The sequence below is a fragment of the Mytilus galloprovincialis genome, chromosome 11, assembly GCF_965363235.1.
Source record: "Mytilus galloprovincialis chromosome 11, xbMytGall1.hap1.1, whole genome shotgun sequence".
In the NCBI taxonomy this organism is placed as follows: domain Eukaryota; kingdom Metazoa; phylum Mollusca; class Bivalvia; order Mytilida; family Mytilidae; genus Mytilus; species Mytilus galloprovincialis.
In genome coordinates this window covers 67,077,033-67,149,121 of record NC_134848.1, presented here as the reverse complement: position 1 = coordinate 67,149,121, position 72,089 = coordinate 67,077,033, and the positions used below count along the sequence as shown (strand labels likewise).

Genomic DNA, 72,089 nt, shown 5'->3' with positions numbered 1-72,089 from the left:
TATAACATTAATTTCGGTTGCTTGGTTAACTTTTTGGAAATATATATGAATAATTTAATTTTGGATGTAACGCGTCTTCTGATTGGCCGACGTTATTTTGTTATCAGACCATAGACATTATTTAGTAATGTGACCGTGACGTCATCAAAATTTTTTCAAGGTTTTCTACGGTTTAAAATGGAATTGAGAATTAAATTATAAGAAATGACTGTAATATTTTTTTCTGTCTATTCGAAATAACATAAAAAATGTGGTGCACACTGTTAAATAACCCGCTACGCGCGTTATTCAGTGTGCACCAAATCTTTTATGTTATTTCTTCATAGACAGAAAAAATATTACAGTCATTCCTTAAATAATTTTATCCAGCATTCAATATTAGGAAGATAATAACTTAAGTTATGTGTAATACATCATTTAAGGAATGAGTTATTTGACATTTCATTCTTTTTTGCCACATAAATAACTTAAAGGACAAGGTACAATAAGGGCCATTTTTGGCCCCCTGTCCAAATGAATTGAATTTTATAATTTTAATAGACTAAATATAGAAGCTTAAAAAAATGACAATTTTTTTTTGTAATTATCATTTGTTGGTTGCCTAGCAACAGATTTAAAATCTGCTATTTATGCGCTATTTTTAACCATATTCATTAAAAATGTGTTTTTTTTTATATGAATAAAAATATATCATTGTACAATACATATATGGAAATCTCTAACTATAATGTCTCATTTATCTGAATTATTAAATACGAGTATTTATCATATCTTAGCCACAAGAATGACCCTTAGCAACAGCACTGTATACTAAGCAACCACAGCCTTTAATATCTCTTCAAGGTTTATGCAAACCCTCATGTGTTGACCAAAGCTAGGTATCTATTGTTAGGTGATTACATGACAGTTGTAAATAACTTACATTTTGTTAGCTTTTTAATGCTTGGAAACTACCTAGCAACCGTATCCATTACGTAGCAACGACCTTTCTCTATATGATTTACGCTGATATTGTACTTTTCTTATGTTAATTTGTCATCTATACGGTTTTGATATTTTGTAGATTTATCACTATCCAACTTGAAGCTTGGTGTTTACTAAACGAAAAAAAAAACGCCACCCCCCCCCCCCCCAAAAAAAAAAACAACAAATAATAAAGTCTTACGAAAAAGTTTTAAAAAAAAAAAAAAAAAAAAAAAAAAGTTATTATGACCTTCAAGGCCTTCTCAACAAGTATTATGTTAAGTCCTTGTACAATAGCAGTTAAGTTAAAAAAAAAACAGAATGCATTACTGGAACTATTGATTTATTCAATGATCAAACAATTATATAAATAATGAAATAACAGGCAGTTTTCTTTGACAAAATTACACAATGTTCTGTGAATGTTTGTGGAACCAATGAAAATCATCCTTTGTAAAAAGTTCCACTGCATATAGATGAAATTGAAATCGGGAATGTGCATGTCAAAGAGACAACATTCTGAGTATAGAGTATAAACCGCCAAACAGGTATAACTTACTAGGTTAAGTATGTATTACGCAGAAACTTGTAAAAAGCATCTTAAGATATAGTGTAATATGGACAACAAAATGTACGCCATTGGTCTGAATCAAAACTGTCGGATGTTTGTATTAAAAGTGAAGGTAATTAGATAAACCTATCATAGTGCATAATCATATATCAACACATTTCTTTTGGTATATATGTACATAATACCACATAAACAGGTTAATCTCCAAAGTGACCAAAGTCTTGTTTATTAAAGACACATAGCATCACACGTGATTATCACACGTCAATCAGCTCCAATGAGGAAAAACTTTAACAAGATTTGCTGACAAGGTGTACCAAACTATCTTCTATTTCAGTATAATTGTAGTTCATTATTTAGATTTAAATATTGTTTAATGTAGAGTATGTTCAGTAAGAGCAAAAAGACTGATACCTAAGCTATGACTAAAACTCATGTGGATCTAACCTCATTGGCAATCATAACACATCTTCTTTTTTATATATCTGACATGTGACTTAAAATGTGTACAAACATATTCTTATTCTTAATTAGTGAGCAGATAATTAACAGTAGATCAGCGAGAAAAAAAAGTATTCAACATTAAAATCTAAAAGTATTCCGCAAGACAAGAACAATTTTAATCGGATGCTGATCTCCGAAAAAAAAATCGTTTGTTAATACAACAATGAAAAAACCCACCCCCTGTTGAATAAATTCACTATATCTATGCATTTACATCTTAACCTCTGTCAATAAATATGAGTGTCAGAGATTCACTCCTCAATGAAACCGTCACTATCAGAATCGGAATCTGTTTCAAGTGGCACATCTTTTGCATTCAAAATTGAATCTGCATATTTACACGTGCTTGGTGTCTCTAGTTCCCACCTGCTATAACCAAGGTACCACATTGTAGATGCAATATGCGCACAACAACCAACCACCCGGGCGCCAACTTTACAGGTGCAATACCAACCAGTGACTTCATCTCCACTAAATTCAATCCATAGACTGTACACTCTTGAGGACGAATGTCTGGATGTTAGTTTTACTCGTAATAGATTAGGACGGTCACGGCAAGTCTGGAGCATGTAATTGTCATCAGATAGATGGCTTTCTGTATATCTTGGGGCTTGCTTCAGTTGATATACTCCCATTGTAATATCTCTGATTTGTTGGAGAGTAAGTTTCGGAAAATCTAAAACGTTTTCCGTGCCATTTACTTCAGAATAAATAGCCTGTTTGCGAATTAGATTAGGCCAACTAAAATTAATTAGTAGATTTTCATCCAAATTTTTGAAAATAATGGGGCGGGTGGGAGGATTTTATTTTTTAAATTTTATTTCATATGAAACCCTTTTGTGTCGAGTTCTTTATATATGCAAGTGTAATATTAAGCTTATATTATGTATACACAAGTATGAGGAATCTTACAAAATATTTCAAATCCTTAAATAAATATATCTAATTGCAGCTTTAAAAACTTAACAACAAAACGTGTGAGACTACTCTCTTCAGTTAGACTACCTACACAAAATGTATTTGGATTTCTAAACAATGGTTTGTATTACCATAAAATGAAGCAAATGCATTGGTATGCAACACAATTATTATGAGTACAGAATAAAATGAAAACTCAGAGAGTGTTGAAAATAATAGGGTTGGTACTTTATATGCAAGATGAAAATATAATCATCATGTAAAACATGAACTTAATAATAAAAAAAAAGTTGTTCTTCAATGAGTCTTTCTGGGTGTATTGGGACATTTGCTGTTTGTCAACATAAAAAGACAGCCATGGGTAAAATCAAAGGGCTTGCATAAATAAAATGCGTATGTTAGTCGACTTTTTAAATTCAATAAACGGTCATAAATCTGACAAGTTCGTGCTTGTGTTTCAATATAATTCAGTCATGTTTTCTGTATCAATGGTTTCCACGAATCTTGTGCTTTGGGTATCATTTAGAGTTTAAATTTCCTGAGACAAAGTCATTGCCTAAATAAAAAAGTCCGCAGTTTTCTAATCACAGAAATTTGTGACATACCGCGATTTGCAGTCTTGGAAACAACGTTTTTCTCGTAACACCAATATTTCATGTAATTCTCGTTATCAATCTTTACTCTCGGAAGATGATGTTGTCATCATAGAGCAGCGGAAAGGTCGACTTAATCATTTTGGTTAGATTTACTTGAGGTACAAAACCGAAATTTAAAACAGGAAGCATTGAATGAAACGAAATTTTAACGGTTACCGGTAACGGGAATGAATAAAATCCGGAAATCGTAAATTTTATAAAATAAAAAAATTCGGGGCGGGGCGATTTCAGAGGGGCGGGCGGGGATGAAAATCTATCAATTAATTTTAATTGGCCTTATTGTCCTCGACATACTTCTGTACCTGGTTACCAAGCTGTGCTTTATCCAGCATAGTTTGGCCGATCTCTTCATTGCAAAAATCATTAATCAGTGGAGCCCGGAAGCAATTAATAAATGCAGAAACAATTCTGACAAAATCTCCAATATAGGGAACGAAGTGGTTTGAAACGACCTTGTCGAGAAAACGCCACTGTTTAATGCGTCCATTGGCGCTTTCAACTACCCATCGAACTTTTGTTATAAGTCGTGAAGAATTTGCCTCCTCAGTAGTGTGTTGTTTTTGTCCCTTTTTGATGAAACAAGGCATCTCTACCTTCAAGTTCATACTCTCAAGGAAAGCTTGAGCATCTCTGAACCTCTGTCGACTACTAATACGTCATCGTCCTTTATCCATTTCTTTATATCTTCAGCATTGGTTTTAAATAAATGCTTGGTAATTGAGGCATCGTTGTTGTGGCCATTGGCATAATATGGCCCCAAGACACTCAAAATGTAGCCATCATATCCAACTATAATCATGGGCTTGACTAAAGGTCGATTTTTGTGCATACTGTAGGTTTTCTTCTGGAACTTGTGGTATGAACTTTTCTGTATGTATATGTATGTCCCATCTAGGATCAGAACAGCTGTGTCTTCATTGTTTCCTGTAAACAATGTTTTGGCAGTTGGAGTTGTACGGCTCTGGGCAAAAACGGAATGACTCATATGGTTAAATCCTAAAAATGATGGAACAAAATTTTTAATTAGAGATTCTCGAGCTGAGTGTACGGCTCGCCGTATATTGTAGGACTTAAGGCTGAAAAGAGTTCCCAAGATTGTGTTCGATAATCCAGTGCGTAATTTTACTAGGAGAATAGCAAGACATGTTCTTATTGAGCGTACCTCAGAGTTTCTTAAGTCTGTAACATGTGTGGCGACAACGTCAAACTGTTGTTTGGTGAGTCCAGTGAGATTAACAAAATCGTCATCTGACATAGCTATCTGGACATCAAAATTAAGTTTTCCAACATCTTTTAGCATTGACCTGGTTCTATCCAACAAGTTGTTTACATCCATACGGTTGAAGAATGTCGACGGAGAAGTATGCTTTAATGCTTTCAGAGCCTCTTGCTTGAAGTATTTACCAACAAGGTGATCAGAACAACACCTACTGTTCGTGGAAATAAAGATGCCCTTGTCTATAAATGTTTGTGTCTTGGCTTCATTGGGAACAACAATAAGTCTATGCCTATTTGAATTCTGCTTCTTACAGACAATACACATACGGTGTGATTTTGTGGTAGAACATATTGGAAGTTGTATTGTTTTTGGACTAAGGACGCCTCCAGAGCTTGGTTGTTTTTTTTTCATTGCTTTTATTTTTTTCTGCAACAGTCACATTGTTAACTAATTTGTTAGCCTGAATTTCTCGTTGAATTCTTGTTCTACATTTTAAGCAAATTGCGTCATGTTCGTACACATGTCTTTTTAAAATTGACTCTACATAGTTCCGTAATCCAGAATTAAATATTGCTCGTCGGTTTGTCTCTTTTAAATGCGTTTTCATACATATAATGCAACTGAAATTTCGTGGGGTAGGCATCCTCACAGCATTACCTAAAAATGAAAATGAAGGAGAAATTACTTTAATTATTTAATCCAAAATCGTTTACTCTAATTTAACCTTTATTTTTAGTTGTATTATTTATCTTCCTGTGAACCATAATGCAAAAAACAGGAGCAGATTAAGCCAGTTTCAAAAAAGAAAGTGGAAGTTGTTCATACCTCTTTTGACCAGGCTCGGAACAATATTTTCCGTAATATACCCATATTAAACAGAAATCAAATGTATCTATACACAAGTATAATGACGAGAACGTTATGCTATTATACAGTCGCGGTAGTTTGAATATTCAACAGATGGACAAGGCGAATGCAATATAGTTCCTCTTTTAGACCGGGTGTGATATGCTGTATAAGACTAATTGTATAGTGTCTAGTATGCCATACGAGATGCAAATTCATGCAGCATATATTTAAACATGCAGTAACAGTCTTAGAATATTGTGATGTTTGAATGGTGGCTCTCATCAGTGACGTTAACCCAACATTAAGTTTCCCATATATCATTATTTTTGTTCATCTTTTCAATAGCAGATCACCTTCAATGCCGAATCGTTTCAATCCAGCTGACACTTGTGCTTATTGTATGGTCTTGTGCCGAGAAGACCATTGCAATCAGTTTTGTTAAATATGTATAAAATAATTTAAAAAATAGTGTTGTATATATTTACCATTCCTTATGTTTCTTCATTTCTATCAATGTAAATACTGTAACCCCTTATGGATGTACCTGAAATAGATATCGAAATATATGTCTAATATATAATGAGCGGCTGCAAAATTATTTATCTTTATTAAACAGCCTAAAAAGGCTACATTCTCTTATCTTGTAAAATATATAGTAAGGAGGCATCGGCTACAGACATGTATTTCACATTCTGAATTATAATACAATTGATAAAAAAGTGACCGAAGACTACAACAGTCATGCTGCTGATATCGAATTTATACTGAGCCAAATTGAAATATGAGAGAAAGTTTTTTCAAACAAAAGTGATTAAGTATTAAGTCTTATAGTAATTTTTGGGGTCCTTTATAGCTTGCTGTTCGCTGTGAGCCAAGGATCCGTGTCGCAGTCCGTACCTTGATGTATAATGGTTTACTTTTATAAATTGTTACTTGGATGGAGAGTTGTCTCATTCGCACTCATACATCATATTCCTATATCTATATATTATACATGTTTAACAAAATAACTATACCAATTTCGAAAACTGTAACAGGCATACGAACGTCCATGAATTTCATTATGTGGTGTCCATGGTTTACATAATCAGGATGTCAATTCTATATCTGTAATAAGACAGAAAAATATATATTATATGAAACCTTGAGCATCAGGTCGTCCGAGCATTTGTGTAACGTTTAATTATGTTATGATATATGTATATATATTTATTTTTTCATTTTTACTTTAAAAACCAAGGGCCGGAAAATCTATCTTTAAAAACATGTTAATGTTATCTGTTGATAGAAGTTAAACCTTAAAATATTTCGTGTATGTCTGAAACAACTATGTTATATCTACAATTTATATATGAACTCCCTTTATAGCCGATCTCGTTGAGTGTGTAGGCAAAGGTAATATCTTTGGTAAGCTTGCTTGTTAGCTGAACCATTCAGTCATTATTAGGTTAGGTGTACTATCCTCTTTGCAAATGCATTGATCGTCCAAAAAAGGGGATTCAAACCCCCAGATCCCCCCCCGCCCCTGGATCCGCCACTGCCCAAGTTACCTTTGGCTACACACTCAATGAAATCGGCTGTAATATTATTTCTTCAAATGACTTCTATTCAACTTCTCTCAGGGACGAAATCAAAAGTTCAATGTAGGATAAAAATTCACATAGTTTTTCCACTAATTCCCCCCCCCCCCCCCCCACTCCCTTAACTTAATTTGGGGAAAATGATTGACCAATAGGGATACATGTTAAATCGAAGTCAAAGAAAAAAAATAGCAGCCATTTTATCATTCCACCCAAGTTATTTGATATAAGTTTGCTATACAAATGTACTTCATTGATCTTTTGATGTCGTCCCATATTGAAAAAATGATTCCAAGGGCAAAAAAAATTGATTGAGGCTCATACTTGGAATAAAAATCTGTTGCATACCGTTTGAAGTGACTAAAACTTTATGTTTAGAAATCAGACTAAATTGCTGGCTATTATATCATGAACTCGAGCATTTTTCTGCTTTTCTTTCTTTTTTGAAATAAAATAAAATGATAAAATGATACAAGTAAAAAAAATGAAAAAAAAAATACTAATGGTAGTGGTGAGATTCGAACGTAAGACGCCCGAACAAAAGGCAACGGCGTTCCCAGTCGACTACGTTGTCATCATGACAATTACAGTGTAAAATGACATACTTATCACTATTGTTTTTTTTTTAATTTGTTATGTTCTCCGTTTATTCTATTTGTAGTCGAATTCATACGGAAATTGGAAATTATTTTCCTTGCAAAAATTGTTAAATTTTCATGTTAACTCATAAGAAAAATGATACTGTAAGGCTGAAAGCAAAAAAAGGTTGTTTTCGGCGGTAGTCAATTTCGCAAAGTCGTCTGCAACCGGACCGATATTTTGTTCCCAATTTTCACATATTCTGAGTATATTTTTTACTTGAAACGAAAAATTATTTTCATTCAAACTCTTTGTAGCTGTAATTTATATCATGACTCAACCGGTCTCAGGTACACATGAAAATGGCTGTTTTATCGTGTGTGCCAAATGCCGATGATACGTTTTCACCATTTGTTTGTTGATCCAAATTAGTTAAGGTTCATGTGGACCCTATGGCTAAAATGGCCGTATTTTCACCTCAAAATTTACTCTGAGTACAGACAAACCTGCGCATCTGTAAAACATTTAAGGCATAGCATGCCCTAGATAAATGAATTTTAAGTATGTTTTATGTTTTAGAAAAATAAAAACTTACCAGGATTTTGCCGTGCACTTTTTTTCATTCCTCCAGAAGGTGCCAAAATAAACTAAGTTGGGAAACAGGTTTGAGAACTTCCCCACAGGTAAAAATTAAAGTGAGCATTTTTAATTGACATGGACATTAGATGGACAATAGATACCTGACAATAATTGGTTATTTAAACTGTGTACCTGAGTGGACCATTTCAAGGTAAACTCAACTGTTTGTTAATTTAATCATCTTCTGCAGAGACGAAAAAAAGTGTACGGCAAAATCCAGTTAAGTTATGAATTTTCTAAATCATACAATGCATTTGAATTCTATTTATCTAGGGCATGCTATGCCTTAAAACTTTTCCAGATGTACAGGTGTGCCTGTACTCAGAGAAAATTTTGAGGTGAAAATACGGCCATTTTAACCATAGGGTCCACATGAACCTTAAACAAAATCTAGATTGATAAAAAGAAAAAAAATACAATTTGAAGAATGATTGCCAAATCTCAAAACTAAAAACCTCACCTTTGGAAATATTCTTGATGTAGTTGGTGGTGTCTGGTAATCACAGTTGAATGCGGAGTTTTTCAGCCCTTTCTCCGATTTCGCTCCCATTTTACTATTACGGCGAAGTTGTTGTTTTTTTTTGGGAGATAGTTTTATTCATATTTGAAGGCCTCCGCCAATGTGAGCCAAAAGTTTCTCTTCATTATCAGAAAATTCTGTTTGAATGCTATCCTTATCACCATTCTTTTCTGTGGCTCACGTTGGCGGAGGCCTTTAAAAACGAAGAATTTCAGTCCAAAAATCAACATTTTGGTACCTTTTGGTGTAATTAGGTAACTTTAAGCAACCCAAAATCGGACTTCTGCTTTACCAAAAATTAAAATCCGCATAAGCTTCCAAAGAACAGATATATGCAAATTATTTCCGATTATAATTTCGTTTATTTCATGAAAAAAAAAAAATTACAAAAAAGGGGGCCAAATACGGCCCTTAGTGTACCTTGTCCTTTGCATTTTCATGGATGTTTGATTATTGTTTTTGCATAAATTCCTATGGAAATTTTGTACATTCATTAGACACTGAAAATCATGGTAATAATTATTTATAAATCTACAATAAGCATTACCTTGTGCACCTTGTTTCCCAGGAGGCCCAGGTACTCCTATTTCTGAAAATGAGCAATTCAAATTAGCTTTTCTTCAATGTATTATTTTTAATTGACATGATCATGTTAAATGTTTTGAAAGTTGTAACTTTCTGGACATCCTGTATATGCCGCTTCATTCCATTCGTTTGACTTGTCAGATATTTTCATTTTGTCATTTGATTAGGAATTGGGTATTTTTTAGAATTTTACTTTTTTCATATTATCAGTGTTGATATAGAAATCAATATCTATAAAAAAAAAATTTTAATCGATTTCGTTTAGGCCTATGTGACTTTTAAATAAAGTTAAAGGTGAAAATACATAAGTGTTTTAATCTGCTTTACAATCTTTTTATTGTGTTACCTTTAGCTACAGAATAATCATGGTGTAGACAGTCTTCAATGTTTCAGCATCTAATTTATAATGGTTAACTTTATACATATAATGTCTGTTTGTTTAGTATTTTAGTGATTTCACCTTTTTCCTATATCCTAACAATGAAAATTACACCATACTATTAGTAGAATTCCCATTGTATCTAGCAAATAACAACTTCTTATTGAACGTTTTTGAAAATACTTCAAGGGGTTCATTAGATTTTCAAACGGCAAATTAGTTGATGTTTCATTATTGTATGAACTATGAAAACTACAGAGGTGTTAAAACTCACCAACTACTTTATAATGTTCATCTGTAAGAACAAATAATATAGCAAGTCTACTCTATGTTTATAAAACGAGAAACGAGAAATTCTTATGAACCACATCAACAATCAAACACTAACTGACCAACAGGTACAAACAAATGCAGCAGGTTTAAACATTTTAAACAGTCGCCAACCATCGTCCTAACCTGCATTTGTAACATAATATTACAATATAGAACAGACACATTGTAAAATATCAATTTTGATATTTATTCATACATCTCAGTCACCTTTTTGCTGATTTCTGTATGATTTTAATGTTACTAGATTTAAAAGAGGGACGAAAGATACCAGAGGGACAGTCAAACTCGTAAATCGAAAATAAACTGACAACGCCATTGCTAAAAAGGAGAAAGACAAACAGACAAACAATAAAATTGAGAATGTAAACAATAGTACACATTACACAACATAGAAAACTAAAGAATAAGCAACACGGACCCCACCAAAAACTAGGGTTGATCTCAGGTGCTCCAGAAGGGTAAGCCGATCCTGCTCCACATGTGGCACCCGTCATTAAAGTGGCAATCCTGATTAAACTTATCACCAGGTTTGTTATTATGACGGAGTAACATTTGGTCTGCTTACCCTTCCAGATGAATTTATATCAACTCAGTTTCGGTGGGGTTTCGTGTTGCATAGTCTTTAGTTTTCTATGTTGTGTTTTGAACACATGCGTGTGTCTTTGTTTTTCTCTGTAACATTGTCAGTTTACTTTTTATAATTTTGAATTTGAATTCCCTTTGATAACTTTGCCATTTTTTTTTATAAATTCTATCACATGAGCCTTGAATTGAGAGAACACTGCTGGATGCAATAATCTTTACTGGCAAATGAATTGTCTAACGGTATATATTGGAATCAATGTTGTTTGTTGTTTGATTTACCTCTGATAGGTATGTCCAATAATTTACAGTCCATCGAGATGATAGGCGATAATTTTAACTGTCTTTGGAAAATAAGAATAAACTAAAATGGAACAATCATATAAGCTTGCAACAAGTCAACTACAGAACCATCAAACAGTTGCTGCAACGGTTCTAAATGTACAAGAATAATGGTGTCCTTGCTTAATATGTTTGCATACTATACAATCAAACAGACTGCCTTTCGGGGTTAACCAAAAGTTACCATACGTATATTTTGTATCCATTGTGTGGGTTGAATTACATGAATAATAAAATAGACGGGTTGTTGTTTATCTGTTAAAAGATTCCTACGCGTTCAAAATAATTGCATTTTCTTAATAACACGAATAATAAAAGATGTATTTACCTTTGTCCTGTTCTTGTCCACAATCGACAAATACATAGTCTGTGTTGTCGTTATTGTATCTGTTTACACGATCTACAACCTGTGTTTGAATATTGTAGTTCCTTGTAAGTATAAAATAGTGATATTTCCAACATTCGATCAGAGGCTTATCATCATTTTGCCGCTTTAGAAGATAGCGGATTGTAAGTCGTTTTCCCGTTCGGACCAAACATTAAAATTACATCACGTCAATGGTTGTTTTATTTTCGTTTATCCTCTCATCATTGAAGCAGGATATGGTGAATAGGGGTCAACAAGTGACGGCGTTAAACAAATCACAACGTGATAATTTACCCGTGGTGCGATAAAGTGAATAGTCGTAATGTGTATATTTGTTTTCAGTACTACAGAAACTACGTCAAGGCACATGGTATTTATAGCGTGTTGGTTTCACTTTGTGTTTTAAAACCTTCTGTGGACAAAAATACCTTTAAGTTGTATTTGGCAAAACCATTATAAATAAATGGTTTTGCACTGCTCTTCAATTTTCAACTTCATTCCGTTTTTGATTTTTTTTTTAATTGAGAGTATATAATAGTTCTTAGGGAGACGAAACGTGCTAGTGTCTTTCCTGGAGTTTTAATATTAAAAATGTGAAATGCAGAATGCTTGACAATAGAGAAAAGACAATTTATATGACGAGAAATACGACACGTGATTAATAAGAATAAAAGCATTTGACTCAGTCCACCGAGAGAGTCTATGGTATATCATGATGAGCTACGGAATACCTGACAAGATAATAAGAACTATAAAGGAGATATATAAAGGATTTAAGTGTTCTGTCATTGATCAGGGAGAAACATCAGAATGGTTTGAGAAAAAATCAGGAGTGAAACAGGGATGCGTAATGTCAGGTTTTCTTTTCCTTCTAGTCGTAGACTGGATCATGCGGAAAACAACTGCAGACAAAGCCAGAGGGATACGATGGAACTTTAATACTGTTCTAGAAGATCTTGGCTTTGCTGACGACATCGCACTTCTTTCCACAAAATTTAGCGTCCTTGATGAAAAAACACAGAAATTAACAACTGAAGCTGAAAGAGTTGGAAGGAAACTTAACCCCAAAAAGTGTAAAACTCTGAGATCCAAGCAAACAAAGAATAAAGAGTTGATAACACTATACGACCAGAAAGTAGAAGATGTAGACAAGTTCACATACCTGGGAGCAGTTATGGACAAAGAGGGAGGAGGAAGTTGTGACATCAAAAACAGAATACAGAAAGCAAGAGGGACATTCCATCGTCTAAGAAATATATGGTATGCAAGAGGAATCGGCCGAAAAACAAAAATACACCTATATAAATCATTAGTTAGACCTGTATTATTGTATGAATGTGAAACATGGAAACTAACAATCATTGAAGAAAAGAAACTAAATACCGTAGAACACCAATGCCTAAGAAAGATCCTAAAAGTAAGATGGCAAAGTAAAACATCGACACCTGACGAGAAAAGAACTAGAGGAAGGCCAAAAACTACATGGAGAAGAACAACAGAGAGAGAAAGGAACCAACAAGGATGGACAAGTTGGAACGTAGTCAGAACAGCGGCAAAAGATAGAAAAGGGTGGAAAAGCCGCGTGGAGGCCTATGCGACTTCTGGCGCGGAGAGAATTAAGGTTAATATAAGGATTAATTAAGAATATATCATACCTCATCTCTTTTTTGTTGTTCTGTCAGTTTGCCTGTAAAAGATAAAAACAGTGAAAAGATATAATTATTTACAAAGGTATTTATAATAATTACTCAATTACTTAATTAAAATCATGTGTAAGCCGGCGCACTATAGGGGATTGTGGAACAGTCTTTCTTAGGTCAGCAATGACAAACACGATTATGTAGCTTGTCCCTTAACACGCTTATTAACATTATCGAAATGACCCTAATTGAGAGTTAAAGCATTCTAAGGTGAAAAGTAAAATCACAAAAATACTGAACTCAGAGGAAATTCAAATTTGAAAGTCCCTAAGGGAGCTACCATTTGATTTTTATGTGGGAAGGGGGGGGGGGGAGGGCTAGGATGAAAAATTTTGTCCTGCATTTTTTTTAGTTGTAATCTCTGTCCTGCCTTTTTATTCTTCACTATATTCGGTCCTGCCTTTTTTTTTATTAGTTTATCCTGACTTTTTTTACCTGAATTGTCATCCTGCCTTTTATTTGCAAAGTGTCTCATCCTGCCTTTTTTTGTTACTCAAAACTCCTGTCCTGCCTATTTTTTTCAAATTTGATCCTAGCCCCCTCATAAAAATCAAATGGTAGCTCCCTAATTACATGGCAAAAATAACTGACAAAACACATCAAAAACGAATGCACAAGAACTGTCTGAAATTTAGCTTAATGATTGAGGACTTTAGTTGCAGCACACTTAATAAAAAAAATACTGAAACCGGGACGCTATTTACAATGAATATATTTTAAATCAATTATCCAACAGCTCAACCAGTGATACACGTTCATGTATAAAATGTAAGTATCATGTGACTATAATAATTTGACCGTTATGGAATAAAAGAGGGACGAAAGTTACCAGAGGGACAGTCAAACTCATACATTGTTTGTTCCTTACGTCGTAACTACAATCCCCTTCCCTTTCATGAATGTGACTTACCGAATTAGACTATTTACCGGATTTGTTTTCACATAAGCAACACGACGGGTGCCACATGTGGAGCAGGATCTGCTTACCCTTCCGGAGCACCTGAGATCACCCCTAGTTTTTTTATGGGGTTCGTGTTGTTTATTCTTTAGTTTTCTATGTTGTGTCATGTGTGCTGTTGTTTGTTTGTCTTTTTCATTTTTAGCCATGGCGTTGTCAGTTTGTTTTAGATTTATGAGTTTGACTGTCCCTTTGGTATCTTTCGTCCCTCTTTTACTTCATGCAGTTACAGTAATATTTTTAATTGTGTATGGATAATAATTTCTAAGGTTTATCTCTAGATTAATAAGTGAACTTTATTTCACTTTTTAAATGAGCGGTCGGGCGTTTTAAAACCTAAAATAGGATGCTAAATTTTGGCAAATCTTTATAAAAAAAAATATTTTTAGACGGTATATAAGTCAGAAAATGCATATTCTAATGTTTTTCTTATCTATAAAATAAATTACTTGTTTTGCAAATTCTGTTTTTTTACAACGTCACTGTATGGCTAAAACACAGGCTTTTGTATAAATAGTACTAGAACACACCCGCGAAATCGCGGGTATATACAGCTTGTGAACTGTTGTAGGAGGATTTTTTGGAAAATATATCATGTATGGAGAATTTCATAAAAGGTATCAAAATCCCTCGCCCTTTTTCCAAAGTCCAATAATTGTTTCCTTTCTGTTAAATTCAATTATTTTCGTGTTTCTGGTCTCAGACCACAATTACTATTCTCCTTTGCTACAATGCTTCTTTTGGTAAAAGTCAAATCAAAGTGGCAGTCAAAATTTCCCCGACTATCATCCTGAGTGGCCTCTATCATGACACGACCTCCGCATTGTATTTATTGTTTAACTTGTTTTCGTCCTGAACATGCATGAAATATTTGCCACTGGACGTTAAGCAACCAACAATCAATCAATCAAACAAATCAAATCAAAAATTTGCACCGTTTCAAACATCAAATAATTGTTATTGCTTATATATAGACCATTATCATGATTATTAGTCTCATAAAATATGCTTCAAGGACAATTCATCAGTGCTTTTTTTTAGAGCCTTATTAGCATGCCAGTGGTAGGATATGAGTTTTGTAGGAATTTTGTATAAATAACTAAGACCGACTAAGGCTAATTTGAGGGGTGGTCGGAGAGGTCCTGATCCCGAGAAGCAATATTTCAAGAAATTCATATCCCGTAAGGACCAATCCCCAAATCCCGAGCCGAAAAAGGTCCTGTCTCCCTCTAATCTCTACCTTACTTTCATTTTTGGCAATTCACTATTTTCCCTTTCAACAATAAATTGTTATGCCCCATTTATATATATATATATATATATATATATATATATGAGCATATGTTTTCTAGTCTGTGCATCTGTGCGTTCGTTCGTTCGTCCGTCTGTCCCTCTTCAAGTTAAAGTTTTTGGTCGAGGTAGTTTTAGATGAAGTTGAGCATGTTTTACTTATTTTAATATATATGCAAGTGGTATGACGCCTTAAAGAGTAAACATTTCAAAGAAAACAGTAGACAGAATACAGAGAGTCTCTCTATATATTAAAGTAGTATAATCGTAGTTTACATGTAGATAAACGCGAAAAATAATTGTCCTTTATAAGGAGGTATAATAGTTGTAGTTCTTGCGATCTAAACACCATGATATAGAGACCGCTTTGATTGGCTTATTTATTTTCCATTTTTTGTTATCTGTCATACGATTGGTTGTATTTGTGCATGTTTCAAACCATAAGTTGTATCTACGACTAAAAGTCAGTATGATGACTGAATCATATCCGGACTCTTTTTTGTCGTTTTTCTCCCAAAATATCTCAATCTGAATTATCATAAGAATGGATGACAAATGCGGCTACACATGTTACCTATAAGACACAGAGGCATGATGATTGATTTATTGTGGAAGGGAGATAAGCGGCACACAAAATGAGGTCTTCTCGTTTAATAGTATAGATATTTAATACGTTTAAAAAACGTTGAATGGAATACATGTACAACGCATTCAATTAGAGAATTTGCTTTAGTTTAACAGATATTAAAATCAAAATATAATACTTTAACACTTCACTTCATAACATATAATATTTAAACACCTCACTACGTAAAGTATAACATTTGATCACTTCTTGTTTATTTCATATTTCGGACTAAATTAAACAAAATCACGCATTAAAAACACATTTAATTTCATTATCCATATATATATATATATATTACACAATCACAAAATTACAGTAATGAAACATTTTCTGTCATAAACTGATTAAATAAAAACACACATCGCAATGTCGAGATTTAAACATTAAGTATATCTAATTTAGCATAGAGATATATTTGCGATGCAATGCTTTAACAATAACGAAAATGGCGACGTGAAAACTTGCAAATTTTACTTTGATAGCGGTTATAGTAAGCTGTGTATTGTTATGTTTAATCTAGATTTACTTTGATAGCGGTTTTAGTAAGCCGTGAATTGTAATGTTTAATCTAGATTTACTTTGATAGCGGTTAAAGTAAGCCGTGAATTGTAATGTTTAATCTAGATTTACTTTGATAGCGGTTTAAGTAAGCTGTGTATTATTATGTTTAATGTAGATTTACTTTGATAGCGGTTTTAGTAAGCCATGAATTAGAATGTTTAATCTAGATTTACTTTGATAGCGGTTTAAGTAAGCCGTGAATTGTAATGTTTAATCTAGATTTACTTTGATAGCGGTTTTAGTAAGCCGTGTATTGTAATGTTTAATCTAGATTTACTTTAATGGTGGTTTTAGTAAGCCGTGAATTGTAATGTTTAATCTAGATTTACTTTGATAGCGATTTTAGTAAGCCGTGTATTGTAATGTTTAATCTAGATTTACTTTGATAGCGGTTTAAGTAAGCCGTGAATTGTAATGTTTAATCTAGATTTACTTTGATAGCGGTTTAAGTAAGCCGTGAATTGTAATGTTTAATCTAGATTTACTTTAATAGTGGTTTTAGTAAGCCGTGAATTGTAATGTTTAATCTAGATTTACTTTGATAGCGATTTTAGTAAGCCGTGTATTGTAATGTTTAATCTAGATTTACTTTGATAGCGGTTTAAGTAAGCCGTGAATTGTAATGTTTAATCTAGATTTACTTTGATAGCGGTTTAAGTAAGCCGTGAATTGTAATGTTTAATCTAGGTTTTAGTAAGCCGTGAATTGTAATGTTTAATCTAGGTTTTAGTAAGCCGTGAATTGTAATGTTTAATCTAGGTTTAAGTAAGCCGTGAATTGTAATGTTTAATCTAGGTTTTAGTAAGCCGTGAATTGTAATGTTTAATCTATAACTCAAAAGCAAAATCTAATAATTAAAGTATACATGTATAATATGATGTTTGTAGACGATATGAATTTCCATATATATATATACGAGTCTAAATTGAAAACAAGCCTATGATTGCGTTGGATAAAAACCGCAATTTTTATACGTGTGCATGTAAAACAAATTTGGTTGTATAAGTGTCTAAAAACAGCACAAACAACATTTTCCAAAAGACCAAAAAAGTGTAAAAGTATATTTAAACAAATCGCATTTGACTAACAGGTCGAACAACTGATGTTCTTTAACCCTGCTGACTGCCAAATAAAATTGATCACAAGATGTAACAAAATGGATCTTGATATCAATTTAATACTTAACAGAAAAAAATGTAACTTGTGGCCACGATGTTATGCCACAAACATACGGTGTCAATATTTTTTTAGTACACCAGATACGGATTCCGACAATAAATGTCTCTTCAGTGATGTAAGGGATCGAAACGGTATTTTGAAGGCCATATAAAAAGTACCCTCATTTTCAAATAGACTCTTGAATTTTAAGAGTCAATGTAGGATGAACGGATCATATAAACCGGAGGGAAAATATGATACAAGCCCAAACGAAAAATTATAAACGAGTCTAAATTGAAAACTACGTTCAAACCTATGATTACGTTGGATAAAAAACGCAATTTTTATACGTGTGCATGGAAAACAAATTTCGTTGTAGAAGGGTCTAAAAACAGCACAAACAACATTTTCCAAAAGACCAAAAAGTGAAAACGTATATTAAAACAAAACGCATTTGACAAACAGGTCGAACAACTGATGTTCTTTAACCCTGCTGACTGCCATTGGCGATTGCCAAATAAAATTGATCACAAGATGTAACAAAATGGATCTTAATATAAATTTAATACTAAACAGAAAAAAAAAATAACTTGTGGCCACGATGTTATGCCACAAACATACGGTGTCAATATATTATGTGCCTGTCCCAAGTCAGGAGCCTGTAATTCAGTGGTTGTCGTTTGTTTATGTGTTACATATTTGTTTTTCGTTCTTGTTTTTTACATAAATAAGGCCGTTAGTTTTCTCGTTTGAATTGTTTTACATTGTCTTATCAGGGCCTTTTATAGCTGACTATGCGGTATGGGCTTTGCTCATTGTTGAAGGCCGTACGGTGACCTATAGTTGTTAATGTCTGTGTTATTTTGGTCTTTTGTGGATAGTTGTCTCATTGGCAATACTACCACATCTTCTTTTTTATAATATATATCGATATCTCAGTAGCATGGGTTCAAATCCCGGCGAGGGAAGAACAAAATATTTGCGAAAGCAAATTTACAGAACTAACATTGTTGGGTTGATGTTTAGACGATATTTATATACATATATCGTTTCGATATACAATATTTGGTCAATGTCAGATAAAATATCAACTTTTTTGTATGAGGCTAAAAACTGGGGAAGGGTGAGGAAGGGTGAGGTTCTATGTTTCATCATTTATAAATCTGACATGGTTAAGTATTAAAAAAACCCATAAAACGGATAAACAATCTGCAAAACACTGCACAAAAAAAATAAACGAATCATGAACTGTACGTTGACATATATGATAATATGATATCAACGTAGAGAACTTATTTTTTAAAGTAAGAACTTACCGAGTATCTTATGCGTAGATTTAGCACCAATCGTAATAGCAACAAGCGCTCCTATGCAATAACATAGACACATATATATTGACATCTTGTTTTGTGTTTGCATCCTTTGCAGAATACTTCTAAAGAGATCCATTTATATACTTCTTCTAAGCAATAAAATTATTTTGTTAGAAGAAGTATCCTTTTGACAAATAATCTTTTTGAAGTTTTTTAGCAACATGTTTCTCTTTGTTTATTCATTAAGAAAACATTTATCGACTTATCTTTCATTTTCAAATACTGAATTATTTCATTGAAGAGAATTTAAACATACGAAAAGTAAAATCACAAACATTCTAAATTCCGAGAAAAAAATCAAAAAGGAAACTCCCTAATCAAATGGCAAAATCAAAAGCTCAAACACATCAAACGATTGGCTAACAACTGTCATATTCCTGACTTGGTACAGACACTTTTGTGGAAATTGGTGGATAGAACCTTGTATCATAGCATAAACCTCTCACTTGTATGACAGTCGCATCAAATTACATTATATTGACAACGATGCGTGAACCAAACAAACAAACTTAATAGTTAAAAATTCAAAAATACAGCAGTCAACATAATCTTTATCACAAAAATAAACAAACAAATATGTAAAAAAAAAGGAGCACAAAATGGTATTAAGACCAAGCATATTAACAAAAAATAAAGATAAGAATACACAAATTTAGCATTATACAATAAAACAACAAGTGAAACTGCGATCTACTCTGCTCACTGATGATACCCCGCCGCAAGTGGATAATATTAATAGTGTAAAAATATGCAAGTGTTCGGTAAACAGGAATTTATCGAATGATGACTCTGAAAACGCATCACGCAGTAAAGCTGACTTATATAAACCTTGAAACCTAATTTCAGAAATCCTTGTATTGAAGTTCCTGAGAGAATAGTGACGCAAATTTTCAACTTGGCTATAATGTGTAAAATCATACAAGTGTTCGGTAAAAAGGAAGTTGTCAAGTGATGAAACTGAAAACGCATCACACGATATAGCTGTCTTTTATAAACCCTGAAACCAAATTTCAGAAATCATTGTATTGTAGTTCCAGAGAAAATGCGACGGAAATTTTCAATTTGGCTATCATGTGTAAAGTCATACAAGTGTTCGGTAAATAGGAAGTTGTCAAGTGATGAAACTGAAAACGCATAAGACGGTATAGCGGACTTATAAAAACCCTGAAACCAAATTTCAGAAATCCTTGTGTTAATTGTAGCTCCAGAGAAAAATGTGACAAAAATTTTCAACTTTACTATCATGTGTAAAATCGTACAAGTGTTCGGTAAACAAGAAGTTGGCGCGTGATGAATCTGAAAACGCATCACACGGTATAGCTGACTTATATCAAGCCTGAAACCAAATTTCAGAAATCCTTGTAGTGTAATTCCTGAGATAAATGTGACGAAACGTATTCATAGGACGGACGGGCTGAGGGATTGATTTATGGAAGGACAGACTGAGGTAAAACAGAATACCACCCTTTTTTCAAAGCGGGGGTAAAATAACGGAAAAAAGTACAGATCAACTTCATATATCTAACAAAAAAACATTAAAAGGCATATAACAAAGGTCAGATTAATGGATATATATACAGAATCAAGTACTATATATCTGAGAAAATGTTTTTTTTTATGTCTTCCTTTAAGTTGTATGCGTGCATGTTTTTATTATTCAAAATTATAATTTAAAAAGTGTCTAGTCCAACTGATTCATTTCATGTATAAATAATCAATATGTCATGTATGTTTTCGACATAATTTCATATTTTGCTCCGTGTGGAAGGCCTAATTGTGAATTTGAAGAACACCAATAAAACATTTGTTTTGAGTATTTTCGTAAGTTTTTAGTGCATATGTGTTGATTTTGTGTCATGGATGGATAATGTTATTCTTTGTGTTTTTTTTCTCGATTTTTTCGATTTTAAAATCTGTCGAATATGAAAATTAAAACAATAAATGTCTGGTGCATGCTTCATTAATTTTAATCACCATAAAGGGAAACATAAAATCGGAACAAAGAGAATGATATGTACAAAAAAAACACATTTCATCGATTTCAAGATTATACAATACATGTATTAAACATGATAAAGAATATTACATAATTGTGTAAGAACAAGTTAAAAACTAAATATCTTTTGTTTGACAAAAAGTCTTTATTTCATGTAAATTTCCGGATCTTTGATTTATTTTACGATTAAACGATTGCTCTCTCTTTTGTGAGCAAGGATCGATAACTCTGTATGAGAGATTGATGGCTATATTTTGAGATCGTTTGTATTTCTTTCTTTACATATTTGATATATAGTTTGCATGGTATTATTAAGGGATATTCAATCTGATCTTATACTATGAACATACCGAGACAATTTGGCACAACTTCGGGAATTTATGGTCCTCAATGCTCTTCAACTTTGTACTTGTTTAGCTTTATACCTATTTTAATCTAAGCGTCACTGATGAGTCTTCTGAATGTCAATGTTATAATAATGTAATCGATCTATATAATGTCCAAGTATACAAGTGACACGTCTCAAAGTCTTGACGTTACAATATAAGACATAAGTGACGTTCCCGCGTTGTGTTCGCGCCGTATTTACAACAGAGACAGCAACTGAACTACAAGAATAACCAAAGGAACACATCAAGATACCTTTTTAACTGTCTAATCAAACCTAATGCTCCCTACAGTCAAATACAAAACAATTTCAAAGAGTAAACGCATGCAGTAATTCATTAAATACATAATGTTTGTCTCCAAATAATGAAGCAGTTGTCTGAACTTGTGTCATATCTTTGTAGGGAAATAAGATGCAGAGAACCATTCATGAAGTGTATACATGAAACTAGCCCTTAAGATCACATTACACTACTATTGCTTGCTAATTCTACTATCAACAGTAGAGGAGAGAGAAGATTCAGTACTAAGAGTGATTTTTGCAATTTGCTGTTGATGATGACTTAATCAAATTTGGATGCATTGATGAAATTCATACAACGATGACAGTTAATTCTTTGAACAAGAAAAAGCTGTAGAGATGTTCAATGGTGCAAAACAAAAAAGTTATGAACTATAAAATGATTAAAACTGTGTTGAGTTTACAATTTTTATAAAAGTGACAACATTTACCTACATGTACAGAAATATGATAAACCCAAAAGATGCATTTATTTAGATTGTAAAGTTAACATGTCTGGCTGGCATGCATCATCTGTCTCTGTTCATGGTTCATAAGTCGGTGTAACTTTTCAAATGGTGGATCCTCCTCTAAGATACACGTACTAGAAACAAAATGTCTCTAAATGTCTATTTGGTTTATGGAATGATTGTAAGGTGTACAAGTCTGTCACGTTTGGTTTATCTGTCAGACCTTGACCTCATTGTTATGAATCATTAATATCGTTAAACTTGTAGTAAACTTTTATCTGTTATGCTGATAATATAAATCATTTAAGCAGTAAACATATTTCAGCTTGTTTTAGACATCAATCTCGGAAAAAATAGTTTATGATCAAAAGAAGATATTCAGTGCGGAATATTTTATTTCATGTTGCTATATTATACTGATAGGGTCTGAGTCTTTTGCAATTTTTATATAAACATTAAGATTGCATTTTTGGGTTCATGCATAAAAAAAATATAAGTCAAACAGTCCTAGAATGTAGATGGTAGCTTTGCTCAAAATTGGTGCAAGGAAGATATTATTTGAAGCAAACTTTACAAATACAAATGTATATCTTTTTATTATTAGGTCTTTTAAGTTTTTGCAGTGAACATTTACATATAATTGTCAATAATTTTTTTATACATAAATAAATTAGTTAAGAAGATGCGGTTATAATTGCAAATGAGACGACTTTCCACTAGAGACCAAATGACGTGGAACTTAATAACAACTAAATGAGACCATATTGCTTTCAACAATAAAAAAAAAAAAACAAATTGCAGAGTTAGCTATAAAAGGCCACAAAACTGAAATGTAAAACAATTCCAGAGAGAAAACTAACAGTCTGATTTATGTTAAAAATAAATGAAATACAAAATATGATAAACAGTCACTGGTACAGGTTCTCTGCCTTGGACAGGCACATTAAAAATTCAGTAGTGGTGGGCTTAAACATGTTGGCCAGCGCCAAACACCCTTCTAACCTGGGACAACGATCTAACAGTACCATATATGACGCTGAACTATGAAAATCAGTTGATTAGGACTGAAATTGTATTGTATTTACTGTTTGTACAGGACTGGCAGTTACTGACAGCTAGTTCAAAGTCAATAACAACTTGTAAAAAATGTGTTTTTAAAGACTAAAGTATCAATAAGCACACATCCAATCGATTTAAGTGTAAAGATGTCATTAACAGTCTAATTTATGACTGTACACGTGAAACAAGAAATATTACAGACATCCACATATAGGATAAAAACAAGTTCAAGCCAAATGAATAAAAGCACTGCTCTACATGTATTTTATAGGGTAGGCACTTAAAGTTAACCATCGAAAGACGTTAACTACCGAGAGTCGGTTTTTAGACCCGCCCAGTGCACCTAAGCACGCCTACTTTTGGAGCTCTTTAGTATGAAGATAAGAAAAGTATACGAAATTACGGAACTGTGTTCCCTGTTTTATCCTTGTTGTTGGTTTACAGACGTTACCCGTAAATAAACTGGATCCCTGTTGTGTTCACTTATCGATACACTACGATGGAAATACGGACCAGTTTAACATAAACATGGTAAATAGATAGACAGCTGATAATCATAATTGATTAAGAAATAACCTGGAAGAAGAAATGAGTTAACTATTGATTAAAACAGAGACGAGAATGCCCTCGTGTTTGTTCTGCTAAAAAAAGCAGGAACATTGGAGTTTATGGTTATATTTTAAATATTTATTGTCTCCAAACTGGGTAAATTTAATATAGTAACACACACCCCTTTTTTTTAAATAACTCGAGAACCACACATCGCGCTCGCTGAACAAAGTAACAATTAGAAATAATTATTTTTAGTTTCAAGAATAATTAATTGTCAAAACTTATCCCCTCCCCGACATCAAAGGAAGTTAAATGTATTGTTATCCCAAAACTAGACCAAATTATTATGATATAATGACGTATGCAGGCTATTCTTTTATTTTGTTTTGTTGTTTTTTTGTTGCTTTGACGTCTTTCTCCTGTATGAAAAAACCATAATAGACCCCCCTCCTTCCCCATAATATAGCTTTTTAAGAAGTCATAATTATTTGGAGTACCCCTGAATATGTTTCAGACAGACTCTTCAAGTTTCTCTGAAGAAATGTAAACTTGATTTGAGAGAAATCTTTGGAATAGTTTTTTAAATGATTTAATTATTATGTCATGTATATAATTTACATAAACATAGTTATAAACTGATACTACTAGTATAACACATAGTGTTATAGTAGTCTCAGCTATAAACTTTCCATTGTATTGACCAATATGACTAACTCATATGCTCTTTCCCATAAATGTCACAATATCAATATATTACAGTAAAACTGATAGTTTGATGACATTCTTTAAAACTATTGACCTCAGGTCAGCCTAAACTGAGTTTAAAACTGTAATTTATTCATTAAAACAGTTCAAGACATGTACCCTCTGAAATGTGATTGCATCAAAATTAAACTTAAGGCATAACATACTTAGTGTGCAGGAAGTGCCACCAAATAAAAACTGATTTGTAAAATTAGATGATGATATTTGTGAAGTCAAAGATATTATAGCTAGTTATAGCTGGTTTTAGATATAAATCTGAGTAAAAGGTTGCTATGTGCTCTTTCATGTTTAGATGACAATTTAAATTTAATCTTTTGAAGTTTTTTTTATAATATTAAGACATTAAAATCACAATTATTTATTTATACACAAAAAAATAATTTTTGTACTTTTTTAGTTGAATGACTACACACAATCATTTTACACAAATTAATTTGATACCTAATTCTGTAATGTTTTTTTTTCTATAGCCCAAGAAGGGTTAAAACAGTGACGAAAGACTTATTAATCCAGATTTACAAAAAATAGAAATAGTTCAGCTACCATAAAACTGCCATGACAAAAATTCTGCAGTTTCCAGAATTTGAGGTAGAGTATAGTTAGGAATAGTTTGAATATGCAGATGCTTAGTTTGCCATAAACAATTATGCCCTTGATACAATAGCAGAGGAAACAAAAAAAGTAGGAAAATAGTTCAAAAAAGTAATCATTATTACCTAGTCATATACTGTAAATAGAAAAAAAGAAAGGCACTGGTTATGATTTGGTACTTTTAATAGCATTATCATTTGTCCATAACTTGGAATATATACTGGATTGAGCTTGACATTTATTTAATATCATTGACACATGGTTGCAAGAAATGAATGATGGTAATTTAAACCTAGCAATTTTATTAAGATTTTAAAAAAAGCTTTTGATTTGGTAGATCATGACTTTCTTTGTTTAAAGCTCGGCATTTATGGATTTAGTGAGACTACTGTTAGTTTTTTAAAGTCATACCTGAATAACAACAGGTATACATTTGTAATATTAACTCTGAACAACAACATGTAAAATTTGGTGTCCCCCAATGTTTTATACCTTGTCCTCTATTGTTTGTGCTATTGATAAATGACCTTCCCTTATGCATTAAAAATTGTGAAACAGACCTTTATCGTTGTTAATGCTGATGACACCCCTCATCATAAATCAGGGGGAAACATTTAGAAAATATAAATAATGATGTTCAAGCCGATGAAGATTTATACAAGGTTGAAGAGTGGTGTAAAATGAATAACATGTTCATAAATGCAAATGAAACAAAATGTTTGATTACTGGAACAAAGCAGAAACTATTCAGACTTTTCAACCAAACTTGATAATAAATTAAAGTATTACAAAATTCTTTATGCGAAAAAATATTAGTTTCAAAATTGACAGCCCACTAAGTAACTGGAGAAATCAAATTGACCAAGGTTGTGCTAATATATCATCAGAATATACCATCTTTCTTAAATAAAGATTTTATTTAATATAAATGCAAGAAAACATAATACAATGGATATTCTGCCCCTAATTGACTACTGTTGTATTATTTGGGATGAATGTAAAAATGAAGGGATAACACAAGGGCAGCATGATAAATTCTACACGCAGATCCGTTCCTCTCGGTATATAGGACCACTATATTCTATGTTAACCACCGACTTGTAGGTATAGACAAACACTATTGATAGACGGTAAATATGAGCACTATATTCCATGTTAACCACCGACGGTAGGTATAGACAAATACTGGTGATAGACAGTATATAGGAGCACTATATTCTATGTTAACCACTGACGGTAGGTATAGCCAAATACTGTTGATAGACGATATATAGGAGCAATATATCGTATGTTAACAACCGACGGTAGGTATAGACGAATACTGTTGATAGACGGTATATAGGAGCACTATATTGTATGTTAACTACCGAAAGTAGGTATAGACAAATACTGTTGATAGACGGTATATAGGAGCACTATATTGTATGTTAACCACCGACGGTAGCTATAGACAAATACTGTTGATAGACGGTATATCGGAGCACTATATTGTATGTTAACTACCGACAGTAGGTATAGACAAATACTGTTGATAGACGGTATATAGGAGCACTATATTGTATGTTAACCACCGACGGTAGGTATAGACAAATACTGTTGATAGACGGTATATAGGAGCACTATATCGTATGTTAACCACCGACGGTAGGTATAGACAAATACTGTTGATAGACGGTATATAGGAGCACTATATTATATATTAAATACCGACGGTAGGTATAGACAAACACTGTTGATAGACGGTATATAGGAGCACTATATTGTATGTTAACCACCGACGGTAGGTATAGACAAATACTGTTGATAGACGGTATATAGGAGCACTATATTGTATGTTAAATACCGACAGTAGGTATAGACAAATACTGTTGAAAGACGGTATATAGGAGCACTATATTGTATGTTAACTACCGACAGTGGGTATAGACAAATACTGTTGATAGACGGTATATAGGAGCACTATATTGTATGTTAACTACCGACGGTAGGTATAGACAAATACTGTTGATAGACGGTCATTAGGAGCACTATATTGTATGTTAACCACCGACGGTAGGTAAAGACAAATTCTGATGATAGAAGGTATATAGGAGCACTATATTATATATTAAATACCGACGGTAGGTATAGACAAATACTGTTGATAGACGGTATATAGGAGCATTATATTGTATGTTAACTACCGACGGTAGGTATAGACAAATACTGTTGATAGACGGTATATAGGAGAACTATATTGTATGTTAACCACCGACAGTAGGTATAGACAAATACTGTTGATAGACGGTATATGGGAGTACTACATTGTATGTAAACATACCTTAATTATAGTGTGGTATAAATATTTTTATAGCGTCGAAAAAATTCTGACTAGGAAAAAAAACCATAACCTCCTGTTGGAGTTAAATGATTGCTCCCTAAGTTTGATCAAGATCGTTCGCAAGCAATATGTCTGATCTCTTAACGGGAACATATAATTCTTTTAAGAGCCAAACATTGACACTGGCAGTGCAGTTAAGATTGCCAAACTGAGAGTAAATCTAAAATGAGATAATTCTTGGCCCATTTGAGATATTTAAATAATAGACTTATCAAAAATAAAAGAAGATGTGGTAATAGTTCCAATGAGAAACATCTCCATTTAAGTCACAATTTGTAAATGACGGTGCGTCAATCCATAAGTTATATTGTGTTCCTCTAAAAACTGGAAATATTTATAACAAAAAACCTTCAACGTACGCATGCAATGCACAGTGAGGCCTTCGAAATTGAACAAACTATACCTCACTACAATTTTTAAAGATGAAAATCAGAAAATTATGACATTTGATCAGATGATCATATATGGCGTTGACAAGTTCTGCATAGCAACATGCAGAATCATTCATGAAATCAATCATGACTTTAAATCCTGAACGCCAAAGTCAATATGGTGAAAAATCGAAAATTATCTCATTTTATGTAATGAAAAACAACATTGGTATATGTAGGTGGCGGGTAAGAAAAAAAAAGTTTAACCCCGACCCATTTTTGCGCCTGGCCCTAGTCAGGAGCCTCTGGCCTTTGTTTGTCTTGCATTATTTTTAATATTAGTTCGTTTAGATATTTGGAGTTAAGTATGACGTCCACTATCACTTAACAAGTACACATTTTTGTTTTGGGGTCAGCAGAAGCACGGCTCCGGGTGCGGGATTTTCTCGCTGTATTGAAGACCTATAGGTAGTATTCGTCCGTTTTCTGCTCTTTGGTCGGATTGTTGTTCTTTGACACATCACCCATTTCCATTCCAAGTGAAACAGAAATTCGTGTTAACCAGGTAGAATAATTCAATTTAATTTTCGAATGAGGGGGAGTGTCGTTCTAAAGATTTTGGAAAAAAATCTGCTAGCCTAAAAAGAACAAACAAATAACCTTTCTCGTTTGAATTGTTTTACATTGTCTTATCGGGGCCTTTTATAGCTCACTATGCGGTATGGGCTTTGCTCATTGTTGAAGGCCGTACGCTGACCTATAGTTGTTAATGTCTGTGTTATTTTGGTCTTTTGTGGATAGTTGTCTCGTTGGCAATCATACCACATCTTCTTTTTTATATGACAGGCTTAAATGTATATTCTTTCTCACAAATTGCTGGAAATGGTTTTTAAAATGGACAAAAATTTACCAAGTAACAAGCAAAATCGAAAGAGTGTTGTCTAAATGAGTAAAATCATAGTAGAAAACCATCATGCATAATGATTCCACTTTTTTTTTTTAAATCAAAGATAAATTAAAACCTCACTGATCTTATTAGATATAAGAAGTTGTGGTATGCGTACCAATGAGATAAGTCTCTATCCAAGTCACAATTTGTTATAGTAAACCATTTTAGGTCAAAATACTGTCTTCAACACGGAGCCTTGGCTTACACCGAACAGCAAGCAAGGCCCTAATATACTAGTGTAAAACTATTCACCGAACAGAAAGCAACAGCCCCAAAAATTACTAATGTAAAACCATTCAAACGGAGAAATCAGCGGTATAACCTACTAGTATATAAAAAACGGGAATGTAGAAACACATATAAACCACATAAAAAAACAATAACTGAACATCAGATTCCTGAATTAGAACATTTGCAAACAAATGCAGCGGGTTTAAACTTTTAAATAGGTACCAGCCTTTATCCTTATCTGTAACAAATAAATATTTTACCATCACAACATAGAAAGATACACTATAAGATATAAATTGAAATGAATTAACTCAATCAAAAGACATATTAACACCATTGAACAAATTAATTTTATTTATGATACAATGTTAATCTATTATCAATAAAATAAGGGGTGCATGAGTAAAGACAGCAGTAGTATATCTGTGAGATGTTAAACAATTTAAAAACAACAACAATAACTTTGAACAAAAAGCCGCCATATACAATAATATACAAAGGTAAATGAAAATTAAACACCAATTGTTCAGAGAACAAATGAAGGTCTTTCCACATCAATTTTCAAAGTTGTTGAAAAGAAGCTAGTTATTGTTTACTCATAGTTGAAATTTGCAACAAATCATAAGTTTCTTTATACTGATGCGATGAATCAGTTGTTTCTATATACTTTTTAGTGAAATAAGGAAGATAATGTACTACTTCCGGTGAAGTAAATCTCCCTTCCGGTCTCATTTGATAGCTTCTTTCACACTGATCCCAAAAATATATAGTTTCTATATACTCTTGCCGTTAAACCAGGCGATAATTGGCCACTTCTGATTTATCGAAAATAACTTCTAGTTTTTAATGATAAGTTAGTGTATCTAAATTGAAAAATATATGAATTCCGAGTACTTTTAATGGACAAAGTGCAAATAAAGGTACTTCCGGTTGTCATTTTTCAAGGTCATATTTAACCTAACCTATGGTAAAAGGTCATATGGCTTTATAATAAACCAAGTTGAAGTTATAATCAATTAACCTTATAATTAGACATTCCAGGGGCACTAACTCCTATAAAAGAGGGACGAAAGATACCAGAGGGACAGTCAATTATGGTATATTTTCTATTATGAATTACAAAATATGTTGAACCACAAACGTCAAAAAGATTCTTATAAATTCTATACAACTTTTGTATTATTTTAAATCTCGGTCTACTTCTGAAATTAATTCTTACATACTTTTGATTTTTTAACCCTGTATGCTAACATTGCTTATGCGAAATTTTAAAATAGTTTTATTTGACCCCACCATGCATACATTTTAAATTGGATATTTCATTTAAATGTTCAAGCAATCTTTCTTAAATTTCCTCCCCCCATACAATTAATTCTGGAAAGGCCCTAAACAAAACATGTGATTTTCTCATGGTTGAAGAATTTTTGGTTGCTTTAGTTGCTTAAATCTACTTCTTTTGAATTTTGGTGGATAGTTGTCTTATTGGCAATTAACCACATCTCCTTATTGTTATATTAAGAGATGTGCTTTGAAACTAAAAGACAAACAGAAGGATATGTGTTCTCATCAAAACTAGCTACTACTGTGAATAGTAAGATGCACCTTGGGAATGAATAAATTTTTAATATCGGATAGATTTTATTTTGATAGTAGGATTTTGACATATTTCATTGTAAATTTCAGTCTTTTATATGGATATGGTCTATATACCACAAACGTCAAAGCTTTTTGAAGTTTATTCTGCACAGTTGTCCCTGATTCTATAGTTTCTGAAGGCCACCCACACTCTATAGTGCTACCCAGGTCAATGAGGTCACAAAACAGTTTCTCTGGGCCTATCAATATTTCCTTGCCCTGTTCACACGATTTTGTTTTAGTCTTTTTTAGGAAGTTCTATTTTTTTTTTCATTAACTTATTTTTTAAGGGGACCTGTGTGTAATTCATTTAAATTATTGTTTGGATCGGAGGGTGTTCTATCTATTTTAAAATTCATGATAGGTGTAGTCCGACATTACTCTGACTTCAAACGGCTGTTTTGCCAGACAAGACCTAGCCCCAGCTTTTCTGGCAAAACAGCCGTTGGACGTCAGAGTAATCTCGAACTATGAGAGGTGACGACGGCTAGTGACGAATTTGTATGTGTTTGATATCGAAATATTGACAGACTTTACCCTTTTGGCTTCATAAAAGATATGTAAATCATGACGAACAATGAATAGCCGTTTATTCAATGATTGTCTGCTCTCGGCATTGAACCGAAACCACAACATCTGATGGCTTGACATTTTGATTTTGATATTTCCTTTCGCTTTTTATTGATTGATCACACGTGCGTTTGAACCCAGCTTTGATTACAGGAAAAAAAATCGTCAGTGAGAAAAAAAAATTTCAAGGCAAGACTAATTTCGGAGCGGCATGCGGACCAAAAAAATGCAGAAGCGGTTGTTTTTTTTTTTGGTTTTTTTTTTGTTTTGTTTTATAATTAATTTCGAAAAAACAGGTGCGGGAAAATCCAAAGAACTACAAATCAAATTGGTGTGGCCTAAGTTCAGTATTTTTGCTCTACATGTGGCACCCGTCATGTTGCTTATGAGATAACGAATCCGGTAAATAGTCTAATTCGGTAGGTCACATTTATGAAAGGGAAGGGGATTGTAGTTACGACGTAAGGAACATATCCGATATCATTTGTGAAACGGTTATTCCATAGCGGTCAACCAACTTAAGATGCCATATGATTGTATCAGACTAAATGTAACAAATCTTCATTACAATAAAGCAAACATTTTGCACTTGTTCTTTTATATATATCTTTAAATGTGTTGAAGATCATTGAGGACCCAAAATTCCAAAACGTTGTGCCAAATACGGCTAAGTTAATCTATCCTGGGATAAGGAAATTCTTAGTTTTTCGACGTGCTGACTACTGGGATGGTGATACTCTCGGAGATGAAACGTCCACCAGCAGTGGCATCGACTAAGTGGTGTAAATAGTTATCAAATGTACCAGGATTATAATTTATTACGCCAGACGCGCGTTTCATCGACATAAGACTTATCAGTGACGCTCAGATCAAAATAGTTATAAAGCAAGTATGTCAAAATATGTCAGTTTTATCCTGTTCAAAATAAAAATAAAATATTATCAGTGCGCTTGATCTCAGCTTGTAAAAAGTTTATCAAATTTTTCATAGTTGACTGTAATCGCGTATTAGAAACTACTCGGAAACAAAGTATGTACAGATTGTTTGTAATGTCCTTTTCAATCCTTTTGTTAAGTGAGTTTTTACTTTGGCGTATCCTCCGCCACATGATATAACATTTATTCTCTATGCTATTTGAATCCTGTTATATTCATCATCGAACACAAACGTGGCGAGTAAAGAAATGACCGGAATATATCTTTATAATGGCAGAACAAATTAGACAATAATAAAAATAATTTCAATGAATTATTTTATTTCATTCTAAATCAGAAATATCCGTCTGTTGGTATGAGTATGACTATGGTCAAACTGATACTGGACAGGTCTGTAATAGAGAACATGATAATGTTTAGACACAAACGACTTAATAAAAACACATTTCAATTGGTAGTTCACTTTATCAATTTTATGTATAATAATGATCAGCTTAAACTTAAATATTACAACGATAATGGGTCAACACAGTCAAAAGTAAAATAATAAAATTTACCGAGTGCCGAGAAAAACTCAAAATGGAAAGTCCATAATTAAAATGAACTTTTAATGCATGGTACTGCAATACTTTAATCAAGGTTATGGAACATGACGGATGTCACATGTTGACCTAGATCTGCTTACTCTTCAGGGCCGCGTCTTATATCATCCCTGATTGTCAGTATCATGACGAGTGTCACAAGTTGACCAGGTTTTCCTAACTCGTCAGTCGTGTCTAATATTATCCCTTGATTTCAGTGTCATGACGAGTGTCTCGTCGTTGAACAGAATCTTATTACACTTCAGGAGCGTTTTATATCATCCCTGATTACCAGTTTCTTGACGGGTGTCACATGTTTAACAGGATCTGCTTACTCTTCAGGAGCATCTAATATCACCCCTGGTTTTCAATAAATGACAGGTTTCACATGTTGAACAGGATCTGCTTACTCTTCAGGAGCATTTTATAATATCCCTGGTTTTCAGTGTCATGACGGGTGTCACATGTTGAACAGGATCTGCTTACTCTACATTAGCGTCTAATATTAACCAAGGCTGCCAGTGTCATGACGGGTGTCACATGTTAAATGTAGTCTGCTTACTCTTTAGGAGAATCTTATATCATCCCTGGTTGTTTGTGTCATGACGGGTGTCACATTTTTTCATTTCAGGAGCGTCTTGTATCATTCCTGATTGCCAGTTTCTTGACGTTTGTCGCATGTTAAACTGAGCCTGCTTGCATTTCAAGAGCGTCTAATATTATACCTTGCTGCCAGTGTCATGACATGTTAAACAGATCCTAGAGTCTTATTACATTTAAGGAGCGTCTCATAGCATCTCCGATTGCCAGTTTCTTGACGAGTGTCACATATAGAGTCTGCTTACTCTTCATCCATAGCTTTCAGTGTCATGACGGGGTTCGCATGTTTAAAAGAGTATGCTTACATTTCAGGAGCGTTTAATATTATCCCTTGCTGCCAGTGGCAAAACGGGTGTCACATGTTAAATACAGTCTGCATACACTTCTGAATCATCTAATATTATCACTAGTTTTTGGCTTTGGTTCGTACTTCTCAGTTCTATTCATTGATTTATTGTGGTTTTTCTGAAGTTGTTTTTTTTAAATATACTGAACAACTTTAAAACGCAACACTCATGTTATGGATTTGTTTTACCAAATCTTGTTTGATTCTCTTACAACTACTTTTCATTCTTATCATACTTCTTTCTTTTTACAAAAAATCTAACCTACTTGTGGTTATTGAACATACAGAATTTTTGAAGTCGCTCGAATTTATTGAAGCAAAATTTTGGACCCATGAAAGATTGTTTCAGCTTTTTTTTCTTTTGCTTTGTTAAACAATTCTTTTAATCCTTTGCCTCACTTAAATCAGTTAAAAATGTTGCATCTCCATATTGCAAAGACGGAGAAATATAAAACTGAGTTAGCCCTTAAGCATACTGCAAACACGAAAACATAAACGTGCTGTAACCATACTGTATGACATCAGAAACTCGTTTTACTGTCCTTCCGACAACGATACAAGTAGACAAGATTTGTTGTTGGCCATCAATGGAAAGACAGATCAACGTGGTGTGACAATGAAACGTAAACAGAATATGATTTTGCAACGTCATTTGCCAGACATGATTAAGGCTGCAACGTCAACTACTTATAAAATTGCCGAGTGCCATTGCGTACAAATTCATGCCATAAATGTTGACCTTCAACTGAACTGCCAAAAAATACACTGAAGGAAAATCTTTAAAGCCCTTAAATTCCAACTGCGTAATTGCCAAAACCAATTGATAAGCTGAACAAATGCTAAATCAGAAGGTGTAAAACAGAACCCAAAACATTATTTGTTGACCTTTCTGACAACCATTTTGGCGTTCGTAACAGGCAGTCATCGCTTTTGACGGTGACACATTCATTCACAAATAACAAAGAAATAATCTAGTGTTGCGTTTCTAAAGTCGGTCAGTATATAAAGTTAAGTTTGTCTTCGACCTTTTTGAAACGAAAATATTTATTTAGGTTTACTTTTACAAATTATGACTTGGATGAAGAGTTGTCTCACTGGCACTCATATCACATCTTCAAATATCTAAGAACTGACAAATGGCTCTTCTATCTGTGATATACATTCAAAGTATCGTAACTTTACCTTCTCAACTAATGGTACTCTTTGGTGAATACTTTATTATAGATAACAAACCCTTCAGAAATAAATAACAGTCAGATATCATCATTAATAACAATATGCTTTACTATATTTCTTACTAATTTAAAAACATTTATTTTGCAAAAAGCCAGACTTAATTTACGATATGATTGAGAAATCTATGCATGCATCTACTTGTTGTTCATATCTATTGATATATACAAAACTATATATAATATTCAAAAATGATTCCAAAAAGATTAATAAAGCATATGTCAAACTAACCGTAGGTACTTCGCAAACAAACATATGGCTGGCATCACAATCTGTTTGAACCCAGTTCCAGCCAAAGAAGTTTCCAATAGCGACACATAAACCGGGTTGTGCAGCTGAAGCTGTAGCTAAAAAACATGATAGACAAATTGTCAATTTTACAAAGAATTATAAATTATGTACAAAATAACAGATTTAAAAATCAGAAGAAACATGAGAGATAACAAACCTCTCAATCGGGAAAATGTCAAATGTGTAAAGACGACTGGATGCCGTATTGGTGATCAGTACAATTATGTTAACATTGCCAAACTCAGCTATACACATCTAGGAAATCAAATAAGCAGTCACTTGGTGTCTGTTCGCCGTTTACCAACAACATAGATATGTTATTTTTACCTGCATTCTGTTTAGGCAGAGTGTACTACCGTTACCATATTATTTCATGAATTTTATTAACGAGTTTGACTGTTCATGAGTGGAGCTCTTCAAACTATTGTAAACCGATGTTGTTTATAAATAGTGTCTATTAGATACATATGTATAATTTATTCTGAGGAAAAAAACTGCTACTTAAAGGACCTCAAATGTTACCAGTAGAAAAATCTAGATAAAGGCAACAGTAGTATACCGCTGTTCGAAATTCATAAATCGATTAAAAAAACAAATCCGGGTTAAAAACTAAAACTGAGGAAAACACAACAAATGTATAAGATGACTACGGCACCGCAGAAACATTACACTTTTTGTGAAGTATCTCAGCGCCGTTAAAATACAATTACAAATGAAAAAAAATATGTTCTGAATAAATAAAGGCAACAGTAGTATACCGCTGTTCAAAAGTCGTAAATCTATGGACAAAAAACAAAATTGGGGCCACCTGGAAAAAGAGTGTGTCGTAGTTCGATATGTGGAACGAGTGCGGAAATTAAAAAACAAAGTGTACACACAAATATAAAGGAATGTGAACGTACCGTAACAAACTAAAACTGAGGGAAACGCATTAAATATAAGAGGAGAACAACGACACAACATTAAAATGTAACATACACAGAAACGGACTAAGCATTAGACAAAATCCGATAAGAATAACAAATATAACATCAAAACCAAATAGTGCAGTGACAGAATAGGAAAAAGTCGATTATTAAAGGAGTTTAATTTCACTTCATGGTACACGGCTAAAAGTTGGCACAGTCCTAGAAAAATGATTTTACTTGAATTTAAGATTGGACGTCAAAAAGTCGTATGGTGCAGTTTTTTTATTTCAGCTTTTAGTCAGCAAATTTGACATCAAATGCAGATCATAAGTGGCATGCAGTTTGGCTTTTTATTCAAAAGCTGCCATCGCATATCTTTCTTTTTTGTTTTATTTAAACGTGAAACATAATGTTCTATGCATTAGACAAAAAGGGTAATCCTCATAGCCTTTTGATGACAAATTATGAAGGTAAAAACTACTGTTAACGGGGATATTTTGTGTTTTACCCGATTCAAACATCATACAACAAAGCGCTGATGAATGGATTATATCGTATCTACTATAAAGTAATAAAACTACATTTTTTCTTTTCATGTACACATGTTTTTATGAGGTCATATTGTTTAAAACGATATTTTTTTAATTTCAAAAATCTCTTCTCATCAATCATTTACTTAAAAATATTCCGGATAGTTGTGTCCCGTCCATGATTGGGCTGGGACATAGTTTTCCTGTAATATTTGGACTTGATATTACTTGTTTTTGTTGATGTTTTATTGTTTCGTTGAATTATTTTGGTGTCCGTAATTCTTTTTTAAGGTTGTGTTATTTTGATTTTATGTAAAAGGCGAAATAAGTTTTTCAATGATTTATTTAAGAAATAGGGATCCGACAAAATCCCAAAAAGATAACAAAACTAGAAAGTCCATTGAAACTTTGCGTTTTCATTTCAAAGAAGCAAACATTCATTTTAATACCCTAAATAGTGCTATTTTATTAAATGCAGAAGTAAAATAATTGATTTATTTTTACAAACGTACAGTAAACTGAGGTATTTTGACACAGTTGATTGGTGTAAATATAAATATACACAAGATTGTGCATATAATTGTGACTTTACTTCATAGATGTACATCTATCATCGGATTCATTCTATTCGCTTGAAAATTGTTTATAATAAAAATGGATACGAATGATGCATAAGTCTACATGACATAGTGATATCTACATTTCGCACTGCAATTTGAAATGCTAAACCTTTTAAAGACCTAAAGTAAACCGTTTTGCTTAGTTCTATGATTTCAAAATTCAGATGTATTGAAGATTACCTTTCTTTTTTTTACCTACATATTCGTCAGTCAGTACTTACATTTCCCAGTTAGCTTGTGATAAAGGATACTACAGAAATTAGAATGTTCGCTTCATATCTTGGCCTTTTTCTTTGATATTGAGACGGATTGACGACTACAAACAAAAATCTATGACAAACTTTGGAGGGCGATTTTAACTTTCCAAATGTCAATTCCCCAGCTAAGTCTCAATGTACTACACTCCTCTGCGCCATCGTATATTGTGCACATATCTCAAATGATACCCTATGCTGGTGCTTGTTGAGTCAATACAGTCTTCTTGGGCAGGGGTATACCACTGACTACTTAAAACAGGCCGCAGAATTTTAAGGGATGTTCAAACATATTAGTCGACGATAATATCAAAACGGCATGGTAAAATTAGGAGAACGACGTAAATGACAAACAAAATTCTGCAAAACTATTCATAGACCACCAAAGATTAACACGAAACATACTGAAAACACGGTTATCTTGTCTGCGCCCGGAATGTTTAGAAGATTATGTTTCAATTTTAAAACCTGAGTGTCGAACGTGGAAATTTAATTTTGGTGTCATGTACTTAATTATGAAGATCTTGCGACTGAAATAGACACAAAATAGGTGTTTATATTACCGTATCACGAATAATGATACATTTAAGCTCTGTCGTGGCCCAACTCACTAGCACGTCTTTTTGCGGTTTACAATTTTAAGTTACTAAGTGTCAGATCAGATCTGAAAATTTGCAATTAATTTGTGTTCCATTCCTGTTTGTAATATAATGATACTTTTGATTCGCATGACACGGGTAACATCTTGTTGACACAACCAAACTGAGCTATTTTTGTTTTTCCTGAAATTCACCATGCTTTGTTTTAAACATAACCATCGGTAACTTATGTACTGTTTCCTGTTTTTCTTTGAGACATACAGACAAAATGGCAGCCGGCTCAAGTCAAGAAACCGAAGTCACGGCTATCAAAGGTTGTGCTATGTGTACTATTGTTTGTCTGTGGGTTTTTTTTCATTTTTTGGCCATGTCGTTGTCAGCTTATTTCGACTTATGACTTTTAATGTCCCTTTGGTATCTTTTGTCTCTCTTTCCTATGCTTGCATCTATTGTAAAGAAAACTACAACCAAGACGAGGAATTTCATTCTAATCTCTAAAACAGAACATTTAAGTAAAGGCTGTTTAATGCGTATTTGTCATATAGCCACTATGAACCTTTACTGGGAGTCAAACTGTTGTATTCTAAATTACAAGATCATTCACAGAAGAAAGTGTTTTTACCATCAGCAGTGTGATATAAATGCTATCCCTAGTTCAGATATCAAATCACTTATACAGACCAGAATGTAGGGCGTAACGACCACGACAATCGGGAACTTTGCACAAACTACAGTCATGTGATCATGGCTAGTGTATACTGTCGATGCGGATCACATTTTTTTTTCTTGGCTTTTGTTTAGAGATATTTTGAGTCTAAATTTTTGTACACGTTTATACGCTATTGAGTTTTACATACAACATGTAAACCTAGTTATTTCGTTTGTTTTTGTTACCTGTTGAATTACTGTCCAATTGATCTATGTCTCAATTCTTTTTGATACCCATTTTGTTTTACTTTGAAATCAGACTTTTAAAAAACTATATTTAAGCATTCCTTAATGACCAATACTATAACACTAAAACGTTACTTTAATGAAGAAAAAACACTTTTTATAATACGCATGCTTGTTTATCTTAAAAGGTTGAAATTACCTCTTCCAAATGGAACAGCAGTGAATGAAAATAGACCACCGTCTGTGACAAATTCAAAAGTGTTGTTTTTGTCCAGATCATTTGCACCCGTCCAGACAGACGTTGTTACCAGCTCTGCAATATGAATTGAATTGTTATGCGTGTTATAGGAGTGTGTCACTATGAATAAAGTATGCAAACACACATATACTATTAAAATCAAATGAAATTGTGTTTTTATCATGTGTATTGTATACAAAGGCCTCGAACTACAAGTTTGACATTTGAAATATGTTACAAAAGAACATCAGATACTACATTAATGACTATTATATAAAAGGGACAATATCTACAAGATATATATATAAAAAAAACATAAAGTATGATTTTTTTGTATAACCATTAATGTGTTATAATGAAATACTAATTCCCTTCAGGAAACCAGTATGGGTCAATTTCGTCAAATTAGGCTCAGAAACATTGAGGATAAATCAATTCACTTGCCAGTAAATAATTAGATTTCATTGGATTCGTATTAATGTGAACTTCAATTTGACTCCTTAGCTAGATATGAATAACGCATGAACTGATCGTATGTGTAAAATCAATTTTGGATGAACAAAACTTGCAGCAATTTTACCAAACCCCCAAACCAATCCTATCCCATCCCACCCCAAACTATTTGTTTGTTTTATCCTACATTGATCTTTCGATGTCGTTCCTTACTGAATAAAAAAATATGATCATGAAAAAAAGTAATGTGAATCAAATAACTCTAATTCAAGTTCTATAGACATTGAAGGGTAAGAACAATTTAAATGTCATTGAAACAGTCCCCTGTATTCTTTTCTTATATATTTTGAATATCAGACTGACACTTTGAGTTCATCATTCGTACTGAAGAATCTTTTTTTTTTCGATATTTCCATCATGAAGTAGCTTGCTTTTAACTATAAATTTACTAAATGCTAAATTTCGGAATGAGAAAAAGATATAAACTCATCATAGATACAAGGTTTAAATCTTTTTTGTATTTACGCCAGACGCGCGTTTTGTCTACAAAAGACTCATCAGTGACGCTCAAATCCAAAAAGGTTGTGAAGGCCAAATAAAGTACAAAGTTGAAAAGTTTTGTCAAATACAGCTAAGGTAATCTAGTCCTGTGGTAGAAACGCCTTAGTGTTTCAAAAATTCAAAAGTTTTGTAAACAGTTCATTAATAAATATGACCATACCAATGACTACGGGGATGGTGATACCCTCAGGTAACTAAATCTCCAACAGCAGTGGCATCGACCAAGTGGTTGTAAATAAACTCATCAAAGATGCCAGGATTAAATTTTGTATTTACGTTAGACGCGCGTTTCGTCTAAAAAAAAAGACTCATTAGTGACGCTCGAATCCAAAAAAAAGTTATAAAGGCAAGACAAAGTACGAAGTTGAAGAGCATTGAGGACCAAAATTCCTAAAAGTTTGGCTAAATACAGCTAAGGTAATCTATTCCTGTAGTAGAAAGGCCTTAGTATTCAAATAATATGACCATATCAATGACAATTTATGTCAACATAGTAGTGCTAACTACTGGGCTGGTTATACCCACCAGCAGTGGCATCGACCCAGTGGTTTTCAATAAATTTATCATCATGTAAATCTAACTTATGTCTCCTGACCTTTTCTGTTTGTTTTCGTTGTTGTCCTTTTATTATTTTTTTACAAGTGACACTTTAAATCATACGGACATAGAATTATTAAAAATCTTCAGCGATATGATGATTTTTAACAGTCTTAAGTTTGAAATTTGAAAATTACATTTAACTAGAATATTTTAATCGTAGGAATATTGGTCCCGTCAAATCTGGATTGAAACTAAAATTTAACAGAATGTGTCTCTCAGTATTTGTTAACACACTTGGTTTATGTCTACTTGACATGTTTCTATACATATAAACTAAGAGCAAACACTACAAACCAATTTACTATTGATATAATGATATTTTCTATGGCAGATATTAGCATACTACATTTCTTAGTCTTTTTAATAAACATTTATTAATCAAAAGCTACCCCATTTTGAGGTCCTGTTTATCTCGATTTTTTTAGTTATAAAATGGCATTCATTGCAAAGAATATATAATACGTGTTTATTTGCATGCTACTAAACTAAAAGAAATTTGAATATAATAATGACATATAATATCTAAAGAAGCCAAATCTCAGAAACTTGGGTGAAATGTAGATGAATAGCTGCATTTGTGTTAGAAAAAACCGAATGAATTATATACACTCATAACGTACGAATAGTAAACTTATCTCTGACAGCTTCAGCTTCTGCTTCGCTATTTGGCCTCCAAAGGTAGGCTCCGTCTGTATTGGAACAATTGGCCTGTGATTTTGAGACACATATCCAGTTTTTACATTTATAACACACAATATAATACAACAAATATAAATTAATTAAATGACTTAAGATTCGAAAACATTATAAACAATGAAGTATTAATAGGTGATTTTATCAGGTCATTGACGTGTGTAACATTCATATAACCACATGTTGGTGTCGAGCATCACCGACAAGACTTCAAATTATGAAATCCACAACTAATATCAATATGATATGGTTCATTATTTATACCATGCTGTTGTACAAAAACAGTCGCATTTCATGAATGACAACAATGATTAAACCTTTCCGTAAGGAATAAACAGCATCCCAGTTCTAGAATCGGTTGATACCTGTAGTTTAGCTAGGTTATGTTTTTTATGCTTAATTCCTAAACACATGTTGTTGTATTTCTTGTTATTGGCGTTAAACAAGTAAGCGGTCAGAAACTGCGAGTATATTCTCAGATCTGTACATCGTGTTTTTTGAAGAAGGAATGTATTAATATTCTTCCACGTCTGGTCAGTGCTATTGTTACTTGTTTTAAAACATTTCTGCTTTGTATCGATCTAAAAAGTTAAGTCCTTTACAACTGATTTTATAGTGTTCAAATGTTACACAGTTGCACCACTGTTCTAGGTTAAGTGAGGGTTGGTCTCCCGCTAACATGTTTAACCCGCTACATTCTATACATGCCTGTCTTAAGCCAGGAACCACCTGTAATTTAGTGATTATCGTGTTTTGCTGTATATTAGATTTGTGTTTCGTTAATCAGTGTTACAGACACCAGGTCGTTTGTTCATTCGTTTGAATTCGCCGTTTCAGAATCTAATGCATCCTGGGTAATATTTTTAAAAGTGTACACCAAAACGTCGTGATTGGTTAAAAATGTCATAAACAATGGAAATTCAACCAATGACGTGACGTTATTTTCATTTTGGGATACGAACAATGAAATTACCCATGATTCTTTAGATTCTGAAACGGCCAATTGTTTTCATTTTCATTTATAAATTACTATGCGGTTATGGGTTTTAATGATTGGTGAAGGCCGTACTGTGACCTATAGTTTGAATTGTTAACCTCTATGCCATTTAGTCTTTTGTGAAGAGCTGATTCATTGGCAAGTAAACCACCTCTTCTGATTTTTTTTTTATAAATTATACATATTTTTTAAATACACAAGCAAACATAGACAAAAGTATATTCTTTTACATGTGCTTCAGGGAATATTTGAAGATAAACACATTTCAATCCATGTACATTAGATATCAAGCAATCAAAATAAATGATACTTACATAATGTTTAATTACTAACCTGTGCACTTTCCCACGTGTCTTCTATAGTTGTACTGTAGTAGTAACAATTAGGACTAATAGTTTGGTTATCTAACAAGGAATATCCGTCCGGGCATGATGGAACACATGGGGCTTTTCAGGTGAAAAATATATGGGTTGGATTTTTAAATAGATAGCAACAACATTGAGTTAAACTGATAAAATATTCAAACAAGATAATGTAAAATGTACGTTATTGCAAAGACCGATGTAAGGTCGCAGTTTTTTTGTTTAAGTGACCCTAGTCCCTTATTAGAGAGATAACTGGTTTCTGGAAGATATTAATCTATACACTTGCATTATCATACGCTTAACTATCACGTGGTTCTGAGAGAGGTAATATTCATATGAGTTATCATAATTTGTATAGTACAATGCTTGTTTGCAGATTGAATTAATATTGATGAAGGGACACAAATTTGAATTGTTTGATACTTTTTCTCATTAACGACAAAAGCTATAGTTCAATGCAGGTTTGTATAATTTTGTTTCAATACAGTATTCGAAGTTTTCTTATTACAATTTTATTAAATCATTGATTAGTTAATGTTTGTTAGAAATAACTAATGTTAAGACATAATGCATGCTATCTATTGAAATATTGTCTCTTCACGTAAATCATATCTATTTTGGGATTTAAGAACAAGTTGTCCTCATTTAAACTGATTTGTGCCAAAAATAAGATATACCTAATATGAGCATTTATTACTATAAAGTTAAAAAGAAAAGAATCTGTCATTATCATTAGGTCAATGTTTTATTTTAATGTTAAGAAAACTATAAGAGCTCTTTTATCTGTAGTACCACATAACAAAAGCATGACCTTTGCCGATTTATTCATATTTGCCCTTGTCATTCTACCATGAAATTTACGATTCATCGATATAAAAACAAAAAAGACATCAGTCGAACACTAGATGAAACGCTCCTTAAATTCGTACTTTATTTGTCCTTTTAAACTCTTTTAAATTGAGCGTGACACAGCACTACAAATATTTTAAATTCTAAATACCCGCAGGTCCCGGAGGACCAGTATCTCCTTTAGGACCAGTGGATCCAGGTGGCCCTGTTAGTCCAGATTCCCCACGAGGTCCTGTGTTTCCTTGATCTCCTGTATCACCAGAATATCCCTTTGCTCCCTTTGGTCCAGTGGTTCCCATTTTTCCTGTTGACCCAGATGGTCCTCTCGGACCAGATGGCCCAAGTGGCCCAGTAATTCCAATGATTCCAGAGGGTCCAGGAGGTCCTGTTTCTCCTTGTTTTCCCTTTGAACCATTAGCACCAGGTGGTCCATCGGCTCCGTCCATTCCGGGGGCACCACTTTGTCCAATAGGTCCAATTTGTCCAGGTGGTCCAGCAGGTCCTATTTGACCGGTTTTACCGCTTTTTCCAGGATCTCCCATTTGGCCTTTTGTTCCTGAAGACCCAGTAAAACCTCGAGGTCCAACACGTCCTGTTTTTCCAGGGTCTCCTTTATATCCTTTTGACCCAGGAGTTCCAGCTTGACCAGGATATCCTCTCATTCCTACAAAATGTCAAACATAATGAAATGAATACAGTAGCTATGATAACATTAACTTCGGTTGCTTAGTTTACTTTTTTGAAAAATATTTGAATAATTTTATGCAGCATTAAAAATTATGAAGATAACATGTTATGTGTAATATGAAGGAATGAGTTATTTGAATTTCATTCTATGTTGCTGTTCCGGACCATATGAGTATTTGGACAATACGCGTATGGTCATGACCATATGGGTATATACTCATATGGTCCGACCATACGCGTATGGTCGGACAATACGCGTATGGTCGGGGTAATTAACACTCTGTTACAGTTTACTTTTAATACTTCTAAACTCTTCATATGGTATGACCGTTCATTCAAAAGACGCTATCATATAGGTAATTTTATCGTTATATTATAATAAAAAGATAAGCTAAATAAAAATAAGAAGTTTCACATTGTTAATTTTACTTAATTGTCAAATTTAAAGTAAACACATTTTATACCGATGGTCATTACCGATGGTCATAACCGATTTGTTATTACGAGTAAATGGCAATATGTCGACTAAAAAATTAAATTCCAAAAATTTCTTAATGAACTGTTACATAAGAAGTCACTGGAAAGTAGCATGCTATTAGTTTATTTAAGTTGTGTTGTGAAGATGGTGTATTGCAGTCAACCATTTTACGATATTTGAGATCTAGAGCTTCTTAAAAACACTGTAGACATCAGAATTGCCAAAGACCTCGGTATCACTGTACGCAGCTGCAAAAAAAGGCTTGTTTTTCACTCGCAAACAAAATGTGTAAATGAAAAAGATCGTGCACAAAACTTGCAAATGCAAAAAAGCTATGATACCGTGTGGAAGTGAATGTCATCCAAGCCTACATGCACTAATGTAACTAGCGATGAAAACTAACTATGGCATCAATATTAAATTTTTACGTAGTTTTTTTTATAATAAAATTAAAAAATTGTCATGTTTTAAACCATCACTGATTTTTTTTAGATAAAGTTCTTGTATTATTGAAACGTTTATAATGTAATTTGGAAAAATAAATATACCTATATGGTCCAAATACTCATATGGTCCGGCCTGTTAATAACCAAACGAGTATTATACTCATATGGTCCGACCATATGAGTATACGCATATGGTCATGACCATACGCGTATGGTCCAAATACTCATATGGTCCGGAACATAGCCACATAAACAAATTAAATTTGCATTTTCATGGATGTTTGATTCGTGGTTTTGCATAAATTCCTATAGAAAATTTGTACATTCGTTAGACACTGAAAATCGTGATGATAATTGATAATGAATCTGCAATACGCATTACCTTGTGTACCTTGTTTCCCAGGAGGCCCAGGTACTCCTATTTCTGAAAATGAACAATTCATATTAGCTTTTCTTCAATGTATCATCTTTAATTGACATGATCATGTTAATTGTTTTGAAATTTGTAACTTCTTGTACATCTTGTATATGTCGCTTCATTACATTCATTTGATTTGTCCGATATTTTGATTTTGTCAATTTATTAGGGATTGGGTATATTTTGGAATTTTACTTTTTTTCATATTATCAGTGTTGATATAGAATGCAATATTCAAAGAATAAAATCCTTAACCGATTTAATTTAGGCCTATATAACTTTTAAATAAAGTTAAAGGTGAAAAATACATAAGTATGATTCTATTTCAATCTGTGATTGCTTTACAATCTTTTTATTGTGTTTCCTTTGGCTGCAGAATAATCATCGTGTAAACAGTCTTCATAAATTCAATGTTTCAGCATCTAATTTATAATGGTTAACTTTATACATATAATGTCTGTTTGTTTAGTATTTTAGTGATGTCACCTTTTTCCTATATCCAACAATGAAAATTACACCACACTATTAGTAGGATTCCCGTTGTTTATTTAGCAAATAATACATTCTTATTGAGCGCTTTTGAAATAGTTCCTGGGGTTCATCAGATTTTTAAGCGGCGAATTAGTTGATGTTTCATTATTGTATGAACTATCAAAACTACAGAGATGTTAAAACTCACCAACAACTTCATAAGGTTCATCTGTAAGAACAAACAATATAGCAAGTCTATTCTATGTTTATAAAACGAGAAACGAAAAACTCTTATGAACCATATCAACAATCAAGCACTAACTGGCCAACAGGTACAAACAAATGCAGCGGGTTTAAACGTTTTAACAGTCACCAACCTTCCTCCTAACCTGCATTTGTAACATAATATTACAATATAGAACAGACACATTGTAAAATATCAATTTCGATACTTATTCATGCATCTCAGTCACTTTTTTACTGATTTCTGTATGATTTCAATGTTACTAGATTAAAAGTGACAAACCTAATTAAACTTAACACCAGGTTTTTACTTAGAAATAAATACGATGGAGGTCATATTTGATCTGCTTAATTACCCTTTCAGATCAGCTAAGATCAACTCAGTTTCGGTGGGGTTTCGTGTTGCATAGTCTTTAGTTTTTTATGTTGTGTTTTAAACACTTTTGTGTATCTTTTTTTTTCTCTGTTACGTTGTCAGTTTATTTTTTATAATTTTGAGTTTGAATTCCCTTTGATGACTTTCGCCCTTTTTTAGATATTCTATCACATGAGCCTTGAATTGAAAGAACATTGAGGGGTGCAATTATCTTTACTGGTAAATGAATTGTTTTTTGTTGTTTGATTTACCTCTGATAGGTTTGTCCAATAATTTACAGTCCATCGAAATGATAGGCGTTAATTTTTACTGTCTTTGGAAAATAAGATTAAATTAAAATGGTACAATCATTTAATCTTGCAACAAGTCAACTACAGAACTATCAAACAGTTGCTGCAACGGTTCTATATGTGCAAGAATAATGGTGTCCTTGCTGAATATTTTTGCCTACTATACAATCAAACAGACGCCAAGCTTTGGCAAAGTTTTAACTGCCATTCGGGGGATAACCAAAAGTTACCATACATATATTTTGTATTTATTGTTTGGGTTGAATAACATGAATGATACAAATAGACGGGTGGTTGTTTATGTGTGAAAAAAATTCATACGCGTTCAATGTAATTGCATTTTCTTAAAAACACGAATAATAAAAAATGTATTTACCTTTGTCCTGTTCTTGTCCAAAATCGACAAATACATAGTCTGCGTTGTCGTTGTTGTATCTTTTTACACGATCTACAACCTGTGTTTGAATATTATAGTTCTTTATAAGTATAAAAAAGTGATATTTCCAACGATTCTATCAGAGGCTTATCATAAATTCGCGGCTTTAGAATAAAGCGGATTGTAAGTCATTTCCCCGTTCGTACCAAACATGAAAATTTCATCACGTCAATGGTTGTTTGATAATTGTTTATGACGTTGTGTAATTTTTCGAAAAACTAAGGATTTTTTTTCCTAGGCATAGATTACCTTAGCCGTATTTGGCACAACTTTTTGGAATTTTGGATCCTCAATGCTCTTCATCTTTGTACTTGTTTGGCTTTATAAATATTTTGATATGAACGTCACTGATCAGTCTTATGTAGACGAAACGCGCGTCTGGTGTACGAAATTGTAATCCTGGTACCTTTGATAACAATTTACACCACTTGGGCGATGCCACTGCTGGTAGACGTTTCGCCCCAGAGGGTATCACCAGCCCAGTATTGTTGCCATGAATATCAATAATGTGGTCATTTTTATAAATTTTCTGTTTACAAAACTTTAAATTTTTCAAAAAACTAAGGATTTTCTTACCCCAGGCATAGATTACCTTAGCCGTATTTGGCACAACTTTTCGGAATTTTGGATCCTCAATGCTCTTCAATTTTGTACTTGTTTGGCTTTATAAATATTTTGATATGAGCGTCACGGATGAGTCTTATGTAGACGAAACGCGCGTCTGGCGTACTAAATTATAATCCTGGTAAATTTGATAACTATTTGTCCTCTCGAAGCAGGATACAGTCAATAATCGTGATGTGAATATTTGTTTTCAGTAATACAGAAACTACGTCAAATCACATGATATTTATAGCGTGTTGGTTTCACTTTGTGGTTTCATTTTCCATCTGCATGGGGACAAAAATAACTCTAAGTTGTATTTGGCAAAACCATTAGTAATAAAAGGTTTTTCAATGCACTTCAATTTTGAACTTCATTCCGTTTTTGATATTTTTTAATCGAGAGTATCTAATAGTTCTAAGGAAGACGAAACGTACAAATGTTTGAGCCTGGTATCTTTCCTAAAGTTTTGTTTAATATTAACGATGTTAAATGCAGTATGAATATCTTTATCAATCAAGTGATTTGCTTTTATTGCGTCTCTCGGGTGAAATCGTATATTAGAGTTAAGGAACCGCTTGACAATAGAGAAAAAACTAATGTATGCTGAGAAATAAGACACATGATTAATTAAGAATATATCATACCTCATCTCTATCTTGTTGTTCTGTCAGTTTGCCTGTACAAAATAAAAACCGTAAAAAGATATAATTAGTCCGGCGGCTACATGCATATTTCAGACGACGCTCTCTACGCTTGATGCGCGCACTACAGTGTCGTCTAGCTGATTCGACGCGATCACTGTCTTTACAAAGAATGAGTTTGAGTATTGTGGTGTTTTGCTTAGTGGAAAGTCAAAACACTTAGAGTGATTCTTTACTTGCTTTTCCAAAATATTTGTTGCGTGGTATTCTTCGAACTTCTTGGCAGTTATGTTTCTCTTAGGACGTGCTTTTTTTAAAGTTCTAATCTTTAGCATTATACCCAAAATATACACAGAAAAAAGTCCAACAGAATCTTACTTGAGGGAGACTAAAAAAATCACCATTTAAAATTCCTATGGAGATTTGCATTGAAAATGGAGATAACTCTTGCAAAAAAGGCAGAAATATCAATAAAAATTGATACAAAATTACAACTTTACCGCTTCTATTCATCAGAATGTATTGCTTCTTGATGTTTTAGCGGTCTTTAGAGTATAACAAACAACTCTAAAGGTGTTTTCATATCTTTTATCAAGCTATAATCTAGATTTCCTCATTCATTATATGACCAATTATTGAATTTTTCAACATGTCAAGGTAAAGAATCTCAAATTTAATAAAAACAGTTAAGCATGTATTCTTCTTTTTGTGGTTTAAAGGTTTTTTTAGACAAGTAAGGTGCTGAAAAAATATAATATACAGATATAAACAATACCAAATTTTCACATTATTTTTTCAAAATGGTCACAAAGCTTCAAATTTGCAATTTCTTTAATGAAAAATGCACAAAAGAAATAAAACTACCCATAACACTACGGTTTTGTACATTTCATGAGCAGAAGATTATATAATTTAGTCAAAAACAAACTTATAACTCCATCAAAGTATCATACTTTACTTAAATTTCAAGAAAATATACCTAAAAAGACAAAAAAAAAGACTCATTTTTGCGGAGTTATCTCCCCTTCCAATGTTAATTTCCATAGGAAATTAAAAATGCTGATTTTCAGTTTTCCTCAAATTAGATTTTATGGGACTTTTTTCTGTGTATATTAAGGGCATAATGCTATAGATTAGAACTAAAACATTTTCTGTTGCAATTAATTTGAGGTTAAATCTTAGTTTGACTGGACTATTAGTTTCTTGATTCGTTAACCATGTTAATCCCATCTGATAAGTTTGTGTAATCTTACAGTTAAACCTCGGTGATTTAGGCTGAACAATCATCATTCTTTATGTCAAAGTCACATCTTCAAATGCCATCAATGTCTCCCACGCAGTCTGTTTTTCCTTTTCAAGAAATCAGAGAACCATAACACAACTGGTAAAGACATGGATCACAATAAGTGTGTGTAATCACTCATTGCCAGGTGCATTTGATAGGTCATTGATATATATTTATCCAAAGCTTTTTGCCCTCCCAAACACAATCCATAGTTCGTCTACCCCTGTCAAGGAATAGCGAAACAGTAACGACTATTCGAATCATGACTCGTTTTAGTTCGTGTTTCATTGCATCTGACACATGCACCATGATTCTATTGTCAGCCTCTTAATGTGAACATGGTGATAACTTGAAATAAATCTCGAGGTAGATAAGAATATCCTGAGCATTTGTTATAAGAAGCAAGAGCTACATTTAGGGAAAAGTACACAAATGAATCCAGAGTCAAAACAAGATTACGACAAAAAGAAAGAACTTTTAAGTTTTCATTCGCAACAGCTTACTCAATAGATTTTGAGGAATAAGTAGTTGTAGCAATAATTGCTCAGGATGTTCTGCGTTATCCACCACATGGTGATGCTTCAAGCTTAGCATCAGGTTCACGTGAAGAAGCTGACACTTGAATCAAGATGCATGTGTATGATGCAGTGAAACACAGAATTAACTGAGTCATGACTCGAACAGTCGATACTGATGTTGCTGTCATTGCTGTTTCGCTTTTCAGTGACATAGGGACAGACAAACATTGGCTTGCATTTGGAAGTGGGAAAAGCTTTAGATACATATCTATCCATGATCTTTCAAATACACTACGCATTGAGAGATTACACGTTTGCTGGAAAAGGAACTGCGTTGGTGACATGTATGGTGTTTAAAGATGTGACTCTATCATTTAGAATGACGATTGATCAGCCAACATCACCAGATATGGATTTGACAATGTCGTTGATAGAACGGTACGTGGTTTTGTTGTAAAATCGAATAAAGTTATCAGATGGGGTACACGAACCAAGAGAAAATGTGTTTTTGGAAGAGGAAATAATTATTGAGGCTATTCCCACGACTCGGTCTAGTCTTTTTCAGCAAGTAAAACGTGCAATATACCATGGCGGGTGCGAATGAGTAACAAGCTTGGTCTTGGTTCCTATGCTAACTAGTCCGTCGCTGTATGAATGGCGAAGAGGAAAATATGATCCATTGGAACCCTTTTAGACAACTCTTTGTGAGGCCTCTTCATCTTATCAGGAGCTTGTACATTACAGATGTAAGAAACAATACCACGATCTTTGTAAATTTGGAAAATATGCTCTCCGATTGTGAATAAACATGTATTTACGGTCATAAATAAGTCATTGTAAAGCTGTTTTTTTTATAGCTTTAGTGATTTTATTTTGTTTTAATCAATCTATTCAAAACTCTGCATCGAAGATATGGATTGAGGACTCATCTTTCTAATTTACGCCATATTGGGTTTTTTTTACCGGAAGTGTTAATCTTGAATGTATTTAAACATATTGGATATCACCGGAAGTGAGGTTTTAAAAACATATGCCTTATACATTGTATCCATGAGAAGCACAAAAGAAAGGTTCATGCACAATATAATGATAGTAGCAATAATTTAAATAAAATTGAGAATGGAAATGGGGAATGTGTCAAAGAGACAACAACCCGACCAAATAAAAAAACAACAGCAGAAGGTCACCAACAGGTCTTCAATGTAGCGAGAAATTCCCGCACCCGGAGGCGTCCTACAGCTGGCCCCTAAACAAATATATACTAGTTCAGTGATAATGAACGCCATACTAATTTCCAAATTGTACACAAGAAACTAAAATTAAAATAATACAAGACTAACAAAGGCCAGAGGCTCCTGACTTGGGACAGGCGCAAAAATGCGGCGAGGTTAAACATGTTTGTGAGATCTCAACCCTCCCCCTATACCTCTAACCAATGTAGAAAAGTAAACGCATAACAATACGCACATTAAAATTCAGTTCAAGAGAAGTCCGAGTCTGATGTCAGAAGATGTAACCAAAGAAAATAAACAAAATGACAATAATACATAAATAACAACAGACTACTAGCAGTTAACTGACATGCCAGCTCCAGACTTCAATTAAACTGACTGAAAGATTATGATTTCATCATATGAACATCAGGCACAATCCTTCCCGTTAGGGGTTTAGTATCATACCATCATAACATATATGAGAAGAACATAACCCGTGTCATGCCAACAACTGTTTTTAGAATAAATGTGTTTAGTTCCGACGCAAAGACCTTATCAGTGACTCAATATTAACGCCAAAATATGCAATCTTTAATGACTTGACAACAGTATCGTAATTATATCCCTTCTTAATAATTAAAACACATTTCAATTACCCTCCCTAAAAATAACCTTATTCTAGTACTATATCCGCCATGTTGAATTTTACCGGAAGTAGGGTTTTTGAAGACATCTTATCTATATCATATATCCAAAAGTAGTACAAATCAAAGGTTTGTACCACATATTATGATAGTAGCATGTTAATAACACCTTTTCTACTGGCCTTCGATATTAGGCTAATTTAAGTATGATGTCCGCCATTTTGGATTTTACCGGAGGTGAAATATTTTTTTCAAATGCCTTCCTATCTGAAATGAAAGAGAAATAGTTGAGGAAGGTCTATGCTAAATTTCATGCTTGTAGCAAAGGTAATAATCACTCAAGTTTCGATGCAAAAGCTAGCGAAAATGAATATGAAAATCATGTGTAAGCCGGTGCACTACAGGGGATTGTGGAACAATCTTCCTCAGGTAAGCAGTGACAAACACGATTATGTAGCTAAAACCTTAACACGTTTATTAACATTATCGAAATGACCCTAATTGAAATGTTAAAGCATTTTAAGTTCAAATTTAGCTTAAGAACTGAAGACTTTAGTTGCAGCACAATTAACAAAAAAATTGTTTGTAATTTAGTATATTTTAAAAGACATTTACAAAACGTCGAATGAAATACATGTACAACGCATTCAATTAGAGATTTTGCCTTAGTTAAACAGTGTTAAAATTAAAATATTATATTTAAACACTTCACTTCATAAAATATAATGTTTAAACACCTCACTACATAAAATATAACATTTGATCATTTCTTGTTTATTTCAGGTGTTAAAAATCCCTATCTGTTCAACCAAATTTCGCAATTTTCACAGCTTTCTAAAAATTTTACCTTAAGTTTAACTTCATAGAAACCTGGTATATCCTGAATTGTACATGTATCAGCTTTCTACATGCCAATTTTCAGCATACCTTTAAAGCCTTCTTACAAAATGACTGACCTTCAAACAGAGGTACTCCAAAAATAACCCCTGGTTTTCTGGAAATCTTAAATTAGTATACTATGGAGCGCATTAATCCTCAATTTTTAATGCAAACTCATAGACAAGTAAATTTTGGCTCAAAATGGTCTAGATATATTTCTCTTTCAACAAAAGTTTCATTTCTTCAAATTTGTTGGTTAGTTTAAGTAAACAAGGACATCAAAAGCACTATTTTGTGTAAGAGTAGGGCTACTTTTACATACGTTCTAAATTAGAGGGAGTAATTGGTGGTCTGACACCTTCATATTTCGGACTAAATTAAACAAAATCACGCATTAAAATCACATTTCATTGCATTATCCATATATATATATATATATATATATATATATATATATATATATATATATATATATATATATATATATATACAACTCGTCTAAACATCAACCCAACAATGTTAGATCTGTAAATTTGCTGTTCTTCCCTCGACGGGATTCGAACCCATGCTACTGAGATATCGTGACACCAAATCGCCTGCACTGTAGCCGTCCCGCTAGACCACACGACCACCTGGGCTTCATAAAATGAAGCTTTCGGTGACCGGGTGTTACCTTTCCACGTCAGTTTTAATCTAGCGTCGTACTAGAGTACATGATATATAAAGCATGAAGATGTTATTCTTACAGATCAGCTAAATTATCTATAGTAAAGGATCCTACAAATTAATGTAAGATACAGTCACAGAAAATATATATATACACGTAATTGTTGAAGCATTGCATCGCAAATATATCTCAATAGAAAGTGCTAACATTTTTGGATATTGTCAAATCTGAAATATTTAGAAATTTAGACCGTTCAGTGCTGTTTATTTGGAATTCTTATTGACGCAATCTTTCTTGTAACATCATAATATCGACACCGTTAAAGCTTTAAAATTGTGTTAGTTCACATCGCACATTATTATTTTTATTTAAAGCATATATGTGAACTCTCTGATGTAATTAGTCATATAACCTATGTCATATTCAACAAATTTTTAGAATGGTGCAAGCGTCTTAACTGATGTTCGGTTTGCCTTTTTTATTGTATAAATTTCAAGATTTAGTAAAAGTTTAATCTAAGAAGACTTAAAGATGATTCATTTAACATCAGAATCTGACTGACGAAGGATATCTGTTATCCGAAATATTTATAAATAATTACATTTATAGTTCCTTTTTATATCATTGGTGTTGTTATGTACACTTTTTAGGCGTTTATATAATTTATTTTATTGTGTACATGTATCGTTACTTGTAACGATCCAGCTCCCACGTGGGAAAAATCGTTGACTATTATTCAGACGTTTGATATATATATATATAACAATAACATCTTCATGCCTTATATATCATGTACTGTAGTACGCCGTTAGATTAAAACTGACGTGGAAAGGTAACACATGGCCAGCGAAAGCTCTTTTTTTGAGAGCCCAGGTGGTCGTGTGGTCTAGCGGGACGGCTGCAGTGCAGGCGATTTGGTGTCACGATATCACAGTAACATGGGTTCGAATCCCGGCGAGGGAAGAACCAAAAATTTGCGAAAGCAAATTTACAGATCTAACATTGTTGAGTTGATGTTTAGACGAGTTGTATATACATTATGTACACAGCCATGTATCACCATCATTGATGGCGATCCGATGGATACATCTGTTGTAGGGTTATCACTGACTCAGACATATATATATATATATATATATATATATATATATATATATGTATACGTTAATGACATTTTTAACTAAAAAAAACAAAATTATGTAGGAAGTAGCATGTATTCCAAGGTATACATAGTCTAGTACTCTTATTACAGCGGTATACTTGTTTTTTATACAGTCAATATTCAATGCTAAGATTTAAAAGTAATAAAATTGACAGGACAGAAATTAATATGAGTACAGTCGTTTTAAGGGGGCTCGTGGGTCTAAATCAATTTTTTTTATTTAATATAGGATTTCTCTATATTTTTCTATAAACGAACTTTATCTTATACTTAATAGAAAAATGAAATAAAAAAATGGGGTCACCGTTCATTTACGCTCACAATCTGCCATCGAAAGAAGCATACATTTTTGTTAATGTCCTTTTTTTCTGTTGAACTAATAGGAGAAATATCGGTAATATCGAAATAAAAAAAGAACTAAATTACAGAAATCGCTTAAATGTTACAATTATTTAGTTTATGTACAGCTTATTCGAAAACAACAATAAAAAATATAGGTCACCGATAAGTTAAAAAAGATATTTCAATTTTAATGGCAAAAACTGGCATTTTTGCACCAAAGGGAGATAATTTGGAGCTTTTTCAATGATATAAACATTTTAAAAGTCACCTGGGGCCAACACGAATTGTTTTTTTTTTTTTGGATCATATGATAAAGTAACAACTACTGAAGGTAATAAATAAAATTTGTAATGAAAAATAAAACTTTAATTTTTTTCGGAAAATCTTATACCGCGAGCCTCCTTAAATCAATTCATTTCACAATTCCGGCAAATGTTCCTTCGCATTGTTGAATGAAGGTTACATTAATTTGAACTATAAAAAGGATTTATATTTCTTTGTCATGGAGCTAGTAAATTCTGAGGTCTCATTGCTAGCATGTCTTTCTATCAAAAATGTATGGTGGTATATTTGTAACTCTTGGTGATTTCCTCAAATGTATTCTATATGTAAAAGTTTGTTTTGTTGTTTTCAAATCTTTGCCAAAAATTCAAAAAAAAAGAAACGATCCCAAACACCATATGTTGACGTTTTGTCCTTTAATTCTTTATTGTGACTTTCTGTCATACCCTCTTATCAGAGACTTCATAAGACATATGTCTTTGCACCAATTAATACGTTATTTCAAAGAGTGCAAGCATGTAATGCATACATACATTATTCTGCTCTGAACTATCATGTTAAAGAAATATCCATATGATAATTTTGAATTATTTAAGATTGAATATGTAAAGAAATGAGTTTTTATATTCTATTCATCTGGCAAAATTGTATCTTTATTTACACTAAGATGTTAAATAAATGAAATCCGATAACCTACATTGATTATGATTTTCAATAGCATATGGTCAAATCGTTGAAAAACCCCTCCGAAATTATTGAATTATATCATTCTGCACTGACAGTAATATCTTGGTGTTAATTAGATGCACTCATTCCGGCTATCGACCTCAATGTGTATCTAATACATAATTTATAGTTTATACATCGTCCTAGACAGGTTGCTACCTTCGTTGAAGGTCACCCACACTAATAAACATAAATTTCTGTTTAAATTACTCTTTAATGAATCTTTTATTTTGCTATATGGTTGATCATAAGTTTCAAAATCTGCATCAACTAATCCTGCCTCTTTGAAAGTCAAATAAAGTAATTTATTGTCACTCTATATATATAGCTACTATGGCATGAAATGAACGAGAGAAATTTTGACGTGATATAGTCATCTAAAATCAAAACTTATAATAGCATTGAAACACGAAAGGCGAAAGGAGCTTGACGCATTGACTTATTTGATCTTTTCTCTTTTCTGTCTTTGTGTTTTAGATTTTGTTTAACCTTTCGATTTTTTCCCTTTTATCTTCCTATTACTGTAGTTCATATTTATAATAACAGTTTGTACAGCTAGTCGAAAAACCCATAGTTGCCCTCTGGATGATTATTGGTTGCTTTTTGTGGATTGTTTGCTGTATCATTGACGTAAAACCGACAACTCCTTTCATTTATAGATATAGTTTGACTTTTTGTAGAAATCAAATCTGACGTTATAATAAAGGATGAGAATGCAAGTTTCATAAATGGTAATTAAAGAGACAGAAAGTTTATTAAAATAGAAATTAAATTATTACAGCTTCATTTATTTTTTTCTATTATTGTTTAAATGTTTTTCATTTGAGCGTACACGGTGCAAAATATAACCGCCTCTGTGGTTCTCAACATGACGTGCTTGTAAAAATGACACACTCTCACTGCGACCGATCGATAATATCAGACAAATTAGAAATTTAGAAAGAAACAATCAAGGCAATACCCAAGAAAAGACAAATCAGTAACACACAGGAAGTGGGTACCAAACAAAAACTTGATAAAATAGCAACAACAATAGGAACAAGGCCGGGATCGTTGATAGGTTAACAGTTTCCTTCTACACATCCATTTCTCCCATAGATATCCACACACAGTTGAAAAGCAATTATCGTTAAACTTACAGATCCGATATACAACAAAAACAAAAAGTAACCTTTAATTAAAAAAAAAATTACATAGTAACGAAACTTACACCATGAATACTAATAAAAAAGGATGACGAGAAATACAACAATAACAAACGATTTCACAGAAAGTAAGTGTTAAGTTGTATGTTATAAAACTCCTAAATCATAGAAACGTAACAAGATTAAAAAAAAAGTAGTACAGGTTCTTACTCAGTTTGCATAAATGTTACAATAATCAGAACCAAAAGCGTCTTTGTTCTTATACGGTTATGTCTCTTTGTTTACAAATGATTTATTCCAAGTTTGAACTTCATTGTTCAATTAAGGTTTAGACTACAATGTTCATTTATTCATTTGTCTAATAAATAAATTCATCATCGATACCAGAATCTAAATTTGTACACCAGATGTGCATTTCGTTTACCATAGATTCTTCATTTTAACTCGAACTAAATCAAAAACAATCGAACTAAGGCATTTATGTTCAAGCAATTCTGATACGGCTATCCAAATACAGCTAAATAAAGTATATTTCTGAGTAAGAAAATTATAAGTATTTCGAAATCATTTCTGAAACATTGAATTTAAAATTATGACAATTTTAATAATAATTCATGTTAATTCAGAAGTGCTTACTACTCGGTAGCCATCACAAATAGTGGCCAGACCCAGCGTTTGTAAATAAGCTCAAAGCAAGTACCAAATTTTAAATTTTGTAAGCCAAACGCGTTTTTCGTTTACAAAAGTGGCGCTCGAAAAATAAAAAAAATTTACTAAAGTCGATATGGACGTTTCACAGATACTAGATAAAATGCTCCTAGCTACGTCCCCTTTTCCCGAATGTGCCAAACTAAATTGAACTATTACTTGGTTGGTACTAATATGAGCAACTAGACGTGTGTCACATGTGTAGCAGGATCTGCTTACCCTTTCGAAGCACCTTAAATCATTATTAATTATTTTTAGTAGTTTTGTGTTGCTTAGCCTTCATTTTTGGACATTGTGTAATGTGGGCTATTGTTTTTCTATGGGTCTAGTTTTATAGAGTTGTCAGTTTATTTTTGACTTATGAGTTTTAATATATCTTTGTAATTTTTTGCATCTCTTCGACTAATGTTGATATGCATGGTTATGAGAAATAAAACATTATTCCTATATATAGTGAAGTATGTAATATATTCATTATACATTTAATGAGATGAGAATACTGAAACACTAACATTACTTAACGTAATAATTTCAGGAAAGGTAAACAAAGGAATTTTGAATATCATCTCGTGTTTTTGTTATCACGTAAAGTGTCAAAAACGAATCCAAGGAAATTGATTTTCATTGTTGTTGCCAAAAAACATACATCTATTAAATGTACTTTTATTGTAACTGTAACAGTTCTCATGTTATCACCGAAGGAATATATAAATCAATATCGTATTAAAGTTTTATGACTGGAAATAACGATAGTTGTTTTACCATAGATAAAACATGTTAAAGGAATGACACTTTCGATTTAATAGTGTATGACATGCTAATCTGCTAACATTTGCATGGTGGTAACATACTTTCTCAGTTAATAGTTCAATGTGTCAGACTTTTATCGAACTAATACATCCATTCTCATACAATCATTGGATTATTTTAACATGCCTTACTAGTGGATAACTATCTCAAGTGTATAATGTTTAGTGTTCATACGGTCATCAATTTTGTCATTGATTGTTTTTTCATCAATATTTAAGTCAAATAATTCACAGCTTATAGATGACGGAATATAAAATGTGTAACTTCTTTTTTATTTTCAATTGAATATCCTTTTTTAGAAATACATACCAAACAAGTAATATTTAAAACAAGTCAAGATAAAAAAAAAACTCGTTTTACGGAATTAAAGCATGTATTATGATGATACCGACGTTTTGACAAACGAAACAAGAAAATATTTTTTTTTCTATCGATATTAAAATGAAGTCTATAAAATACATCATTAATTTGTTTTTGGAATTTTTACTATCAGTTTAAAAGTCGGCCGTACTATAATATATCAGCCTTAAATGGTTTGAAGAGTTAGTACAAAAGGGTTTGTAATTTTTTTATTTCATTATTGTTTCACGCGTATTCAGTGCAGGTCCTTCAGAAACGAAACATGAACATTGGTTTATTTTTTTTCAATTTTTATACCGTATGAAACAGGAAATTGAATTTGGTTTTATTTTATTTTATGAGAATTGTTTGACATATTCTTTTGAATGAAATTTTTTGTAGGAAATATTCCTGTCACTGATAATTTTCTCGAAATACTTGTGAAGATCTGTCCATTATTGAAAATATTTCTTCTGACAAATTGATAATAATTAAGTACAATGTAATACATTTTTCGATAGCAGGAAGTTATCAAGTCTATAATATTCTATTTGTAATTATATTGTAGGCTATCATAGATTTTTCTGAATGTATGAATATATTTTGAGTAGTTATCAAAGGTACCAGGATTATAATTTAATACGCTAGGATGATCACTAACTTAGAAGAAAGTAAAATCAAATTCATTGAACAGGTTTTTCAATATTATTGTCCAAATTTGATATACTATATAAAGAGCGACGGGTTTTCTTTTATACAGAATATCTCGTTAGTGATATTTTGATGAAGTTCAATCTATAACCATGATCACATGTAAGATGTTAAAAGTTAAATAATTGTTTGATATAATGTACAATTTAGAATTGCACTTATTGCAAATGATTTTTTTTTATTAAGAAAGATTGTTCTGACCTTTATAATTTAAAGTAATTGGAAATGAACCAATGCTATAGCCCTAAAGTCTAAGTGTGCAACAGTGTTATTTGATGTCGCTATTACACATCAAAAGCAAAATAACAAAACTACAGAAAGAAAATTCAAACAGAAAATGAATAATCAAAAAAGTAAAATCACAAAAATACTGAACTTAGAGGAAAATCAATTCGGAAATTCCATAATCACATGGCAAAATAAATAACAAAACGCATCAAAAACGAATGGACAAGAACTGTCATATTCCTGACTTGGTACAGGCATTTTCAAATGTAGAAAATGGTGGATTGAACCTGGTTTTATAGCTAGCTAAATCTCTCACTTGTATGACAGTCGTATCACATTCCATTATATTGTCACCGATGCGTTATCAAAACAAACAGCCACAATAGTTAAAAATGTCAAAAAAAGGGGTACAGCAGTCAACATTGTGTTATCATCTTCATCACTATGAAAACAACAAATGTAACGAAGAAGCACAAAAAGGCATACATCAAATTAACATCCTCATTTTGATTATATTATACGATTTTTTTTGTCTATGTAAAATGCACTCATCAAGGAAGGAGGGTTTTGAGTACTGGTGTAAAATTGCGCGTTTGAAATTCGCACAGGTAGACATGAAATAATTTTGTCGTTCAAAGTATGACGGGATGCATAAATACAGTCACGCAAAATAGATATAACAAAAACTGACTAAACAGTATAAAGTAATAATAGATAAAATAGTAGTGTGGTTCATAGTATGAAGGGATACATAAGTACAGAGTCAAGTCAAATGTATATCACAAAAAAGTGGGTTAACAGTAAAAGTACTATTAATAAATAAAATAATTTTGTCGTTCAAAGTATGATGGGATACATTAGCACAGAGTTACGTCAAAAAGGATATCTCAAAAAACAGACTTAACAGTAAAAGTAATATTAATAAAGACAAATAAAAGAATAATATAACACGTTATTAAGATGATAAACAACGTCAGTACGCAAAATCTATACTTCAAGACCATCGTGTATTATTTGTGAAGTTGATACGGAATATTTATTAACAAGTTCTGGGTACCTTCCGATGAACTTTTTTTAGAAAAAGGACGAGACGTTCTTTGACATACCCCTGGTTCATCAACTTTCTGCTCAGACATTGGTGACGTTTTACAAAGTCTGAGTAGGAGCTGCAAGCTCTTGAATACCGAATAAGTGGGGAAAAGTATATTCCATATGCAGGTGAAGTTGGTATATTGCTATTAAGGTGTGGGAAATTGATAATTTCAAAATCAAAATCGTCTCGTTTGTCATAGATTCTGGTACTAAGATGACTGTGTATGTCAAATTCGAGGTATAAGTCTAAAAATGAGGCGGAGGAAGCCGTGTCTGTTGTCTCTTTAATTTCTAGTTCAACAAATTACAATATCAAAAGCTCAAACACATCAAACGAATGGAAAAGAAATGTCACACTCTTGACTTGAAACAGGCATTATCTTATATAGAAAGTTGAAAATGAAACATATTGTATAGCTAGCTCAATTTTTTTGTAGAAAATGCATTGCTAATCTTATAAATCAATTAAGAATATACAAATCAACGTATCTAACAACAATATACATGTCCCCCTTTTGAGACTGTTTCTTCGTGAAATAGTATTTACATATCCGCCTCTCTATGTCTGTATGGTACAAAGCAGTAAACTAATTCATACGCCTGTCCCAAGTCCGGAACATTAAGTTCAGTTGTTGTCGCTGTTTGTCTTTTTTGTTATTTTGTTTAATGCTTTGCTGTAATCTCGTCAAACAATGACCTATAGTTGTGAGTTTCTGTGTCATTTTGTTACTTGTGGAGAGTTGTCTTATTGGCAGTCATACCACCTTTTTTTATTTGAATATATATTTTTTCAGCAGATTGTATCATTGTATAGATGCAATATACAGTGGTGAAAACATGAAAGTTGATATTAATAAAAGTACAAAATTTATATTGGTGCAAGAATAAAACACCTGTTTCCGTTGCCTATTCCGGTATTGCAAGATATAACTTTGTTAAAGCAAAACTAGAAATTAGCAATCAGAAGGAGAAAACTCCGTAATTACAGATGTCTCGAATAACCATACATCTGTTAATCACAACAACGTTAGTGGAGTATTAGAATGAGAATTGCGGCTATATCTTCCCAATATTGGTTGTTGTCGCGTTTCGGTAGTGTTTGAGTATGTGAATAACATACGTACTTCTCGCCGGAAGTACGCGCCAGTTATACTATATAAGAAGAAATTAACACAGTAGTTCATGTAAAATATGGTACGAGCGATGTAAAGTAAACCTCTCCAGTACTGTAGATTAGCATCAGATGCATTGTCAACATATCTAGATACGTATTTAGACGTCAGAAAATTTCTGCACCAAAACACAAAGTAGGGTGTATTAAAGGCAATGAAGCAAATTGATATCGCTAAAAGGATAATTGTAAACTCTAGACGTATTACACTCTCTTCAGTAATCACTCTACAAGCTTTTTGACGTTTGTTTCTCGTAAACAGCTTCCTCATTATTAAAATGTTCAACACTGTTATTACAATAAATGGCACTAATGTTATAAGAATTGCAAAAATACTATCAAGAACAAAAGCTACAAAATCATGCTCCTTGCTTCCAGTGCAGTATGGTGTTCCCACACTACTTTTATAAACTCCACTTAGAATAGGTTTATATATAACAATTACTATTGCAACAACTAATATGCTGGAGACAATTTGCTTTGTGCTTTTAGAGCTGCAGATATATCTTCTGTGTAACGGATGACACACACCGATGTAACGCTCCACTGTAAAAGCTACAATTATCCAAGCTGATAAAAACCGTGAAACATATGACAGATAAAGTTGTATTTGACAAACGCCATTAATATCTAAAAAATATAGCTTTGCGTCTGGTACTAAATACGCAAGTCCTCTTCTGAGCCATTCAACTGCAACATAGAATATGAGGACTAACAGGTCTGATGTTGATAATGTAGCTAAATATGTACTAGCTGACAAGCAACGCATATTCCGGGAAATGAAAACGTTAAGAGATAATGAATTTCCTATAATTCCTACCAACAGTATAACTGGAGTAAAATAAGCAAAGAAATTGCGTCCAGTGTTGTATACTTCAAATATGGCATTGTCGTCTATCGAGGCACATTTTGTTTGATTTAAATCATTGTTTATAAAGTCGAATAGTTTGTCATAGACACTTATTCCACCACATATCGCTGTTGATTCATTTAACTGAAATTAATATCAAATATTGCAAATTATTATATTACTATTTGTTTATTAGGAATCACCAATATTATTTTTTTGTCTTTAAAGTTGTCAAATGTACTTGTTTAGTGAAATATCATCAACAAAATTCAAAGTTTAAAACTGAAAATATTTTTACACAAGGTGATATTCACATACGTGAATAGACTAGATAGCGGCATATAAAAGATAATAACAACACTTTATAGATTGCATTTTGTCTGAATATCTAAATACTACGGATGTATAAGAACCGACGCAGTTAATGTTATGTGTACAAATATTATTTAATATGAGCTCTGAGTGCTCTTTTGCTAGTTTCTAACTTTTTCATTAGTAAACATAATGTGTGTTAGGAAGAAGGGCATAAATCGACATTTGATACCATTTTTAAATCCCCTTTTTGCATTGGTTTCATCGATACACTGTGTCGGTGTCTCAATTAACTTCCAACCTTTTTGAACACTAATATCTAGTATAGTCGATCTATTCGTGAGTGTGATAATTGTACTGGGTGTGGATTCGTATGTTGGAAGATCAAGGCATAGACGGATTCGTATGTTGAAAGATCAAGGCCTAGCAGAAGACGTTTAACTTGTGACTAAATCTGTTTACGCCATTTTTTGAAATTCTACGATGCTATAGTTTCTGTGTGTAAACTTGATTTGGATTTTCAACATCGGTTAAAGACAAATGAAAATCAGTAAAATGAAAAATAACAAAATACCAATCACCACAGAAAATTAAAACTAACAAAATACCAATCACCATAGAAAATGAAAAATAACAAAATATCGATTACTATAGAAAATGAAAAATAACAAAATACCAATTACCATAGAAAATTAAAACTAACAAAATACCAATTACCATTGAAAATGAAAAATAACAAAATACCAATTACCATTGAAAATGAAAAATAACAAAATACCAATTACCATAGAAAATGAAAAATAACAAAATACCAATTACCATAGAAAATGAAAAATAACAAAATACCAATTACCATAGAAAATGAAAAATAACAAAATACCAATTACCATAGAAAATGAAAAATAACAAAATACCAATCACCATGGAAAATAAGAAATAACAAAATACCAATTACCATGGAAAATAAGAAATAACAAAATACCAATTACCATAGAAAATGAAATATAACAAAATACCAATTACCATAGAAAATGAAAAATAACAAAATACCAATTACCATAAAAAATGAAAAATAACAAAATACCAATCACCATGGAAAATAAGAAATAACAAAATACCAATTACCATGGAAAATAAGAAATAACAAAATACCAATTACCATAGAAAATGAAAAATAACAAAATACAAATTACCATAGAAAATGAAAAATAACAAAATACCAATTACCATAGAAAATGAAAAATAACAAAATACCAATTACCATAAAAAATGAAAAATAACAAAATACCAATCACCATGGAAAATAAGAAATAACAAAATACCAATTACCATGGAAAATAAGAAATAACAAAATACCAATCACCATGGAACATAAGAAATAACAAAATACCAATCACCATACAAAATGGAAAATAAAAGAACACCAATCATCATAGAAAATGAAAAATAACAAAATACCAATCACCATAGAAAATGAAAAATAACAAAATATCAATCACCATAGAAAATTAAAAACCGTAAGTCTCTACCAAGTAGTAAGATCAAAACATCAATCTTATAAAACAAATTGAAAACAACTTTCTGATTAGAAAATGTAAACATTTCTTAACTTCATTTTCTAGAATTTAAATTGAATGTACTATATGTAAGACTTTTTTAAAGTGTGAAGACTGATTCATTTCTAAGTGCCGTTATCAATTAACTGATGTCAACATTCCACCTGTTTATTCTTCATGATACTTTGATATTGTGTTATATGTAGGTTTTTTTCATTTTTTAATTGTAAAATTTGTGATTTTGTTTATTCACGTCTTATATACTGTCTTCTGGCTTTTTATTTCTTAGTTTTATTTAACTGCAGTTGATTTGTTATTCAAAGAAGGCATACAAATAGTATTTAAAATTTGCAATGCTACATTTTACTATATACATATTGTTTATTACTGTGTAAAAAGGAAAATATTAAAAAGTCTGTACCTTGCAGGGTTTTGAATTTTCTTTGTCAAATATGAATTTTGCTAATTATTTAACATTATTGTACTTGAAATTACCAATTATAAAACACCCTTTTAGTACTATCTGTAATGTTTAATGTCCTTTGGCCGTTGTTGATAATTGTTTCAGTTATAATCATGCTATGTCTTACACTTTGACAATAATAGTTTGTATTAACAATCCGTTGTGTCCTCTTAAAAGATGAATTTTGCTAATTATTTGAAAAAAATAAAATTGAGAAAGGAAATGGGGAATGTGTGAAAGCGACTACAACAGCCGAAGTCTACCAATGGGTCTTCAATGTAGCGAGAAACTTCCGCACCCGTAGGCGTCCTTCAGCATGTCCCTTAAAAATATGTATACTAGTACAGTGATAATGGACGTCATTCTAAACTCCGAATTATACACAAGAAACTAAAATTAAAAATCATACACGACTAAGAAAGGCCAGAGGCTCCTCACTTGGGACAGGCGCAAAACTGCGGCGCGGTTTAACATGTTTATGAAATATCAACCCTCCCCCTATACCTCTAGCCAATGTAGAAAAGTAAACGAATAACAATACGCACATTAAAATTCAGTTCAAGAGAAGTTTAAGTCTGATGCCAGAAAATGTAACAAAAGAAAATAAATAAAATGACAATAATACATAAATAACAACAGACTACTAGCAGTTAACTGACATGCCAGCTCCAGACCTCAATTAAACTGATTGAAAGATTATGTCTTCATCATATGAATATCAGGCACAATCCCTCCCGTTAGGGGTTAAGTATCAATTATAAGACACCCTTTTAGTACTAACAGCACTGGTTAATGTCATTTGGTCGTTCTTGGTAATTGTTTCAGGTACAATCATGCTTTATCTTACAATTTGACAATAATAGTTTGTATTCACAATTCAAACACAATAATATGGAATTTTGATAATCTTTTATGTTTCCTCGTAAGGTAAATCTGTTTGTTTTTTTTCAGAGCGATTTCATGAAATGTACTAAATTTTCTCCACACTTTTGTTGACATTGTGAGTTAATCATGTTAATACTTATATTTCTGTTGCATTGTTGTTCAACACTTTTCTCCATTCTTTTTTTTTATTACTTAATTGGTCAGTCAACGATGTGAATAAATAAGCAAACAAGTATTTCATTTTGTGATTACTTAGAGACATTTGTATATCAAACTGTTAACAAACAATGTACGCTACATTTAGCTTGATCATTAATAAATAAAACGACAAGAATATATTAAAAAATCAGGTAACATAAGTTTACTAATTAAATATAGGAAGATGTGGTGTGAGTGCCAATGAGACAACTCTCCATCTAAGTCACAATTTATAAAAGTTAACAATTTTAGGTGAAGGTACGGTCTGCAACACGGAGCCTAGGCACACACCGAACAGCAAGCTATAAAGGGCCCAATAATGACTAGTGTAAAACCATTCAAACGGGAAAACCAACGGTCTTATCTACATAAAAAACGAGAAACGAGAAACACGTATGAATACATACTCGGACAATGAAGATTTAATATGATAAACATTTTGAACTGTATTGCGCTTCGGACGCAATAAATTATTAAACGTGTTGTTTTACATTTTTTAGCCGACACTTCATAATTTCTTAGTCAACAAGATGAAGTAGTTGACCAATACGACTTTGTACAGGTTTAAACAGTCGTAGGTCTTTAGTTAACAGAAAAGTTCTCTTATTCGTAGTTTACTTATTGGTTTTTTTTTTCTAGATTCTGACATTTCGACTTAATGAGGAATGTTCTAATTAGTCATGCATCAACATCACCAAAGGCTTAGCACGTCGCACCATCACGGTTCATGTTGAATTTATGCTTTTCCTTAAACTTTGTCTTTATCTTAATTCTAACAACAACGATAATTTAAAATCAATGAACTCAGATTCAACAATTACAAATCACTGCACTGTTTACAAACGGGCGGTAATCAATGCTAAAGTCAGTACATAGGAAAACAAACTGTGACAAAATTCATGAGAAAATAACGGTGCCGTCCCAAGAATATATTCTCGCGATACTGAGTGAGACTCTGCACTATAACGGGAATTTTAACCAAACTTTTTTTCAAATCATATTATTTGTCAGGATTGATTTCTGTCCGTCATACCGTATAGTGGGTTATTTTCGCGAGTGTAAAATTTTGTGATTTTCATTGAATAAGATATACAAAATATTTTGCAGTTGTTTTGTTGGTGGATTCAAAATTTTTATCATTACCTTTGCGTGTACACTTTTAAATTGGCGGAATTTATTTTGACGATTTTGTTCTATCTGCTAAAATGACAAAAAAATCATATCTTGCGAAAATAACCCACTATACGATATGTTAACTATTTACTTACACCTTGTGTAAAGGAATCCATCTTATAAGGTATTTTGATTGAGCCTTATTTCCAAAATAACATTCTTCTTTCTGAAATATAAACTTTTAACATAAAAAATAACAACTTGCTACAGGGAATTTTCGAATGAAATAACAAGGTTTAAAACATAAACACATCTTTGTATGTCATTTGTATAGAGTTCTGTTATATTGATATAAGTATATTTAGAAAAGAATAACTGGTTTATTGGACAATAATTGACATCATGAAGTCACATTAGGTTTGCATACATCAGGGAAATACAATAAATATTCAACAAAGTCTTGAAATTCAAACAAAAACGTAATTGACTAAAACTGCTTCTAAGGGTTTGATAAACAAGAGAAACATAGTTCCGTATAAATCTACAAACCGTATAATGAAATAAAAAAGTTAAAACCATGTTCAACTAAAAATGAATGTTATTTTATTCAAATATAAAGACTTTTATAAACTAAATCTTCTAATTGCTTTTTGAAATTATGAATGTTTATGACAAAAGATAAACATTCTATTTATTGGTTGAAACATGTGATAGCAGACGTCTAAAGATTCAATAAATAAATAGTAGAACGGGAATCAACATGACACATTCCCATACCGCCGCAATCATTGTGTGCTTTTCTGACGTTTTTGAAAATGTTATCTTATTATTGATGATTTTTATATATATTGTTAATAAGCAATTTGGCTTTGAAGTAATGTTTCAGTATAATAAAAGACTATCTGCTTGTTTGAAAACAAACGTTTTGTTAAGCTTTATGCAGTGTTTTATTAGAAACTTTTCAACACGTTTACATTTAGAGACCTTTACATTTTGCTACGCAGTATGATTTGTCGTTGTGTAAGCCGGTACTATAACGGATAGTTGTTTATGATAACTTCAGCGTCATTTGTTCACAGGTGAAAATTGTCTAATTGCCAATCATTACACATCTTCTTATTGTACTAAAAAGAATAGTGAAATTCACCTCAGTTAACCTCTGTCCGAGGGAAATACAACCAACGTTTCTTTTTTTCAACCATACATAAGAAAAAGATGCTTTAGATTAAATTATTACCGATTCGAACTATCAATCATCAAACAGCGATATCATGCAAGAATTTGTAATTGCTCTTTATAAATTTAGTGCGTGCTGTATCTAACAGAAATAGAAATGATACTCATTTAACATGGACGAGAATTTTTGAATTGTTTAAATATCTACTCAATTCTTAGACAACCTGCCAACTTATTAGAGAGCTGTATACTTTTATTCATACAACATTGATCCAGATTGACATAATAACAAAAGGTGTAGAAACCAACCAAAGTATAATAAACTTGTATCTATGAGTATGATAACCCTTATGGAATAATGCTTAATTCTTTCTGCTGTGAAGGAAATATAAGGTCATAATTACATCATTGTCGACAACTTAGCTGACATCTGTACATTTATGTCTGCAATCAGCTGCATTTTACGAGACTGTAGAATTTATGTTGTTGGTATCCCATGTAGCTACCACATAACGCCATAGCGTGACTTTATAAACAAATGAAAGTTAATTTGTTTCGTGACAACTTCCTACTGCATAAGATAACTAATATGTTTTATGAAAAGTTGAATGTCATAAGCTGACCTAAGATCATTATTACATAACACACCTTCATAGTTGTGCAAACTATCACTAATAGTCGTAAAGCTATCCATTAGCTGGATGTAAGAAACTACTAAAGGTCATAAAAAGGAGTATGTGAACAATATACCGTTTCGCTAATCTCGGCTGACCCGGCCGCTTGAACTTTTGACGCATTAAACAATCACTTTTCCATTATGGCGTCAGATATTTTGTTTTATGACGTCAAAATTTTACGGGAACCTGTGTGATATCCAGTAATGGCGGACAAATAGCGATAAGGTGTATGGAGAATCAAAGATAACGCAAATGTCTCATAACAATTAAATTAAACGAATCGTGTAAAAGTTATGTCATCAAATACATTTTGTATAATAGATTTATTTAAATTCTCCATTGGAATTTTTGTTATCTTTTCTTACTTAGCTTTTCAAACATGATGAAACAAAAATATGAAACTGGTCGAATCGATAATTCATAATTCATAACTCTAATACAGTAAACTGATATTGTTTTTTTATAAAATCTTGAAATAGAGAGCAACAAAATTTATAACGTTGGAGAAAGAAAAGTGACTAAAGATTAGGTGCTATAATAAGTTATTGTTTGTCCTCAATCGAACCTAGTAGTATAATTTGAATTAGTTAAACATAAAGCTTTTGTTATGTCTATGCAGTGTTCACAACACAAACATTGATATCCTATGAGAAATTATCCTACCTTATCAACACTGTAGTCGCTGAAGACCTTACTACCGATAATTTTCATGGAAAACTTCAAACAAACATCGACGACATGCGGTGATACTAGCAATTTGATTTCGTAAAATTTCGTTTCCTATATGATTTGACTTTGAAATAGTTTTTAAAGAAAAGGGGAAAAATGAATAGTTAATCAACACAATGTTTTTTACTTATGCATTGGTTGATTGATAGCTAAGTTAAACCATTGGTTTAAAGTGTGTTATATTTTATTTTATCAAGTTTTATGGACTTCCCGTCCTTCTATACATAATATCTTTATCTATATTAATACATAAAGAGCAATCACATTACTTACAGACAATTCAATCATTCTTTGTTTACTTTATCTTTGCTTATAGGTGTCATACCACCAATTAAAAGTCCCTATCTGTTCAACCAAATTTTGCAATTTTCACAGCTTTCTAAATATTTTACCTTAAGTTTAACTTCATAGAAACTTGGTATATCCTGAATCGTACAGGTGTCACCTTTCTGCATTCCAATTTTCAACATACATTCAAAATCATATAAGAAAGCAGAGAGCTTCCGAAAGGAGGTACCACAAAAAATAACCCCTGGTTTTCTGGAAATCTTAAATTAGTATACTATGGAGCGCATTAATCCTCAATTTTTAATGCAAACTCATAGACAGGTAAATTTTGGCTCAAAATGGTCTTAATATATTTCTCTTTCAACAAAACTTTCATTTCTGCAAATTTGTTGGTTAGTTTAGGTGAACAATGATATCAAATGCACTATTTTTTTGTCCGAGTAGGCCTACTTTCACATAGTTCTAAATTTGAGGGAGTAATTGGTGGTATGACACCTAAAGAGACAAAAAAGTTGATTAGAAATCTTTTATTTTGCTTTATTCTTAATCCTTAGTCAATTTGTAGTAAAAAAAAACAGCCTATCTGATCATTATGCGACTTATATTAAAAATTTCACAGCTCAATTTAAACTGACTGTAATGTATGACTTTGATAGAAAATACTTGAAATTTTCATTTTGGGCTACAGGAACATAAACTTTCAATATCAAGATCATTGTTTGCTGATTTTTTCTTGTTTGTTCTACTTCGTTAAAGACTTTCAACAATTTTTGCAATGAGTTTAGTAAAA

The 72,089-nt window shown here is 32.4% G+C and overlaps 1 protein-coding gene, 1 long non-coding RNA gene and 1 pseudogene across 2 annotated transcripts; all 3 read right to left on the bottom strand.

The window, feature by feature from the left end:
* LOC143050873 (uncharacterized) overlaps positions 1-5,107 on the bottom strand; it is a 5,637-nt pseudogene extending 530 nt beyond the window's left edge.
* Positions 5,108-35,417: 30,310 nt separating this feature from the next.
* LOC143052670 (uncharacterized) lies at positions 35,418-41,842 on the bottom strand. The gene is made up of 3 exons (XR_012971200.1): positions 41,754-41,842; positions 39,481-39,594; positions 35,418-35,532 (listed from the first exon to the last, which is right to left on the bottom strand). It is a non-coding gene; the product is annotated as an uncharacterized LOC143052670 (long non-coding RNA).
* Positions 41,843-62,034: 20,192 nt separating this feature from the next.
* On the bottom strand, positions 62,035-68,658 carry LOC143052657 (cysteinyl leukotriene receptor 2-like). Its single transcript, XM_076225727.1, has 2 exons — positions 68,585-68,658; positions 62,035-64,046 (listed from the first exon to the last, which is right to left on the bottom strand). The coding sequence occupies exons 1-2, from the start codon at positions 68,603-68,605 to the stop codon at positions 62,898-62,900; spliced, it is 1,170 nt and encodes a 389-aa protein (XP_076081842.1). The 5' UTR covers positions 68,606-68,658; the 3' UTR covers positions 62,035-62,897.
* Between the last annotated feature and the right edge of the window lie 3,431 nt (positions 68,659-72,089).

Excerpts from the sequence above, each read along its gene's own strand:
- LOC143052657 (XM_076225727.1), bottom strand. The coding sequence starts at position 68,605 with ATGGATTCCTTTACACAAGGT. Across the intron at positions 64,047-68,584 it reads TGGATTCCTTTACACAAGGT|TTAAATGAATCAACAGCGAT; the intron begins GTAAGTAAATAG and ends TATTAATTTCAG.